General features: G+C 41.5%; 2 protein-coding genes across 6 annotated transcripts; one reads left to right on the forward strand and one right to left on the reverse strand.

Annotated features, from left to right (window-relative positions):
• Positions 1 to 11,425: 11,425 nt before the first annotated feature.
• On the reverse strand, positions 11,426 to 17,603 carry LOC101001968 (putative spermatogenesis-associated protein 31C1). Its single transcript, XM_031661264.1, has 4 exons — positions 17,357 to 17,603; positions 16,180 to 16,291; positions 15,551 to 15,611; positions 11,426 to 15,296 (listed from the first exon to the last, which is right to left on the reverse strand). Exons 1-4 carry the CDS (start codon positions 17,579 to 17,581, stop codon positions 11,576 to 11,578), a joined length of 4,119 nt encoding a protein of 1,372 aa, XP_031517124.1. The 5' UTR covers positions 17,582 to 17,603; the 3' UTR covers positions 11,426 to 11,575.
• Positions 17,604 to 23,731: 6,128 nt separating this feature from the next.
• On the forward strand, positions 23,732 to 60,435 carry ZNF484 (zinc finger protein 484). 5 transcript variants are annotated; one of them, XM_017954651.3, is made up of 6 exons: positions 23,733 to 26,504; positions 29,233 to 29,277; positions 48,067 to 48,193; positions 48,483 to 48,575; positions 50,776 to 50,820; positions 56,547 to 60,435. In XM_017954651.3, the coding sequence occupies exons 1-6, from the start codon at positions 26,484 to 26,486 to the stop codon at positions 58,865 to 58,867; spliced, it is 2,652 nt and encodes an 883-aa protein (XP_017810140.1). In that variant the 5' UTR covers positions 23,733 to 26,483; the 3' UTR covers positions 58,868 to 60,435. The 5 variants fall into 5 exon arrangements, with proteins under 5 accessions (XP_017810141.1, XP_017810140.1, XP_003918922.1 ...); XM_017954652.3 differs by lacking the exon at positions 29,233 to 29,277 and having other exon boundaries at positions 23,732 to 26,504; XM_009199169.4 differs by lacking the exon at positions 50,776 to 50,820 and having other exon boundaries at positions 23,734 to 26,504.
• Positions 60,436 to 60,948: the final 513 nt, after the last annotated feature.

Here is a 60,948-nt window from a genome sequence, read left to right on the forward strand (position 1 = left end):
GCCAGCTAACTAAGTATGTTGATTAACTTCTCCACTCTTGGCTGGGCGCGGTGGCTCACACCTGTAATCCCAGCACTTTGGGAGACTGAGGCAGGTGGATCATGAGGTCAGGAGATCGAGACCATCCTGGCTAACATGGTGAAACCCAGTCTCTACTAAAAATACAAAAAAATTAGCCAGGCATGGTGGTGGGCGCCTGTAATCCCAGCTCCTCCGGAGGCTGAGGCAGGAGAATGGCGTGAACCCGAGAGGCAGAGCTTGCAGTGAGTAGAGATCGTGCCACTGCACTCCAGCCTGGGTGACAGAGCAAGACTCCGTCTCAAATAATAATAATAAGAAGAAGAAGAAGCCAGGCGTGTTGGTGCACGCTTTAATCCCAGCTACTTGGGAGGCTAAGGCATGAGAATCGCTTGAACCTGGGAGGGGGAGGTTGCAGTGAACCAAGATATCACCAATGCACTCCAGCCTGGGCCACAGAGTGAGAGACTCTGTCTCAAAAAAAAGAAAAAAAATGAACCAATTTATTCAAAGACTACAAGGGTGGAGAGACTTGGATAGCATACAGGATATTCACAAGCAATTTTGGAAGAAAAATGGCAGATGAGTGCATTCTGTTTTTCAAATCACAGCTCAGAGTCCTCCCAGGAAAGGGCTGCAGTGTCTAGGGAGCTATCTTTCATGAACTCTAGTTTCAGAGTGGGCAGGTATCTGGAAGAACATTTTTTCCCCAGCATCCCTTTATTTATTGATACCTCAGTGAGAACACTACCACAGCCCAATGACATTTATCATTTCTGTTGTCTGTGTCTCTGAGAGCAAGTTGCAAGATTTCCAAGCCTTCAATGAGTCTTCCACTGACATTTAGCTTAATTTTGACAAGTATATCTGACTACTGCAATGTGTTAATGATCAAGGAGTATGTCAAATTATGACATGTCTACTGCAGGAAATTATGGAGTAATACAGACAGTGTGCACTGGATCAACCGTTGTCTATGCCTGGTATTATGACAAAAAGTGATTGATTTTGGCATCAAAATTAAAATGTTCATCTGGCTCAACTGGTCTTTGTACACCGTCCTTCATTATGACAAGTATGTATAGCAAAGATACTGCCTTTAGTGTGAACTGTTGATTATTGATTAAGCAGATCACATTTGGATAGGCTGCAGTTTCTGCGTGTTTAATGGGTGGGATCCTTCTGAGAATGCTAGAATAGGGAATCATGACACCGAGCCCCTTCAGTCATAAACCTTGTTCTTGCACTTTTTTTTCTTGCTGGTAATTCTGTGTAGCAGGTTGGGAAAGCTACTCGATGCTAGTATAGGCTATACACCCATAATTTTGATAATGAGTTCTAGTATGTGTTTTTCTTCTTGTATCTTTCCTTGCTACCATGATACTAGTAATTTGTAAGGGATCTGTGTAGTTTGAATGTATTTGAATAACTTTAGCTCTACAGTTTGACTTGAACCAAAGAAGCCAAGAGGACATAAGTATTCCCATTTAGAAGCTCAAAGTCAGTGAGATGAAACCCAACGTCAAGAAATTGAAGCAAAGTTACTTGTGGATAAAGAAAGCATTAGGTAGCTTGGCTAGAGCATAATTAGATTTTCTGGCTTTCAAAAATTTGGATTACAATAAGAGGAAATGTTATGCTATTTTTACAATTTTCAGTACAAAGGGATGTGTATCTACAAACAATAAAGTTGACATATTTGAGTACCTTTTAAAAAAACATTAACCATAACCTATTTATTATTTATTAAAAGGACCAGGTGCTAAACCTTGGAAGAATATTAAGGCAAGAGTATTAAGGCATTTTAATTCAGCTTAAGTATCATGTTAAGTGGAGAACTTCAGATGTAATATAATGCATAAAAGTGTTTGTTATTCACCAGTGCTTAAGATGGCCCACAGAGGTTGTTCTACCAGGCATACAGAAATCTTTCTCAATATGCCTGTTTGTGAGCAGGATCAATAGTTTTGCACTGCAGGCACATATTTCATTTTGTCAAATATTTTTGCAACCTCCCCTCTACTAAATAGTTTAGTCACTACATCTACACAAACTACTTGGTCAGTGAGGGCCCATTTCACTTGTGTCTTCCAGAAATATTTTGCATTACCCCAAACAAATGACATCTTCCAGCAAATCTTCCTCAGATGTAAAAATAAAGTTTCCAAAACACTGGCAAATAAAATTACTACCTTCAGAACTTTTCTATAGTTAAAAATAACAATAAAAAACTATGAATTTACATAGAATTCAAACCACTGTGTTTACAGCCACAGTCCTCCACACAATTTTCATGACACTAGTGGTAAAATCATGTATAAGCAACATTCCTTTATTCCTAGAAAGTGTTTATATTTCAAAAGCACTTTATTTTTCCTCAGATATTCCCCTGAAGAAATTTGGAAAGAAACTGAAATTGCCTGCAGTTGTAGCCCATTCACCTGTAAAGAATATAAAATTCTCCCCATGAACTGGTCATTCCAGTATCACACTTAGAAGTCTGAGAAAAGTGCAAGAGGTTAATAGGCTTCCTTTTTCCATTTTCTCTTTAATTAGAAGAATTGGTAAGAACTAGTAGAATTGGTATCATGTTTTTCTTAAATGTTTGGTAGAATTCTCCACTGAAGCCATTTAGACCTAGCGTTGGAGTCCTTGGGGAAAGGTTTTAAATTACAGCTTCCATTTATTTCATAGATACAGGGCTATTCTGGCTATTTCTTTTTGAGTGAGACTAGCTAATTGTGTCTTCAGAGGAATTTGTCCACTTCATCTAAGTTGTCAAATCTGTTGGCACAATGTTGTTCATAACTACCATTTATTATCTCTTTAGCATCTGTTGAATCTGTTGCTATGTTACTTCTTATTCCTGATAGGTTATTTTTGTTTTCTCTCTTTTTTTCTTTTCCTGATAAGCCTGAATAGAGGTTTATCAATATTATGAACCTTCTCAAAGAGACAGAGTTTGGTTTCATTTATTTCCTATAAATGATTTTAGCCTATTTGTATTGTGTTGATTTGTTGATTTCTACACTGATGCTTTTTACTTCCTTTCTTCTGCTTACTGTTGTTTCTTTTTTTCTTTTCTAGTTGTTTTTTGTTTTTTTTTTTTTTTGACAGAGTTTTGCTCTTGTTGCCCAGGCTGGTGTGCAATGGCACAATCTTGGCTCACTGCAACCTCCACCTCCTGGGTTCAAGCAATTCTCCTGCCTCAGCCTCCTGAGTAGCTGGGATCATAGGCATGCACCACCATGCCCAGCTAATTTTGTATTTTTGGTAGAGATGGGGTTTCTCCATGTTGGTCAGGCTGGTCTCGAACTCCCAACCTGAGGTGATCTGCCTGCCTCCATCTCCCAAAGTGCTGGGATTACAGGCATAAGCCACTGTGCCTGGCCTTTTCCAGTTTCTTAAAGTGGAAGCTGAGGTCATTGATTGAAGAACTTTCTAATTTTCTTATATAATTTTCTCTAAATGTCATATGAGGGTGATTCCACTAATTTTGAAGTGTTGTGTTTTATTTTACACTCAGCTCAAAATAATTTATAATTGGTTCTATTTTGACTCACAAGAAATGTAAAATTGTTTTATGTGGTTTCCAAATACGTAAGGAGATTCCAGATGTCTGTTATTGACTTCTTTTTAATTTCATTGTTGGTAGAGCACATACACTGTAAGAATTGAATCATTTTAAGTTTATTGAGACTTGTTTTATGGACTAGAATGGTTAATGTTCCATGTGTGTTGCAAAGAATGTGTATTCTGCCATTTTTGGTATATTCTATAAATGTCAATTAGATCAAGTAAATCATGTCTTTTATGTTTGCATTCTAACTACACATTTCATCTTATTGAGAAATAAGTGTTAAAATCTCAGACTATAACTGTGGATTTATCTGTTTATCCTTGCCATTATATCAATTGAATCTTGAGATATTTTGAAGCTCTGTTATTAGGTGCATAAACATTTAGTTGTGTGCATCTGCTGGAGGAACTAGTCCTTCTGTCATTATGATTGACCCTCATTACCCCTTGCAACATTCTTTGTCTAAACTACTTTGTCTGATATTAATATAGCCACTCAGTTTTCTCTGGATTCATGTTAGCATAATATTTTTAAAATTCCTCTTATTTTAACTTAATTGTGTCTTTGCATTTAATGTGGGTTTTTGGTGGATGGACTATAGTAGTCTTCCTTTTTAATTCAATCTGACAATCAGTTTTTAATTGGAGTGTTTGGAACATTTACAGATACGATTATTGATATAGTGGGATTTATTCTATCATTTTACTATTTCTTTTTATTATTTCATTTTCTTTGTCTGCTTTCTGTTAAATAAATTAAATTTTTTTTAAATGATTCAATTTGGCCAGACATGGTGGCTCACGCCTGTAATCCTAGCACTGTGGGAGGCCTACGCGGGCGGATCACGAGGTCAGGAAATCAAGACCATCCTGGCTAACATGATGAAACCGTGTCTCTACTAAAAATACAAAAAATTAGCTGGGGTTGGTGGTGGGTGCCTGTAGTCCCAGCTACTTGGGAGGCTGAAGCAGGAGAATGGCATGAACCTGGGAGACAGAGCTTGCAGTGAGCCAAGATCGCACCACTGCACTTCAGCCTGGACAACAGAGTGAGACTCCATCTCAAACAAACAAACAAACAAACAAACAAAAAGATTCCATTTAATCTCCTTTGCTGATTTATTGGCTGTAACTCTCTTTAGTGGTTGTTTATAGGATTCATATTGTGCATCTTTAACTTATCTTAGTTTACCTTCAAGGGACATTCTACCACTTAACATATACATCCATACCTCATTTTTTTTTTTTCCTTTTTGAGATGGAGTGTCACTGTGTCACCCAGACTGGAGTACAGTTGTGCACAGTGAGTGATGTCACTCACTGTGAACACTGGATTCAGCTTCTCCCCGTGCTGTTTGACTCATTCTGCAGAAGGTGAGAATTTATCTGAAGGAATTTACATATTTTTATGTGGCAATGTATTCCTGAGAAGATACCAAATTCTTTCTTCTACATGAAAAATACAGCATGAAACTGATACGAGAGCATATAAATGATGATTTTCTTTTAAGTTTCCAGGAACATCACATGTATTATATTACTGAGGAGAAAAACATCATTTTATGCCATGAAAAACTTTGGATATCCTTGAATAATGTTGATAAAAATGCTGCATTTATTTAGTATTCATCATGGCTATATTTAGAGTGTATATTTTTAGTATGTGTCATCTTGCTTAACAAACTTCTCAATCTCACTTAAAAAGTATTTTCCAAAGTTTTTGAAATTTCTCCACAAAAGAAGAAAAAAAAAAACAAAAAAGCAAGTATTGAAAGTCAAAGAGGTTTGAGAAATATTATGACACACGTCCTTCTTGCACATCATAAAGCCTCTAACGCTTTTCATAGTAAACCAATAAATGAAACTCAGACTTCTTGCTTTGCTTAATCAAAAAATTAAAGTTTTCCAAACTTCTTTGACTACAGAATCTTTTCTTTTGACAATAAGTATTTGTCATTGCACACTTTGAGAGATATTGCTCTACAAAAGTCACTGCATGGCACCACTAAAATATGGTGACAGATAAAATGGACAAAGGTCATACAGTGAAAGCTTCAAAGCAAAGAGAATGAATACATAAAAATATATATATATATATATATATATATGAGGATGTTTACTTTTTAGATTACAGTTTTCAGATTGTTTGTCTTAAATAAGCCAGTCTGCTTTCACAATAATTCTACTTTTAATCCATTTTCTGATGAGCCATTTGTCATCATGAGAACAATATAGTAAAAGTTTGTTACACTGGGGATTAAGATATTAGAGTTGCTATTCAAGATTCCCTCATACTGGAAGAGGTTTGCTTAAATTCCATGATTCTATGAGATGAGTCAAATCTGAGGTGCAGGCTCTGCACCCTCCCAGGCCTGCAGGGGCTTTGCACCTTCTTGTGGAACAGTCGCCAGCTGTCATTGCTTCCTTCATTCTTAGGTCACTGCCTTCAGTCAAGTCTTTTTTTTTTTCTTTTAGATGGGGAGTTTTGCTCTTGTTGTCCACTGCTTGAGTGCAGTGGCACAGTCTTGGCTCACTGCAACCTTTGCCTCCCGGGTTCAAGCAATTCTCCCGTCTCAGCCACCTGAGTAGCTGGGATTACAGGCACCTGCCACCACACCCAGCTAATTCTTTTTGTATTTTTAGTAAATACAAATAAATTCAAAATAAAATTTTTGTATTTTTAGTAGAGATGGGGTTTCATTATATTGGCCAGGCTAGTCTTGAACTCCTGACCTTGAGTTATCCACCTGCCTTGGCCTCCTAAAGTGTTGGGATAACAGGAGTGAGCCACCACTCCTGGCCCCAAGTCAAGTCTTTTTCACAGATTCTGTTCACGATAAAACTAAGGTGGACGGACAACTGTCATGGACAGAATTGTGTTGCCTCAAATGTATGTTGAAGTGCTCACCTCTACTACCTCAGAATAGAGCTGTATTTGGAGATAGGACCTATAAAGAGGTAACTGAGGTAACATTAGGTTATATGGGTGGGCCCTAATCAGTAGGACTCCCAAGGTCTGGGATCCCACAGCACATTTGTGAAGGGAAAGTCTTACTTGCGAGGCCTGGATGCATAATTTCCTCCCATCACTGTTTTTTTGTGAAAAATTCTGAATACATAATTTTGCCCCTAAATAAATATGGTGTTGGACATTTTTCTGACTAGGAAGTTAGTAGGATATTCGCTTTTCTAGCATCTTTTTTTGGATGACTTTTTATGGTTACAAAGTCACTCAGAAGAGTTCATCCTCCCAAAACCTCCCTGGACCACTGTCCCCACAAATGACATTGAACTCACAACACCAAGGAACTCACCACTAGGTAAATAGGTGCTTGACTGTGATTTAACACCTGAATCACTAAAATTGATTGCAATAATTATCCAAAGAAAAACAGTCAAGCGCAGCAGTAACGACAGCCTCTGAACTCTCTCCACGTCTCCTCCAGGACAGCCCCTGAGCTCTCTCCAGGTCTCCTCCGGGACAGCCTCTGAACTCTCTCCACGTCTTCTCGGGGTCTCCCGTGGGATCTGATCACCTTTCAGTTCAGGCATCTCCTGTGAGCAGCCCAGTTGGCTACTCTGAGTTCTGGTGGTAGCTGTCCTTGGTTTCTCTGAAGTGCCTGGAAACCATCCTTTCTGTTACCCATTGTAGTGCCTACGTGGCTTAGCTGGAGCCCTACCCTGCTTTTGTTGCCCAACCAATGCCTATGCGACAGAGCTAAATTCCCATTCAGCTTCAACTCTGCTTAGTTTTAGAAAACAGGATGTCTGGGGTCAGAAGTTCCTTCTTAGGACTAAACTGGCTGAAGCTGGCAAAATCTGCAGTGGCAGCTTGGCTTCTGAAAAACCTCTAGCTTCATTATAATCCAACTTCCATGTTAAACGACGCTCCTACTGGCACCTTTACAATTGACAATCACCATGACAATGGCCAGAAGAGACCAAAAACAGACAGAAAAGAGGTGGCTCTTTGATTCAAAAAAACCTACCTCCCTTCCCAAGAAAAACTATGAATATTCCTCCCTTTCCTCTTAATACCCAGCCCCTTCATTAAGAATCCTCAGTTCTCAGGCTCTGAGAAGTTGATTTGCAGGCTATGCTCCCACTTCTCCAATTCCATGGCCATTGAAAATTGCCCATACTGTTTGATACTCACTCTCGGTTTCATATTTTGGCTTCACACCAAACAAGAAAGAGCCTTTTTGGGGTAATCGGGACCCTGATTCTGTTCCCACATAGAAACTGTTCCCACTCACTACTGGCTTAGCAGAACACACAAACTGTCAGATGGCTCCATTACAATGACTTGACTTATAATTCTCAATTGTTTCTGTTCCTAAGATTTTAGGACTTTCTACCAACTCATAAAAAAAAAAATCTTTAAAAAGGTAAGGCAACCTTCAAATCTAAGATGCTCAGCTTTAAACTAGTAAGTTCTTAAGGATGTTTTTTTCTCCAAGGAAACAATTCTCCTCTTTGCTGAGCAATAATAGAGGTTTTAATATTAAATAAGTATACAAAGTAAAGGAAACAGACAAAAATGTCTTCACAGCAAGGCTGTTAACAGATTTCTTTCTTTCTTTCTCTTTCTTTTCTTATTTTTTTAGATGGGGTCGCACTCTCTTGCCCAGGCTGGAGTGCAGTGGCACAATCTCAGTTCACTGCAACCTCTGCCTCCTGGGTGCAAGTGATTCTCCTGTCTCAGCCTCCCAAGTTGCTGGGATCACAGGCGCCTGCCATCACGCCCAGCTAATTTTTTTGTGTTTGTAGTAGAGACAGGGTTTTAACATATTGGCCAGGCTGGTCTCAAACTCCTGACCTCAGGTGATCCACCCACCTTGGCCTCCCAAAGTGCTGGCATTACAGGCATGAGCCACCGTGCCTGGCCAGATTTCAAATATATGTACAGAAAAAAGAAAAATTTTCAAATACTTGTTTAGATAAGTACTCATATTTAAAAAAAAACAACCAAGCCTCAATCCCTAGATTTACAATTTTTAAAGAACAGGAAAAGCAATGCAATTCACAGAATAAAATATTTTGGAGTAAAGTAATGTAATTCTAACAAACTGGTAAATCTAGGCAAGAAATGACTTGCCTAAGTAACAGACCTAGTAGGTGGAGAGTTTATCTGACTCCAGAAACCACACTCTACAAAATAAGCTTATTGACGTGAAGTATGTATATAATCTGCAACTGGTGTGAAACTGGCAGAAATTCAAAGAGCAGTGGTCTTGCTCATGATGTTCAAAGGCAATATTTCAACTGAGGGATGGCTGTGTGAATTGAAGTGGTCACTGGAGAAACATGGTTGAGATTGTGAACGGGGTGGTAATTCTGGATTTTCGGCATAGAAAAGAAAGAACTGCAAACATCATTACAGCGAAAGAGGGTGAGGCCCTCCTAAAACGGACTGCATTTCACCAGAAGCACTGATCCAGGGGGGCAGCTGAAGCACAAAAATGATTAGAACTGGAGTGATGCCACCCATCACTTTTTTTTTTTTTTTCTTACTCTGTCGCCCAGGCTGGAGTGCAGTGGTGCAATCTCAGCTCACTGCAAACTCCACCTCCCAGGTTCACGCCATTCTCCTGCCTCAGCCTCCGGAGTAGCTGGGACTACAGGCGCCCGCCACCACGCCCGGCTAATTTTTTTGTATTTTTAGTAGAGATAGGGTTTCATCGTGTTAGCCAGGATGGTCTGGATCTCTTGACCTCCTGATCCGCTCGCCTCGGCCTCCCAAAGTGCTGGGATTACAGGCGTAAGCAGCCACCGCGCCCGGCCGATGTCACCCACGTTTCTTAGGAAAGACGTTAGCAGTCTCTAAATCCTCACCGACTGTGCCTGGCACAGCATTATTTTACCGCTTTCTGGGATTTATAATTGGCATCATTTGCACAGCAGCAGCATGACGTGACTGTGGAGAGCACAGAAGGCTTGTCCCCGGGGAAGTGGGCTCTTCTGGTTACAACATGGTGCAGGCCAGCCCGCTGCAAAGAGGGAAGGTGCCGCAGCAAACCTCAGCAACCAAGAAGAAGAGCACCTGCTTGGAAAAGGTGACAAGCCACGAGGCCATGGGCCCAGTTACAAGGATTAATTGTGTTACAGGAATGGTTATAAACCTGACCAACCTCAGAAAGTATATGGAGGAGGCAATTATCAAGCCCCTTGATGGTCTGTGGTTGGATGCCGCATGCTTTGATAACAGTGCGAGCACGGCAGAAAATGTAGCTGTGTATGTAGGGGAAACCTCCAGAAAGTTTTTTCTGTAGGAGTTCTTTGTAAAATAATAATGCAACTGGCAGTTAAAGTTCCCCGGACTCCAAGTTATGCCTGCAGTTCTCTAGTCTTTGCTTCTTCACCTATTGTCAACACATCCTTGACACAATTCAATAGGTGGGTCAGGCGCAGTGGCTCACATCTGTAATCCTAGCATTCTGGGAGGCCGAGGCTGTTAGATCACCTGAGGTCAGGAGTTCGAGACCGTCCTGGCCAACATGGCGAAACCCCGTCTCTACTAAAAACACAAAAATTAGTCGGGTGTGGTGGTGGGTGCCTATCATCTCAGCTACTTGGGAGGCTGAGGCAGAAGAATCACTTGAACCCAGGGGCCGGAGGTTGCAGTGAGCCAAGATCACGCTACTTCACTCCAGCCTGAGCAAAAGAGTGAAACTCCATCTCAAAAAAAAAAAAAAAGTTCAGTAGGTTATTATGTGCAAGTTTATCAAAGATGTTAAGAAATTCGTCTTCCTTATTCACTTTGTCACCTTGCCTTCTCGCTAATATGGCCCTCTGTGTTGGGGGTAAATGTGGTTTTTCTAGGTCTGTGATCTGGGAGCTGGAGCAGGGACAGACCCTGGGGTGGGGCCAGGATAAGCCAGTAGGCACTTTTAGGCCTCTCGAAGGGGTTGGAATGTCAGAGTCTCCTGGGTCACAGCACCACTTATGGCCCCCTCACACACACTTCACCCCCTTTTCAGTTCTCTGTCTGCATCCCCTGTAGCTCTACAGAGTCCCACCATCAGAAGCCTCCGCACACACACGCATACCCTGCTCCATTCACCCAGAACTACTTCTTTGAAGCTGAGAGACACGTAGGTGAGACAGACAAAGGCAGGTGACCCAGGAGCAGGGTCATTCACTCATTTGGGGCAGGGAAGTTCACGGACCTCAGCAGCCTCCATGAAGGCTACCCCCCCGGCTCCCCACCCCCCACCTACACATGCACAGAGCTGGAAGGTCTGTCCCCACCGCCACTCCAGAGTGCAAGAAAGGGAGAGGCAGTGGGATGGGGACTCTGTGCTTCGCATGTTGGCTGAGCTAAGAGGGCCCATCTCCATCCCAGCCTTTGTCAGGGAGAGAAGGGGCTTCCCAGGGGCAGGCATTATCTATTCTCCACCAGGATACCCAGGGTCAAGACTTCTCCCACTTCTGAACTCAGGGCCCAGCACTCTCCCATCCAAACTTCCACTATGTGACACAGGAAGCTACTGGGCTGTGGCACTTCCTGGAGCCTGCATGGCGATGTTCAGCCCTGTGACATCTCTGCAAACCTTCTCCCTAGGGCTGCATAAACTTTGAGGTAGAGAGCAAGTAGTGGAAAGACGGGTTGAATCCTATTTCAGAGTGGGCTCTTCATAGGTTTTTCTCATCTTGTTTTTAGAATTTTTTGTTGTTTGTGTAAAGACAGTGTTATGGAAACGTAAGGTTCAGTGAAGGAACTCAGGATGAAGGTGGACTTACAGCACCACTGTCAGCACCTTTCCTGTTGCTTCTAGAAACCAAGCCCACACGAAGCATGTCACAAATAAAAGCCATCACCCTCTTATGAATAAAAAACCATATATATTGTGGAATATTAAATGTTCTGCGTGTACTAACATGAGAGAAAATATTTTTTCTCTACATAGAGTGAATTTTTTCTTGGGGATTTGTTTTTCTCTAAGGAAGGCTGAAAATGAATTTGTGACTGACCAAATTAGATACCTCCCCGAAGAAGACAGTGCCTGGGACAGTGGTGATGGTGGCTGGAGGCACCAGGTGTCTTCGGCCAGTGCTGAGGGGGACTGACTGGGGATACAGCTTTCTTGGGGAGCAAGAGTTGGGGATGTCGCAGGCCCCATTGCTCATTGTTGCACCGGACACTTTTCAAGGGCTGTTGGTCTCTGATTTGCCTCTCTCTGTTGGGACAACTCTGGCTCTCGAGAGTGGCTTGTTGACTGCTGGCGGCATAGCTCAGCATTCTGCTGTGTTCGGAGTAGAAGGGGTGCCTGTGGTTGCAGGGAAACCCACAGACTGGAGCTTGAAACTCCTGTTTGTGCTGATTTACCTTCGAGGCATGGCGTGCGTGGCAAAGTGACATCTTCTCCTCCAGCATCTGTCCAACTGCTGTCATGAGCCCCTGAGCTTCAGCACTGCTGCTGTACACACAGGATCTGTTTTTTCCTGTTTTTTGGCTCTCGGCAGTGACTGGTGCTGGCTTGCTTTTTTCCTTTGAGAAAACCCGCTGAAAAAATTGCTTGATGTTTTCTCCAAAGTGGCTTATTGAAGGAGGCTGTTTCTTTGATGGCAATGGCTGGACGCCTTCATCCTGACGGGTGTCCTCTGTTTTCCTGACCGGGGTAGGTTGAGGTGTCCTCAATCCTTCAAGCCTTTCTTCATGTTTTTCTAAGTTGGGCTTCCTAGAGTTCTCACTCTTGTGAGGAGGGGGACACATCGGGCTTTGTCTCTTGCATGAGACTTGACAGTTTGGGTTCTTGGGCTCCCTGTGCCCCAGGTTGCTCCTTCTGGCTGCCATGAGGTGACGTAGCTCCTGGGAAGCCTGCATGTTCCCAGGAGGCATGCTCTGGAGATGGCCCTGGGGCACTTGAGGAGCCAAATTCTCTGTAACAAGGGGCAGAACAGACGCTTGCCCATCTGGAAGGAGCACAACAGCGGCACAAACTTGAGGCTGGGTCTCTGACTTCGTGGCCATTCCAGGCTCAAATTCACTAATAACCTCCTCCATAAAACACAGCTGTCTTGGATCTTGGGAGACAGACATTTTAGGGAGTAAAGAACTTTTGCTGGTCCCTGGAGCCTCAAAACCACGCACATCATCACTTGTGGCTTGGAGGTTTGCCAGCATACGGGTTCCCAAGGGGACTCTGGGTTGTGGCACTGCCTCCCTGGTCTCCCCAGCCCTTGAAGACTGGGCTCCTAAGCTCCTGCTCTGCTGGGTGCTGCCTGTGAGGCTGTATGTGAGGGGCTTAGATGGCCACCTGCCCTCCTGTGCAGCTGGAGGAGCCTTCAAGGGCCCATGATCATTCCAAGATGGGATCCCCGGCGGGGCCCTCTGGAACTGCTTACATGCAGGGGAAGAGGCCAGCAGACTCTCTGGCATGTCAGATGCTTTGGTCAGCACCTGCTCTCTCAGACTTGCCATCGGTGGCTCTCTAAGGAACGTGGCCACGTCAACTTTTGAGCCAGCCCCAGATTCACAGGTGGCTGAGGAGGGACCGGCAAGCTGTGTAAGAGACAAGGACGAAACCTTTTCCAGTTTAAAGCACTGAATGGGTTTGAGGACCCTGAGGGGTAGACCCCACCTGTGTTTGGCCCATAACCTCCCAATATGGGCTCCCAGCACCTGCTGCGTACACGGCTCGAGGAAGGGAAGCACCTGGGCTGTGTTCACACAGACTTTCCCACTTTTCGGGGGTGCTAGATTGCTGGTCTTCACGTGGGTGTTAGACACGGGAAAAGCCTGGTTGACAGCAAGCCAGGATCGACGCACACTCACAGGGATCAAGCCCTCGTTGATCTGGCCCAACTTCCTGCCGACATGGGCTTTCAGGACGTTTTCTATACGATTCCTCTCTGTGCGTCTTAATAAATCACTTCCTGAGTCACTCCTCAAGGGCTTCCTCAAGTCCCTTTCTGACTCCTCAGAGGTCATCCCCAGAACCTTCCCTGGGAAGCTTTCCATGCCCCTGGATAGATTTTGCGGGGTCTGCCCCAGAATTTGCCCCAGACGTGGGCACGGGTCCCTCTCCAGCTGGAACTTCACCTTCTGTGCCTCCTTGCTGCTTTCGCCTGTGGATGTGGAGGACTGCCAGGGCCTGGGTTTGCCCTTGGCCTGACTTGTCCCTGACGATTCGTCCCGAAGCTGCATCAGATCCAGAGACTCTTGGATCCTTCCCAGGTTGCCCCGGTGTTGAATGAACCACTTTTGAATGTGTTGCTCCAGTTGTCTCCGGAGTTCAGGACTGATCGGAAAGTTCTCAGGCAGAATGGATGTCAAGCTTTCCTGGGGAAGGTTAGGAGTGGAGACACTAAACACATCCTGAGATTTTTGGACCCTAGAGGGTAAAGCCAACCCACCTTCTAGTTGTTTCCTCAACAAAGGCCATTCAGGGTGCTGAGTTTCAGGTAGGCAAAGAGCTTGCACTTTAATCTGCGACGCAGGGCAAGCTACTCCAGAGTTATGAATCGGGGATGGAAAAGCAGGAGACAGGACTGGGAAAGAGGATTGAAGATGGGCCTGAGCCTCGGCCTGAGCCATAGGTATGGGCCGGAATTGGGGTGTGGATGAAATAAAGGGTTGGGACTCGGGCCCCAGATGGGACAGGGGCTGGGCCTGGAAAAGCAGTGGGGACATTGTAGTCTCCCTTTGAATTGGGCAGACATTGGAAATTCCATTGAACAAGAAAGGAGGAGACTGTAAAGTGTAAGACCTTTCAGTGACCCAGGCATTAGCCACCAGGGATTCGCTGTGCAGAGAGGGGAGGCCCCAGAAAAGCTGGCTATAATTCTTCTGAAAACTTTCCTGCAAGATCCTAGGATCTGAGAGCTTCTGAGCACTGGGCAGCTGTTTCGAGTTCTCGCCCATGTTCCAGAAGGGTTTTGGGGTTGTGGGGTCCTGCTCAGCATCCAATGATTTAACCAAATTCCCCAAAGAATTCAAGTGCTTTTCTGGGCTCATTTGTTTTGGAAATGATCCATCGTTTTCTTTTTCCTCCGAAATGTTGACTTTGGCTCTTTCTATGACTTGTATACCCATGACATTCTGGCCATCAGAGTTGAGTAAAAACGGGCTACCAGCTTCCATCTGACAGGTCTCTGGTGGGTGGCGGGAAAGATGATCTTGCTGGACTGACGAGTTGAAGACGCACCAGGTTCTGGTAGTCTCCTGCCACCAGGAGAAGGCAGAAACTTGACTGTTTGAGCCGCCAAGGCCTGAGATGGCTGGGACAGAAGCCGTCAAATCCTTACACGGAGACAAGCTTTGAGGGACGGCGCCCAGTGGAAGTGCCACTGAGTCACAGTGAGATGGAATTATCAGAGTGGAGTCCCGCAGGGGAGGAACAGGGAAAGCTTTCAGAGGAGACGGACGATCAGAGGTGTGTGGTGGGTGAGGGAAAAGTGCAGGTGGCTCGGGTGAGGGGCTTTCTGGGGGAAGGGAAGGTTCTGGTGCCTGGGAGGCACTTAGGGAGGAGACTGAGGTGGTCATTGGGCCTGGTGATGGGGTGGAGGCCAGATCCTGAGGATGCTTGGTTCGAGGATCCGGGGAAGCTAACGGGGAAAGCATGGGAGCAGCATCTTCCATAGACTCATGAGAGGACCGGGAGGCTCCATCAGGTGCTCTTTTGCCCACCTCACCTGGGGGGTCTGGACCGGAGAGCTGACCAAAGTCACCTTTGTCAGGGTGTGGCCCCAGGAGGCTGCAGGAGACAGGAGGCACAAGCTGCAGCCAGGACCAGGTAGGGCCAGGGGCAGAGTGGGAGCTCGGGTCACAGCCCCTCCACCACCCCACATCCTGACTGCCCAATTCTCCTGCTACCCCTTGCCCCAAGGTTTTATTCCCATCCTCTGTCCCCCTGGTCTCCCCATCCCAGGTCAGCTCCAGGCTGCCTACGGCCCTGGGGTCACATCCTAGCCCTGGTAGGAAGGATGCAGGGAACGGGAAGTGCCTCACCTCTGCAGTTGTGAAAACAGGTCCCAGGTCTCCTCCAGGCCTCTCCGGGACGCTCTACAAGCTGGAAATCAGGAGACTGGGTGAGGGCAGTGCAGGAGGGGCCTGGGATCTCACAGGAGGATGAGTGCATGTTTCTTTAGGGAAGACCATGGGGAATTAGACCCTGGAACCCGCACATCTGTGTCCAGAGCCACATGGCCCCGAGGGTAATAGCAAGGCATGGCGGGCAGGGCTTTGTCATTCACAAAGGGCTTCCACACACGGACCCCCCCACCCCCACAGTCCTCACAACTGCCCTGTGGGGAGAAAGGACTGGGGTGGTCTCAAAGAGGAATCAGCCTTAGCAGAGTTGAACAGCTGTTCCCAGGGGCCAGGAGGCCCCCTCACCCCGCTCCCATCCAGGCAGGCCTTGTTCTCCCCACTACACACACACTGCCCCCTGCTGGGTAAGGCCTAGTCCCTGGCCCACCAAGGCTTCATTCCGGCTGGGAATCTGAGAAGGACCCGGGGTTCTGATTTCCTTCCTATGAGCCCCCGCCTCGGGCTTCTTCAACCGACTTCTTCAGAGTCAGTTCCCTCCGGGGCAGACGAGATCAAATTAACTCTAGTGTGCCCTGGCAGAGCCTTACCTCTCAGACTGTGGTTTTTCATCCTGCCTCTGGGCCTCCCTCTCCGCCCTACTGGACACTGGGAGACAAGATGACGCGGGGAGACAAGATGACGCGGGGAGACAAGATGACACTGGGAGACAAGAAAGGGGGAGGAGCTAGGACCGGCCCTCAATCTCCGCCCCCAGCCCGGCCGCGGCACGCTGCACTCATGAACCGCGTGGCGCTCTGGCTCAGGGAGCTCTGTGTGCTTCCTCCCACTCATGTTTAAATGGATGACAAACTGCTTTTCTTCTTAGAAAAACAGGAAGAGGGGGCCGGGCGCGGTGGCTCACGCCTGTAATCCGAGCACTTTGGGAGGCCAGGGCAGGTGGATCACCTGAGGTCAGGAGTTTGAGACCAGCCTGGCCATGGTGAAACCCCGTCTCTACTAAAAATACAAAAATTAGCCGGGCGTGGTGGTGGGTGCCTGTAATCCCAGCTACTCGGGAGGCTAAGACAGGAGAATAGCTTGAACTCGGGAAGCAGAGGTTGCAGTGAGCCGGTATCCCTCCATTTCACTGCAGCCTGCGCGACAGAGCGAGACTCCGTCTCAAAAATAAAATAACATAAAAATCATACACACACACACACACACACGGATTTTCAATATGAGGTCCACCACGGGCGCTGTCAGTCCCGGTTCCTCTGCTCGAGGAACACCCAGGCTCAGGCCCGCAGGCACCGCTGAGCTGTCAGATAGGATTCTGCTTCCCGGGAGACCAGAGGAGACGCCAGGCCCCGGTGGGAGGCCCTCGGGGGCTCAGCACAGCCCCCAGATCACCCCATACAGAGGAGAGTGGGCCCCGAGCTACCTGCCCCAGGAAGGGGCTGATGAGCCAGGGCTCAGGGTCTGGCCTCGGACAGAGACCTCCCCCATCTCATGACCGTTCCTGGCGCTGAGTCCACGGGTTTGATTTTGTCTTGACGCCTCCTGCGCTCCCCCACAGGCGGACTGAGAGCTTGGGACGGAAATCCCAGTACACGATCCACCCCTACCAACCCTGGCTGCCCTGCCTCTCCCTGGAAGGATGATGTTCTCGTCTCTCCTGAGACTTCCCGTCGCAGAAGTCTCTCCACTGGATTTGGAAAAGTGGAACTAATAAGAAAAAGAAAGGAAAGAATCAAACTCTGTGGGTCCGGACTGAGGGCTCCTCACCTTCCCAGGCGATGGTGAGGGTGGGTCGTCACAACGGAGGTAAGAGAAGTAGGGGAATAATAGGAAGAAGAACCCCAGGGCAAACACCAAGGTGAGGAAGATATCCAACACCCATGGTGTGGAGCTGGGGGCGTTTAGCGACGAGGCACTAAGTAATTTCAGAGGAAAGGGGAGATTCTCCATGTGAATAGGCGCGTTGCTTTCAAGCAACTGAGCTCTGGGCATCCCCGTGGAGACTAGGGACTGGGGCCCAGGCCTGCGTCACAGAGCTGGGGCCTTCACATCACAAAGGCTCCTTTGTTGGGGAGGGGCAGCGGGAGGGGGAGGGGCAGCGGGAGGGGGAGGGGCAGCGGGAGGGGGAGGGGCAGCGGGACGGGGAGGCTGAAGCACAGCCCTTCCCCACCCTCCAAGCCGGGGATCCCGCCACCCTCCCACCTTCCAGATCCCTCCTTCCCACTAAGTTTTGTCAGTGATAGAACTCGGCCAATTTTCTATGCTTTCTCCCTGGAACACAGATATTATCTGGTTCCTTTTTTCTGTTGGAGGCGGTGGCTTCAGGTTACCTATTTTATGACCCTTGAAAATCTGAAGTTCACTCTGAAATTTTGGCTATGTACCAGGGAATTTTATTCTCAGAATCTCGTTCGTCCTCAACCCCAGCTTTCCCACACAATGTTTTTTGTCTTATATCAATCCAGGGACAAAATGTAAATTTCTTTTACACTTATGCAGTTTTGCAAATTTTGAAAAGTAAGTTTTAAAAAATTATTTCTATCTCACTTTTTTTTTTTTTCTTTTTTGAGATGGAGTCTCGCTCTGTCGCCCAGGCTGGATTGCAGTGGCATCATCTTGGCTCACTGCAAGCTCCACCTCCTGGGTTCAAGCCATTCTCCTGCCTCAGTCTCCTGAGTAGCTGGGACTACAGGTGCCCGCCACCACGTCCGGCTAATTTCTTTTTGTACTTTTAGTAGAGACGGAGTTTCACCGTGTTAACCCGGATGGTCTCGATCTCCTGACCTCGTGATCCGCCCGCCTAGGCCTCCCAAAGTGCTGGGATTACAGGCGTGAGCCACTGCACCCACCCTTCTATCTCACTTTAAATCAAAGACCTACCCACATACAATTAAGATTTTTTAAAATTTTTTTAAATTTTATTTATGTACTTACATATTTATTTTAAGTTCTGGGGTACATGTGCAGGACATGCAGTTTTCCTTTTTTTTTTTTTTTTTTTTGAGACAGAGTCTCCCTCTGTCGCCCAGGCTGGATTGCAGTGCCATGATCTCGGCTCCTCCGGGGTTCAAGCGATTCTCTTCCATCAGCCTCCTGAGTAGCTGGGACTACAGGCACGTACCACCATGCCCAGCTGATTTTTGTATTTTTAGTAGAGACAGGTTTTCCCCATGTTGGCCAGGATGGTCTCGATCTCTTGATCTCATGATCTACCCGCCTTGGCCTCCCAAAGTGCTGGGATTACAGGCGTGAGCCACTGTGGCCTGCTGGATTACAACATTTAATATTGTTAAGTGGCAATACTTTCCAAAGCAATTTGCAGGTTCAATGCAATCCCTATTTAAATTCTAATGATGTTTTTTGCAGAAATCAAAAAATGTATCCTAACATTTATAAGGAGTCTTAAAGAAGTCCAAGTGGCCTGAACAATCTGGAATAAGAAGAATAAAGTTGGACTCATGCTTCCCGATTTCAAAACTTACTTTAAGGTTATAGCAATCAAAACAGCATGGTACACAGTGTGGCGTAAAGACAGATATATATGTAATCCCAGCACTTTGGGAGGCCAAGGCAGGCAGATCACTTGAGGTTGGGAGTTTGAGACCAGCCTGGTCAGCATGGTGAAACCCCGTCTCTACTAAAAATATAAAAATTATCTGGGCATGGTGACACGTGCCTCTAGTCTCAGCTACTTGGGAGGCTGAGGCAGAAGAATCACTTGAACCCAGGAAGTGGAGGTTGCAGTGAGCCAAGATCGTGCCACTGCATTCCAGCCTGGGTGACAGAGTGAGACTCTGTCTCAAAAAAAAAAAAAAGGAAGACAGATATCAGACATATAAATCAAAAGAACAGAACAAAGAGCCCACAAATAAACCCTTGTACATACGTTCAAATGATTTTCAACCAGGGTGCCAAGACCACGTGAAAGGTCAATCTTTTCAACAAATGGTGTTGGGAAAGGTGGGTACGGTGTATCCACATGTAAAGAGTGATATTGGTGATATTGGACCCTTATTTATACTATATACATAAACTAACTCAAACTGAATCAAAGGCCTAAACATAAGACTTAAAACTATAAAGGTCTTAGAAGAAAGAATAAAGGAAAAGTTTTGTGATTTGGGTTTGGCAATGATTTCTTGGATCAAAGACACCAAAAGCACAGGCAATAAAAGAATAATAGATTTTATCAAAATAAAAATATTTTGTGCATCAAAGGACACTATCAATAGATTGAAAAGGCAACTCATGGATTGCAAGAAAATATTTGCAGATCATACATACTGATACAAGATTAATATCGAGATTATATAAAGAACTGCCAATACTTGACAACAAAAGATACAAACAAGATGATTCAAAAATGGGCAAAAGATTTGAATAGCTATTTCTTCAAAGAACATACATAAATGCACAAGATGCTCCACATCACTAATCATTAGGGAAATTTAATTCAAAACCACAATAAGATACCATTTCACATCCATTATAATGTATATTATCAAAAAAAAGCAACAAGTGTTAATGAGGATGTGGAGAAATTGGAACACTTGTGCATTGCTGGTAGGAATGTAAAATAGTGAAGCTAGTGTGAAAAACTATTTGGCAGTTCCTCAAAAATTTAAAAATCAAATTACCATATGATCCAGCAATTCCACTTCTAGATAGGTATATACTGCCAAAGAATTGAAAGCAGGGACTCAAACTATTACTAGCGCATCAATGTTTTTTTTTTTTGAGGCGGAGTCTGTTTGCCGCCCAGGCTGGAGTGCAGTGGCGGGATCTCAGCTCACTGCAAGCTCCGCCTCCGGGTTCAGCCATTCTCCTGCCTCAGCCTCCCGGTAGCTGGGTTGACCCGCCACCTCGCCCAGCTAGTTTTTGTATTTTAGTAAGGCGGGGGTTTCACCGTGTTAGCCAGGAGACGATTGATCTCCGACCTCGTGATCAGCCGTCACCACCGGCCTCCCAAAGTGCTGGGATTACAGGCGAGCCACAGCGCCCGGCAGCATCAATGTTTATAGCATTTCTGGCCTTGGAAGGTAGAAATAACCCAAACGTCCATCAACGGCGAATGGATTAACAAAAGGGGGTATATAAATACTAGGGAACATTACTCAGCCTTAGAGAGGAATAAAGTTCTGATACATGCTACGATATCAACGAATCTTGAAGAAGTTGTGCCGAATGAAATAAGCCAGATACAGAAAGAGAAATACCATGTAATTCTACTTATATGAGGTACCTAGAGTAGTCAAATTGTAGAGACAAAGCATAATGTTGGTTGCCAGCTTTCGGCATACAAGGAATGGGGAATTATTGCTTAATAGATATAGATTCAGTTGGGAACATGAGAAAATTCCACTGGGAAGCTGAAGAAAAAAATGTATGGGATGCAGATGGTGGAGATGGTTTCATAACAATGTTAATGTATTAGACTTAACACCATTGAACTGTACACTTTAAAATGGCCAAAATAGTAAGTTTTGTTACGTATATTTTACTTCAGTAAGAAAGCCAGAATTATTAATGCCCCAAATAGGGAGATGAAGTGGAGGGTGCCTCGCATGTTAACCAAAATGATCTCTCTTTTAGACAAAGAGGATAAACATTTTCTTATGAGGGTTTTTTGTTTGTTTGTTTTTGTTATGTCGAGTCTCTTTAAAATGTTTGGCAAAATGTTGAAGTTCATACAATGGATAATGGGTCAATTTTTTGTTTACATACCATGTGAAAAACTTCTTGCTTTAGGCCGTCAAGAAAAATGTCCAAGGGTCACTAAAACTGTCAACACTGGGAGCTAATTCTGAATATTGTCTATAGATGTTGTTTAGGGAGATAGTTTCTCATATTTTACATTAGCCTTAGCTAAATAATATTTTAAGGATGTAATAGTTGAGTCCAAATTGTGCTTGAGATCTCCTCATACCCATTAAACAGACTACTGAATGGTAGGAATATTTTGATATTGTTGTTTTAAGGTGCCTCTTAAATGAACAATCGCTGCTCTCTCGGTTATAATTTACAGTTATTATACTGGAACCCTGCTGATGTGGTGGTAAGGCATTGTAGAGGGAAAGCAGTGTGTAATTTTATGATTACATATCCATTTTCTAGTGGGCCTGAGTCCCTGGGCTCTGACCTTCAGAAGAATTTCTTAGCCCTTTTTTTAACCCTTTATGTGAGACAGGAAGTCTAGTGTGGGCTGAGTTGTGTAATTGCCCTTCCCCTAAGTCTGTTAAGGCTCTGGTAAAGTATTACCTTTTGAGGACAGGTCTTTCTTAAACAGAGCCCTGTGTTCTAGTTGTATTTCAAATAGTTGCTTTCCCTCTCTCCCTGCCAGGTGCACGAAGGAATTTATTTTCTGTTCACAATGAGCACCTGGTGGGGCTCCTGGAGGTAAAACTCACGTAAGCGTGGGAGAATCCAGGCTCTTTACATTTGGGAGTGGAACCAGATCTTTTAATGTGCTTATTTCTGTTGACTAAAAGTAAGAGGCTGGGCTGAGCACTGTGGCTCACACCTGTAATCCCAGCACTTTGGGAGGCCAAGGCAGGAGGATTGCTTGAGGCCAGGAATTCAAGACCAGCTTGGGCAACATAGAAAGACCTCCATCGCTACAAAAAAACCAAAAATAATTAGCCAGGCATGGTAGTGCATGCTGTAGTCCTAGCTAATTGGTAAACCGAGGTGAGAGGATCATTTGAGCTCAGGAGTTTAAGGTTACAGTGAGCTTTGATTGCACCACTGCACTCTAGTCTTCCAGCCTGAGCCACAGAGCAAGATCCCGTCTCTCCAAAAACAACGACAACAATAACAACAAAGGAAAGTGAGGACAGCTGCCCAAAAGACTCAGATCCAAGAAACCCTGAATATGAACTCTATATGGCCTTTACTAAAAGCAAAAAAGGGAGACAAGGAGTGGGCTGATACAAAGCGATTTGTCAAGAATTCTCACTGATTACAGAAATAACATTAATTAGTGATTGGCTATACATTGTTAAGCTCTAGGATGTGGGTTACCATATCCAGTATGGCCTTATTAGGTTAATTTATAGCTACTTGTGGCAATAGCAAGCAGTTTCGAGAGATGAATGCATAGCTCAAAATGACTGCTGTCTCATTTATTTATTCATTTATTTATTTATTTATTTATTTATTTATTTAGAGATGGAGTCTCCCTCTGAAGCCCAGGCTGGAGTGCAGTGAAGCGATCTCGGCTCACTGCAAGCTCCACCTCCAGGGTTCACGCCATTCTCCTGCCTCAGCCTCCGGAGTAGCTGGGACTACAGGCGCCTGCCACCGCGCCCGGTTAATTTTTTGTATTTTGGTAGAGACGGGGTTTCACCGTGGTCTCGATCTCCTGACCTCGTGATCCACCCACGTCTGCCTCCCAAAGTGCTGGGATTACAGGCGTGAGCCACCGCGCCCGGCCTGCTGTCTCACTTTAATGTCTCTCTGGGCTTGATAATTTAAAAGGACTGGCATTCCTCTGATAAAAGTTATTTTATTTTCTCATTTTCCATCAATATATCCTGTTCAGTGAAATATCTGTTCATGCCTTTAGCCCATTTTCTAATTGGATTGTTTTTTCTTGTTGTTGTTGTTGTTGACTTTTGAAAACTTCAAGAATATTCTAGATATGAGCTCCTTGTCAGATATGGTTTATCAAGTGTGATTTGCAGTTTTCTCCTAGTTTTTACCTTGTCTTTTTATTAACAGGCTCTTCTGCAGGCCAAAAGTTTTAAATTTTGATAACATCCAAATAATAAATTCTTTGTGTGTGTGTGTGGGTTTTTTTTTGGTGTCATGTCTAATAATTATTCATCAAGTCCTACATCCTGAAGAATTTCTCATTAAATTTCATATTTTTATATTGAGATCTATGATCCTTTTTTTTTTTTTTTTTTTTTTGAGACAGAGTCTCACTCTGTGGCCCTGGCTGGAGTGCAGTGGTGCCATCTCAGCTTACTGCAAGCTCCGCCTCCAGGGTTCACGCCATTCTCCCGAGTAGCTGGGAACACAGGCTCCCGCCACCATGCCCGGCTAATTTTTTTTTGTTTTTAGTAGAGACAGGGTTTCACCGTGTTGGCCAGGATGGTCTCGATCTCCTGACCTCGTGATCCACCCTCCTTGGCCTCCCAAAGTGCTGGGATTACAGGCGTGAGCCACTGTGCCCGGCCGATCCTTTTTTTAAATAAAGACATGAGGTTAGATTGAGGTTCGTTGTTTTGTCTATGATATCTAACTGCTCCAGAACCACTCTACTACTGAATTGATATAGCACCTTTTTCAAAAGTCAGTTGGTTGTAGTTGTATGGATCTATTTCTGAGTTCTCAATTCTGTTTTATTGAACTGTCTATCCCCCTGCTAATACCACACTGTCTTGATTTCTGTAACTACGTAAAAAGTTAAAAAATTGGGTAGAATAATTCCTCCCATTTTATTCTTCTATTTTGGACTTGTTTTGTTGAGCTGTATTATAGAAAAAACTATTTGTGACACCTGTTAAAAAATAGTAAGACAGACTTTATTAAGAGGGATTATTACAATAGATATAGAGATTACTGCAATAGGGTTTTGCAGTAATCTCCAGTTTCCATATATTCAGGTTTCCCTCTGAATATAGGGGAAAGTAGAGATTTTACAGCCACAGAGTAGGGTGGAGGGTTGGTAGTGTATGGAAAATTACTAATAGGAGGGAATCTGGCTAAACTGACCTCACAGGATTCTTGCTGAAACCATGCCAGAGTGATCAGATATCACCTGGGGATGGTAGACAATAAGAAAACAAATTAGATATCAATGGTGATTATGATATCTAATTTGTTATTAGATATGAAGATGGAGGATTCTGACTAAATTGCTAGGATTCTTACTAATATTGGGCAATGCACAGACAACACAAAAGCCCAAAAGCCAGGGTTTAGTTGACAAGAGAGTTCAAAGGAGCCTGGCTAGAGTCTGGTTATGGAGAGAATTTTTGTGAGCTGGGTGGGTCTTCCAGAGCTACGTAGAATAAAAATGATGAGCACAGACCTATTTTCCTTCTTCCCAAACTGAATGGGAAAGCATTCAGTCTCTTTCATCTTTTAGTTTTATGTTAGCTGTAGATTTTTTTCTAACTTAAAAGTTAGAAAGTTTAACTCTGTTCCTAATTCCTGAAAGTTTTTTTTTCATTATAAATGGGTGTTGAATTTTTTTCAAATGCTTTTCCTGCATTGATATAATCACGTAATATGCTTATCTTTAGCTTGCTAATGTGGCGGGTTACACGAATTGATTTTTGAATACCAAGACAGCTTTTTATTCCTGGAATAAACATCACTTGTTCGTGGTTTGTAATTATTTTTATATATTGTTGAATTATTTTTGCTATTATTTGGTTGAGAATTTTTTCCATCTAGATTCATGAAGAATACTGATTTCCATTCTTCTTCTGTCTTTAGCTCTGATACCAGAGTAACACTGGCCTCATGAGTTGGAATATCTTTCTATTGGCTTCTTTCTATCCTTTATTCTGGAAGAGACTGGATATAATTCGTGTTAACCTTTAAATGTTTGTTAGAATTCTCTGATCTATCTATCCAGGCCTGATGATTTCTTTTTCAGATGTTTCAAATTATGACTTCAATTCTAGGGCTATTCAACATAACTATTTCATTTTGTAAGAGAGAATTTGTGCTTTTTCAAGAATTAATGCATTTCATCTGTATTGTGAAATTTATATTTGTAGAGTTGTTTGTAGTATTCTCTTTATTCTTTTGATTTTGTCATGGTCTACAGTGGTATCTCCTGTTTCATTCTTGATATTGATGTTTTGTGTCTCCTCTGTAGGCTTGTCAATTTTATTGACATTTATAGAACCAGCTTTTGTTTAATTGGTTTTTCTCTATTTTTCTTTTTACATTTTATTATCTTCTTATCCTTATTATTTACTATTTTTCACTTGCTTTTGGTTTATTTTGCTCTTCTTTTTCTAGAAGTGGGGAGCTTGGTTATTACTTGGTTATTACTTCAAAATTTTTTTCTTTTCTAATGTAAGCCCTTAGTGGTATAAATTTCTCTCTCACCACTGATTTGGCCACATCCCACAAATTTTGATATGTTGTGTTTCACTTTCATTCATTTCAATGTATTTTAAAAATCTGAGACTTTCTCTTTGAACAATGGATTATTTAGCATGTGTTTTCACGTGTTTGGAGATTTTCCTTTTATCTTCGTGTTACTGATTTCTAGTTTAATTCTATTGTGTTCAGAGAACAAACTCTGTATGATTTCAGTTGTTTTAAATTTGCTGAGATTTGTTTTATGGCCCAGGTTACCTCATATCTTGCTAAGTGTCCCATGGACATGAAAAAAAAATGTGTATTCCGCTGCGTTTGCGGTATTACGTAAATGCTGATTAGTTCCTGTTGGTTAACAGTGTTGTGTCCACAGAAGCACTGGAGAAAGATTGTAACCTGAAGTGACAGGCTTTGATTGTGTCCTGGCTTAGTATGATGGGACACACCTCTGCTTGCTGCCTTCTCTCTGGACAACCCTCAGCCCCTCAATCGCTACATCACCTCAACATGGCCGCACACAGGCCAGAGTGTCTACATGGGCGCCGCCATACTGGCGCCCCGCCTAAGCCACTGAAACGGGAGCGTGTTTGGCAAAGCGCCATGTTGACTACTGGCAACCTTCGGCCACGAAGACTGCTGAGCATGCGCACACCCAGGCAGCGCTGTAAGAAGTAGGGAGGCATTGAGAAAAAGGAAGTGGGTCCTGTTCTGGTTCTTGCGACTATAGTCACCGCCCGAAGCAAATGACCACTGTCCTGAGAGAACGTGGGTGAGGGGCAGGTGAATAGAGGGATGGCAGCATCTGTGGACTGAGCAAGAAGAATCTCTGATGTCTGTCGTGAGCCCTCCGGTCAGTGATGGGGACGGACGGTCAATGGATGGAATAGTGGAAGTCGGAGCGATCTCTGATGGTGGATCTGAGGGAGGAGTGAGAGGGCACTGGGGGGTCTCTGGTGGTGGATCTGAGGGCGGAGTGAGGGCGGACTGGGGGTCTCTGGTGGTGGATCTGAGGGCGGAGTGAGGGCGGACTGTGCGGTTGTGGGGGAGGATGACTGTGGGGACTAAGGAGGGATCTGAGGAGTGAATGATGCACATCTTAGTTTCCTCTCTTTTATACGTACCGATCTGTTTACATTTTCGTTTCTGTTTCATTATCATGATGTATTTTGCTAAAGATTTAAAGCATATGTTACATAGAATTGCATATTTCCATTTCCATTTTGTTCTGTTTCATATCCAAGACTAGTAGCTCCTTTACCATTACGGTTATTGTATTTATATATCATTCATTCTTTCTCTCCCTTTTTAAAAAGAATCAAGTGTCTGAAAGGTCTATCTGTTTTACTGGACATTTTGAAATGTCCAATAAACTACTCCCTACTCTTTTAATATTAAATTTTTTCTCTTTTTCTTTTTACGTACTTTCTCTTTTTCCCACTTTTTGATGTAATTTGTTATTCTTTCCCTTATTTTCTTAAGTTTTATGCTGGATACATTTAGGGTAGTAAAGTTTCTTTAACTACATCTTTATCTATAAAATGTATAAATTCATCTTGATGTTTCCCTTTGATCCTTAGTTATTTAGGGGAGTTTCTTCATTCCCAAATTATTAAAGTATGTTTTAGCTGTTTTTTATTTTATTCTATTGTCAGAAAATGCAGAGTATCAAGTCTCAACTTTTAACAGTTTATCAAGATTTTCCTTGAAGCCAAGTTACTCAATGAATTTTGTTCAACAGATATAAGAGAAAAATTATATTTTGTTGTATGGGCCAAAATTCTCTTTAATTAAGTCTTGCCTGTTGGTATTTTTCAAATCTTTATCTTTCCTAATTTTGATCTACTTGTTTAATATTCTGGAACAGATACAATAAAAATCTCTTACTTTAATAGTTCACTTTGCAGTTGTATGTGCTTTTTTGCTAATTTTATTTGTGTGTCTGAGGGACGGGCATACGTACACCTAATGGTTAATGCATTTTTTATCCTTTTTCATGTATTAAATGGTATTATAGGATCCCCTTTTTCAACCAAAAAGAAAAAAGAAAAACACTTTTTAACATCGAATTCCACTTTGATACTTACATTGCCACACCTGTTTTTACTTTTATTGCATTTGGATGATGTGTCTTTGCCCGAGCTTTATTTTATATCCATATTTGTCTCTGTGTCAGATTACCTATTTGTTTACAATAGATATCTTTTGTTTTTTTCAAATCCAACTTGTAGTCTCTGTTGATAGAATTTTACCTCTCAGTTTAGTGTAATAATGATTTATCTGATTTTATGCCTTCCATTTGATGTTTACTATTTAACCGTTTTATTTTCTGCCTTTTCTTTATATAATATTTTCATTGGATTGATTGAATTTCTGCTCATTGTTTCCATTCTGCACCCCATTTTTTCCATTTTTTCCTGAGATTATTAGGAATGTTTTATCGTAGGGTATTATTAATTTTCTCTTTAGTGGCCTCTTTATCACATTGTCACATTGTCCTTTTTAATAATTATATATCTTTTGCAATAATTATTGCTGAACAATATTTCCTATTCAACATTTCTTGATGTGTGATTCAATTTACATTTATTTGGACTACTTCTTTCAGTATTTCTCTCAAAGATAGAGATACTCTGCAAATGCTTTTATTTCTGAAAATGTCTCTCTGGCCCTGACAGAGGAGAGGCCTTTTAGATGCTATTTCCGACATCATTTAGCTTTCACTACTGCAGATAAAGAGTTTTCTTATTTCCTTAACTCTTTCTCTGTAAATAATCTTTTCACAATTAGATTTAGAAGTGTTTTCTATTTGTAAATTTATTCTATACATTCAAGAATTGCGCCAGATTTGTACATTGAGTTCCTATTTGTGTATGTGGAGGAGTTTATAGCCTAGCTGTGTCAGCGGAGGGAGATGTGTTCGTGTGCTAAGGCCCCAGTGCAGGTACAGGTATGCCTGGAATTGGCACTCTTTGGATGACTGATGGAGATGTGCGGTGGGTAGTCATACAGGCATAGAGGTCAGTCATGGGGACGTGGGATTGATTGGTAAAGAGCCAGAACAATTAAGGTAGAGGAATTGAAGACTCTGTGATCAGCAAGTGTAGGATGAGTGATGCAGGGCTCATGGGCAGTAAGGCATGGGAATCAGTGAATCTGAGGTTTCAGTAATGGCTTCTGGGAGTAGTCTCTGGGCACCAATTGGCACTTAGAGCAGATTGAAGAGTGGTAGTGAGGAGTTAGGTACCAGGGTTGATGATAACTTGAAGGGCCTGTGAAATCAGATAGTATAATGATGTAATAGAACAGTATGTCCTTTGGATATTTTATAAAGTATTTAAGCACTCCACAATTATTGGATATCTAAATGTTTCTAATCTTTCTTTTTTATTAACCATGTTATGGTAAAACTTTTGCACTTAAATCTTTGTACAGTATGGGATGGGATGATATTTTAATGTTGTAGCTCCAGAAATAAATTTTTGAGTAAGGCACATGGGCAGTAAATGATGTATGTGTCCATGTGTGACATTGGCACACTTCCTTCTCTCATCTCTACCTCTACCCATCTGTTTTCTCAGATCTCTGCCCCTTTGTCCGAAGAGCCAAAAATGACCAAATCCCTGGTGAGTTCTTATTTGTTCATCTGTTTATTTGTTGCTTTCTTTTACTTTTAGTGGATTTTAGGAGACATCTAACAATCCCTATAGTAAGATGACAAGACTAGATAAATAAAAACTAAGATCAGAGAAAATGAAGATGAGACTGTCAACCCCGAGTCAAGTTTAGAATATATGGTCTTACACAGTTATGAACTTTGAACTGTTAAATTGTCTCTGATCTTCCTGAAAGACATAGCAATAATGGAAATTGGATACATGGTTTATATTAATAAAATTAACAAGTAATTTATTTCATCTGTGGTAAAGATTTCATGGTTCTTGGTGTTTGAGAAATTTTTTGATAGATCTTCAGATAGTTAATGACAGAACAGTCTTCAACAGCAACCCTACTGAAAGTGCACTAACAGGCCAGGTGCAGCGGCTCACACCTGTAATTCCAGCACTTTGGGAGGTCGAGGTGGGTGGATCACCTGAGGTCAGAAGTTCCAGACAAACGTGGCCAACATGGTGAAACCCCGTCTCCACTAAAAATACAAAAAGTAGCCACAGTTGTTCTGTTGCTGTCTTATAGAACAGTGCTTCTGACACTTTACTTGCATTTGCATTTGAATTCAGATTCTGATTTAGTAGCTATGGGATGGGATATGAGAATTTTTATTTCTCACAAATTTCCACAGAACATCAATGCTCCTTGTCCCAGGACCATCTTCTGAAACAAACTTGAGGTTTTATCATGAATGGAAGTTGAATTTTGTTTTATGCTGTTTCTGTACCAGTTGACGTGATAATGTGATTTTACTTGTTGAATCTGTTGGTACGGTAGATTACACTGATTGATTTTTTAATATTGAACCTGCCTTGCATCCATGGAATAAACTCCACTTGGTTGTGGTATATACTTTTTAAATTATTTGTATTTGCTAATATTTTGTTAAGGGTTTTTGTATCATATTTATGAAGGGTATCACTTTTTTTTTCTTTCTCTCTCTCTCTCTTTCTTTTTTTTCTCTTGGTACTATTTCTGGTTTAGGTATCGGGATAACCCTGGCCTCATAAAATCAGTTGGAATGTGTTCCTTTATAATGATTATTCTGCCAGAGATGGTGTATAGTTTGTGTTTTATTTTTCTATACTTTGTCCAGTTTTTGTGTCAGGGAAATCATAGCCTCACACAATAAACTGGGAAGTATTCCCTTCTCTTCTCAGTTTTTTTCTGGAAAAAACTGTGTAGAATTGATGTTAATTATAATTCTTCAAATATTTGGTAGAATTCTCCAGAGAAACTGTCTGGGTCTAGAGATTTCTTTTTTGGAAGTTTTAAGATTACAAACTCAGTTTCTTTAAGAGTTACGGAGCTATTCATATTGTCTACTTAATATTGAGAGGGTTGTGGTAGTTTGTGTGTTTTCAGGAACTGTACCCTTTCATCTAAGTTGTCAAATTTATGTGTGCAGAGTTGTTGGTAGTTGTCTTAGTCAGCTCAGGCTGCCATAACAAAGTACCATAGACTGGGTGGACTAAACAACAAAAATTTACTTTCTCACAGGGAGGCTGGAACTCAAAGATCTTGGTGCGAGCATGGTCAGGTTCTGCTGAGGGCTCTTTTCCTGGCTTGTAAACGAAAACCAGATTCTCACTATGTGCTCACAGGCCATTCCCTAGTGACCGCCTGCCTGCCTGCCTATGGAGAGAGAATCTCTATAAGGCCACCTGTCTTATCAGATTAGGACCCCTACCTCGTTTAACCGTAATTACCTCTTAAAAGCCTTATCTCCAAATACAGTCCAATTAGGAGTTAGAGCCTAAACATATAAATTTTTGGAGGACTGAGAATGTCTTGATTTCCACATTCTCCTGAAGGATATTTTTGCCTGATCCAAAATTCTAAGTTGATAGTTTTTTTTTTTTAAGCACTTGAAAAATGTGCTACTTCCTTCTGACTCCAGAGTTTCTGATGAGATATTAGTTAAAACTGCATGTTCATTTTCTATTGCTGCTGAAATAAATTATCAAAAATGTAGTTGCTTAAAATAACACTTTTTTTTTTTTAACATACAGTTCTATATTTTAGAAGGCTGACATGGGTCTTACTGAACTAAAATCAAGGTGTCAAAAGGGCAGTATTCCTTTCTACAGGCTGTAAGAAAGAATCTGTTTCTATTTTCCATGGCTGTTCTAGCTTCTAGTGGGTGCACACATTTCAGTTTGTGGCCCTTTCCTCCAACTTCAAAGCCATCAACGTTGTATCTCTCTGACCACTCTTTTGTAGTCACATCTTTCTCTGACTCTCTTTTATTGCCTCTGCTTTAACTTTTTTTTTTTTTTTAAGGCGGAGATTTGCTCTTGTTGCCCAGGCTGGAGTGCAGTGGTGCGCTCTTGGCTCACCACAACCTCTGCCTTCTGGGTTCGAGTGATTCTCCTGCCTCAGCCTTCCAAGTAGCTGGGATTACAGGCATATGCCACCACGCCCTGCTAATTTTGTATGTTTTAGTAGAGACAGAATTTCTCTATGTTGGTCAGGCTAGTCTCAAACTCCCGACCTCAGGTGATCTGCCCGCCTCGGCCTCCCAAAGTATTGGAATTACAGGTGTGAGCCACCTTGCCTGGCCCTCCTGATTTAACTTTTAAGCAAATTTGTGATTATATTCAGCCCACCCAGATAATCCAAGATAATTAATCTCCCTATTTTAAGGCAGCTGATGTAGCCATCTAGATTTGATCTGAAACCTGACTTCCCTTTTGCCCCACATATTCACAATTGCTGGGAATTAGGATGTGAACATCCTTGGGGAGCCATCGTTCTTAGTATCACACACTGTCTTTCAAATTGTTTTCTCCTGTGGGTAATGTGTAGTTTCTCTCTGAATGCTTTCAGCATTATTTCTTTGTCTGTAGTTTTCAGAAGTTTGACTATAATTCTTTCTTAGTATGAATTTCTTTGTTTTTTTCCTTTTTGGGATTTGCTCAGCTTCTATCTGTAAGTGTATATCTTTTGGGAAGTTTCAGAAATTTTCATTCATTATTTCTTCAAATACTTGTTTAGCCCCCATTCAGCCCCTATTCCTTTCTCTTCTTTTTCTTTTTCTGGAACTCCAATGACACAAATGTTAGATTTTTTGTTAGTGTCTCACATGTCTCTGAGGGTCTGTTCATTTTTTCTCAGTCTGTTTTCTCTCCATTCTTTAGATTAGATCATTTCTATTTTATTTTCAGGTACTCAGATTATTTCTTCTGTTGTCTCCATTCTTTTGAGCCCATCTATTGAGTTTTTAATATTGGTTATTTTTTAGTTCTAAAATTTTCATTTGATTTCTTCATCTCTTCTCTATTTCTTTGTTGAAATTTTTTTATTGTTTCAAGTGTGTTCATATGCTTATTAAAACATTTTTCTGAGGACTGCTTTAAAATCCTTATGAAATAATTCTGATACATGCATACTTCGGTTTTAGTATCTGTTGATTGGTCATTTCCTGATTCAAGTTGAGGTTTTCTGGTTCTTGGTTATTCAAACGATTTTGTAATGTATGGTGGAAACCTTAGACTCTAGATCTTATTTGAGTCCTCTTTTTTAGCAGGCGTCCTCTGGGCCAGTGTGGGAATCGGGGGACCTTGCTGTACTACCGCCAGGTGGATGTGAATTTGCAGGTTCCATACTTGAACTCTGTTGACAGTCTGTGGGGAGAGAGACATCTCATTACTGCTAGTTGGGGTTGGCAGTTCAGGCTCCCCAGTAGACCTCTGGTGACATCACTTTGTCTGACAGGAGAGGGTACCTTGTTTCTGCTCTTCATGCTGTCTTCTCTGATATTGTTAGGTTGGATGGGGCCTCGTTACCTCTCAGAGGGATGGAGGTCTTGGATTTTCATCTGGCCTCCTCTCACACCATACCTGTGGTGATGGAAAGACTGTCGCTTTACTGCCAGGTAGGAATGGAAGTCCAGCCCTGATGTGGCTCCCACTGGCATGGCAGGAAAGCTACCCATTACCACTGTGCAGAGATGCAAGTCCCAGCTCCCCAGTTGGCTTTTTCTCATACTACCCTATTGTAGTGGAGGGGCATCCCCGGACATCCAGGCAAATACAGGAGCCTAGGCTAACCACTGAGTCTTTGCTGATGACAGATGAATCAAGTCCACAGTTTTTTGTTGTTTTAGTATCTGTGGTATTTGCTTGGAGTAGGTTTTGTCTAAAAGTTTTTTTTCTCTGTTGCCCCTTTCCTGGTCTTTTAGCTAGAGAGAGCACTTTTTTCCAGGTCTTTTTGTATGCACTTGTTGGTGTTCCTGGATTGCAGGTTTTTCGAACACCTGGTCAGGGCTATCTATATGAGGCCGAAAGACACAGAGAGCTCATTACTGTTTAGCTTCCTGGTTCCTGAGGCCCTTAGCCAGGGTGCCTATTTTTCTTTACCTTTCAGAGTCTCTGTATGTTAGTTTGATGGATAATGTCTATGGTTTGCAGATGAACTTAACAGGCTGAGTCGAGACAAGTGCATCTGCTGTATCTTTCCAGGAGTGGAATCCAGTTTATTGATTTTGAACAGAGGACTTCATATATTAAGCATAGTCTTATACGTTTTGTTCAATTATAACTGCCTCTTTGTCCTTTGCATTTGAACTTTTAAAAATAAGTATTTCATTTTCAATGTCATGAACATTTTACCTATAGTTACTTAGTCAAATTGTTCTTTGTGGTTTCTTAGAATAAAACAGTTGTCATCTGCTCTCTTCACCCTCAAATTTCAGCTTCTCAAAGGTAATCACTTTGAACTCAGTTTACTGTCTTTTGCTGTTTACTTTCATATGTCTAAATAACATGTTCGTATTGGTATTTCTAGGCTTTCAGTCTTAAGCAGTTATCTACAGATAACACAATGGAAATAAGGAATTAGCTTTCTTTCAGACACTCAGGCCCTTGACACTCACGTACACATTTCTCATGTACCCTCCTTCTAATATGGGTATTTTATTTATTTATTTATTTAGTAGAGATGGGGTTTTACCATGTTGCCCAGGCTGGTCTTGAACTCCTGGGCTCAAGCGATCCGCCCACCTTAGCCTCCCAAAGTGCTGGAATTGTAGGTGTGAGCCACCGCGCCCAGCCTAATATGGGTATATCATAATTTGGTGTAAATCAGTAGGCTGCATTTTATTATGATGATGATTTTAACAATATTCACAAGTGAGCCATTTACTTTTTATGCAGTGCTTTTTGTTTTACCCGAAATTATAAGTCTCTGGCTTAATTATTTGTTTTGTTTTCCATACATACATATACAATATATATTATACTATCACTAATTCATCTCTAGTCTTCCCATGTATATAAATACCTTCTCAATATATTACAATATGTTAAATAATAACAGTAATATAAACATTAATACAGTGCTTACTATATGCTAGGCACTATAAGCATTCTCTATTAACTAATTCAGTCACAAACCCTATGAGTTATTACTGTGGTTTGGATATTTATCCTCTCCAAATCTCATGCTGAAATTTGATCCCTAGATGGTGGCTTGTGTGTAATCCCAGCTACTCAGGAAGCCAAGATAGGAGGATCACTTGAGGCCAGGAGTTTGAGATCAGCCTAGGTAATATGGCGAGACCCTGTCTCTTACAAAAATAAATAAATAAAAAGAAATTTTAAAAATAAAAGAGGGCTGGGCACAGTGGCTCATGCCTGTAATCCCAGCACTTTGGGAGGCTGAGACAGACAGATCACAAGGTCAGGAGATCGAGACCATCCTGGCTACCATGGTGAAACCCCGTCTCTACTAAAAATACAAAAAAAAAAATTAGCCGGGCATGGTGGTGGGCACCTGTAGTCCCAGCTACTCCGGAGGCTGAGGCAGGAGAATGGGGTGAACCAGGGAGGCGGAGCTTGCAGTGAGCCGAGAGCGCGCCATTGCACTCCAGCCTGGGCAACAGAGCGAGACTCCATCTCAAATAAATAAATAAATAATAAAAGAGAAGTTTGATCCCAGTGTAGGAGGTAGGGCATAATGGGAAGTATTTTGGTCATGGGGACAGATCCCTCATGAATAGATTAATGCTGTCTCTGGGGAGGTGGTGAGTTCTCAATCTTATGAGTTCCATGAGAGTTGGTTGTTGAGAAGAGCCTGCTACCTCCCATTCTCTCTCTTTCTTCCTCTCTTGCCATATGATCTCTGCATACACCGGCTTCTCTTCCCCTTCTGCCATGAATGGAAGCAGCTTGAAGGCCCTCCCCAGATGCAGATGCTGATGCCATGCTTCTTGCACAGCCTGCAGAACCATGAGCCAAATAAACCTCTTTTCTTTATAAATTACCCAGGCTCAGGTAGTCCTTTATAGCAGCGGTAAACAAAGACAGCTATCAATAATAATTATTCTCATTTTACAGAGGAGGAAAACTGTTACACAGAGAAGTAATTTGCCCAAGATCACACAGCTCCTGAATGACGAAGCCAGGAAAATAAGACCCAGGCCGTTGGCTCTAGATTACATGCTATTCATTTCGGCTCTTTAAAGAAACTCCTCTTGGAGTTGTCGACCTGCTCATAGTTACTCTCTATCTGATACTCAGCTACTGGCATGGGCTGTCCCTTCCACATGATACTAGGAATTCTTACGTTTCTCAAATGTTAGATCTCTTGAGTCTCAAGAAGCTGGGTAAGACATAGAAATGGATTGTCCTGTAGAGTCTCCAGAACGAATGCAGCCCAGCAGGACCTACTTTGGACATATGACCTCCAGAACAGTGACAACTTTGTGTTATTTTAAGGCCAAAGAATACAGGTGACCTCTAGAAGCTAGAAAAATCAAGGAAATGGATATTCCCTTAGAACCTCCAGAAGCAATACAGCCCTATTGACACCCAGATACAAGCCCAAGTACAATTATTTAGGCGTCTCTAAGACTACCCTCACTTATGACAGAAACTGCAAGCTCAGGAATCTCCAAGACCACCCTCAGTTTCAATAATTCACGAGAAGGACTGACACAACTCAGGAAAGCCATTATACTCATGCTTATAGTTCATTGCAAAAAGAGGACGTGGATTAAAATCAGCCCAAGAAGAAGTGCTCTGTGCAGTATCATGGAAAGTTTCAGGTTACTGAGTTTCTCATTAGTATTGTATTATTAATTTCAAGGACTCTTTTCTTCAGTTCTGAACGATCTTTCTAATATTAATGGGTGCGATATTTTCTTTTTTTAAAATTTTACAGGCCGGGCGCGGTGGCTCAAGCCTGTAATCCCAGCACTTTGGGAGGCCGAGACGGGCGGATCACGAGGTCAGGAGATCGAGACCATCCTGGCTAACACGGTGAAACCCCGTCTCTACTAAAAATACAAGAAAATTAGCGGGGCGAGGTGGTGGGCGCCTGTAGTCCCAGCTACTTGGGAGGCTGAGGCAGGAGAATGGCGTGAACCCGGGGGGGCGGAGCTTGCAGTGAGCCGAGATCGCGCCACTGCACTCCAGCCTGGGGCACAGAGCAAGACTCCGTCTCAAAAAAAAAAAAAAAATTTTACTTTAAGTTCCAGTATACATGTGCAGAACTTGCAGGTTTGTTACATAGGTATATGCGTGCCATGGTGGTTTGCTGCACCCATCAACCCATCATCTAGGCTTGTTTTTTTTTGTTATTGTTGTTTTGTTTTGTTTTGTTTTGCTTTGTTTTTTGAGATGGAGTTTCGCTCTTGTTGCCCAGGCTGGAGTGCAATGGTGCGATCTCGGTTCACCACAGCCTCCGCCTCCCAGGTTCAAGTGAATCTCCTGCTTCAGCCTCCCGAGTAGCTGGGACTACAGTCATCCGCCACCAGGCCTGGCTAATTTTTTGTGTTTTTTAGTGGAGACGGGGTTTCACCGTGTTAGCCAGGATGGTCTTTGACCTCGTGATCCACCTGCCTCGGCCTCCCAAAGTGATGGGATTACAGGTGTGAGCCACCGTGCCTGGCTAATTTTGTATTTTTAGTAGAGATGGGGTTTCTCCATGTTGGTCAGGCTGGTCTCAAACTCCCGACCTCAGGTGATCCACCAATCTTGGCCTCCCAAAGTGCTGGGATTACAGGTGTGAGCCACCACGCCCGGCCCCCATTATCTAGGTTTTAAGCCTGCTTGCATTAGCTATTTGTCCTAATGCTTTCTCTCCCCTTACCCCCCGACCCCTCGATAGGCCCTGGTGTGGCTTGTTCCCTGCCCTGTGTCTGTGTGTTCTCATTATTCAACTCCCACTTATAATAGAACATTCAGTGTTTGGATTTCTGTTCCTGTGTTAGTTTGCTGAGGATGATGGTTTCCAGCTTCATCCAGGTCCCTGCAAAGCATGTGATCTGATTCCTTTTTATGGCTGCATAGTATTCCATGTTGTATATGTACCACATTTTCTTTATCCAATCTATCATTGATGGGCATTTGGGTTGGTTCCATGTCTTTGCTATTGTAAATAGTGCTGCAATAAACATACGTGTGCATGTGTCTTTTAGTAGAATGATTTATATTCCTTTGGGTATATACCCAGTAATGGGATTGCTGGGTCAACTGGTATTTCTGGTTCTAGATCCTTGAGGAATTGCCACACTGTCTTCCACAATGGTTGAACTAATTTACATTCCCACCAACAGTGTAAAAGCATTCCTATTTCTCCACAGCCTCGCCAGCATCTGTTGTTTCCTGACTTTTTAATAATTGCCATTCTGACTGGCATGAGGTGGTATCTCATTGTGGTTTTGATTTGCATTTCTCTAATGATCAGTGATGTTGAGCTTTTTTCATATAATTGTTGGCCACATAAATGTCTTCTTTTGAGAAATGTCTGTTCATATCCTTCGCCCACTTTTTGATGGGATTGTTTTTTTCTTGTAAATGTGCTTAAGTTCCCTGTAGAATCTGGATATTAGACCTTTGTCAGATGGGTATTTTGAATAGGTAATACATGCATATGATTTAAAAGTAAGAAAATAAGTATATAGTGAAAAATCTCCCTCTTTCTTTTCCTATCAGCCCATGTCATCAATCTGGATAACTAATTTTTTTAGTGTGTATTCAAAGTATCATTATATAGCCAAAAACAAATAGGAAAAGTATTATGTTCCTTCCATAAAAGATGGTATGCTGTATGTATTTCTGTACCATTATAATTTTATTTTCATTTATTTTTAAGCCTTTACTATTGAGAAATATAAAATGCATTATAAATATGCTCTTGTGAACATTTCTTTCAGAAGTTATTTCTATCCAAAGGCAAGGTCTTGCTCTGTCACCCAGGCTGAGTGGAGTGCATTGGTGTGATCCCAGCTCACTACAGCCTCAACTTTCAGGGCTTAAGTGATCCTGCTACCCCTGCCTCCCAAGTAGCTGGGACTATAGATGCGTGCCACTATGCCTGGCTAATTTTTTTTTTTTTTTTTTGTAGAAATGGCATCTTGCTATGTTGCCCAGGCTGGTCTTGAACTCCTGGTCTCAAGCAATCCTCCTGCCTCAGCCTCCTAAAGTGCTAGGATTACAGGACTGAGCCACTGCACCTGGCCCCTCTCCAACTTTAGTATATGATGTTATACAGCTTTGCAAAGTTGTTATGCCAGTTTGTATTCCTACTAGTAGTGTGCAGATATGTTTAATACTTTGTGTCTTTACCAGTACGTGGTGTTTTCAATCTTTACAATTTTAGCCGTCTTGGGGAGTTTGCAGATATCTCATTTTGGATTTAATTAGCATTTCCCTGGTTACTAATGTGATTGAACAGGTTTTCAGAATTTTATTGTCATGTACACTTATTTTAAGAATTGCTTGATTCATTCCCCCCGGCTTTTTTTAAACTAAATTGTCTGTAGTTGGCAATGCTTTTTGTTGTTGTTGTTGTTTTGATTTTTTGTAGAGACAAGGTCTCACTATGTTGCTCAGTCTGGTCTCAAACTCGTGGACTCAAGCAATCCTCCTCCCTTGGCCTCCCAAAGTACTGGGATTACAGGCATGTGCCACCGCACCCAGCCTGTTTTTTAATTTATATTCTTTATACATTTTGTGTACTATCACATTGTCATTCATGTATGGTCCCCTAATATAATGATGAATATACTCTTTCTCTCTCTCTCGTTCTCTCTCTCTGTGTGTGCGTGTGTGTGTATGTGTGATTTCTATCTACATCACAAAAAGCTTATTTGTGTTGTTCAGATATTCTGTATAATCCTTATTTTTTGACTATTGCATATTTGTTTTATGTATGAGATCTCATCTCCTTTGTAACTGGCTTGTCAATTTTCTTGCAGAAATTTTCCTATACGTGCCAAATTTTTGTTGCTCTATCTAATGATTAATGAATGTAATCTGGTTAAAATCTCCCAGAGTAGGGAGGGGGAGTCGGGAAGTCTCCCACTGTGTGTGTAGATTTATCAATTTCTCCATGTAATTTTGTCAGCTTTTGTTTTATGTATTTTAGATTGTCATTCAAAATATGAATTATATTTTCCTGGAGTACTGGTCTTTTTGCTATTACATGGTACTGAAATTTTTGCTTAAAAGCTTAAGAGTCTATAATCGCAACACAGTTTCTGTCTATTTTATTAGAATCGTTTGGCAAAATGCATTTTAGTATAACTGAAATCTAAAAATTACAGGCTTAAACACCTCAGAGTTTATTCTATCAAGCAAAAGAACTCTGAAAGTATTCATTCATGGCCTGGTGTCTTCACAAACTCATACACTGTTTTTTTCTGTTCTGTATGTCATTCTCATTTTGTGATTTTCAACCTCACATTACTTGATGGTTCCCGAGATTGGCTGGGGTGGCATTAACTGAGTCAGCGTTCCAGGCCAGCAGCATGAGGAGGTTGGGGAGGAAAGGGGCACTCACACCTTCTCCTTTAAAAAATGCCTTCTCAGAAGTATCACCTGTATCTTTGTGGCCAAAGCATAGTTTCCTGATTACATTTAAGGTAGGCTGGGAAAAGAGAGTCTTAGTGTACCCAGCTAAGAATTCAGGTTCTGTTATTAGGGAAGAAAGGATGAGTGAATGTTGGAAGACAGCTAGCTATCACTGTCACATCTCCTAAATACAAAAGCCAAAATTTATTTGTCCTTTGCTGTTGGGGGCCGCACCGGGGGTGGTGGAGAATGAAAGAACACACACAAAGACAAAGACACACAGAGAACATGGCGGCCGCACTCAGAGCCTCCGCCTCACTTTATTTATACTCCATAAACCTCACGTCAGCAGAAAGAATGCAATGCAAAACAAACTTTCTTTTCCCACATGTAACCTTCTACTCAGTACCTTGCTTCTATATTCTTACTTATCTACCCGCCTTCTTGGCGCCTACGGGAGTTCATTAAAAGTTCAGTTGGAGATACTGTCCTTGAGCCCTATCTATTCTCAGCATACTGTTTTCAAAGGCCCCTGCACTTTGCTTTTTTCATCCATCTTGGCATTCAGCCCCATCAACTAATCCCCACATACATTCTAAGACGTTACTCTCTCCTGACTCTGTCTGATTTCTCAGTTTTTATTGTGGACACCTCTTCTTCAATACTGGTAATTGTTTCAGATTATTTTCTTTACATTCTCCTTTATCAGGTGTCCTCTCAAGCAGTCTTATTTACTCAGATGATTTTAGTTATTAATTATCTACTGGTGACTTCCAAATCTTTATCTTCACTCTAGGCCTCTGCCTAACTTCCTGCCTAACTTCCTTCCTGTTAATTACAGGGATTAAACATGCCTGCCTACATGTTTAATCCCTGTAATCTCAATATGTGCAAAACGTAAGTGATTTTATCTGGTTCCCTTTCTCCAACCTTTTCCCATTCATCATCTCTACTTCAGTATATGACACCATAATCTCAGAGTATACAAAACGAATAATTGAGAATTTCACTTTAGTCCCTCCTTTTTCTTACTGCATCTATCAATTCTAATTACTATCTATACCAATTTCTTTTTCTATATTCCTGTTAAATAATATTTTCCCCCCAACTTAGGTGTTTTATTCTTTCACATGAAATATTGCCTGGACTTCCACTCTTGCTCATTCAAATGTATTCCCCATGCCATTTCGTGATAGTCTTTTTTTTTATTTTTTATTTTAAGCTCTAGGGTACATGTGCGGGTTTGTTGCACAGGTAAACGTGTGTCATGATGGTTTGCTGCACCTAGCAACCCATCACCTAGGTATTAAGCCCAGCATGCATTAGCTCTTTTCCCTAATGCTCTCCCACCCCCCACCCTTCCCTGATAGGCCCCAGTGAGTGTTGTTCCCCACCCTGTGTCCGTGTGTTCAGCTCCCACTTATAAGTGAGAACATCAAGTGTTTGGTTTTCTGTTCCTGCATTAGTTTGCTGAGGATAATGGCTTCCAGCTCCCTGCATATCCCTGCAAAGGACATGATCTCATTCCTTTTTACGGCTGCAGAGTATTCCATGATGCATATATGCCACATTTTCTTTATCCAGTCTATCATTGATGGGCATTTGGGTTGATTCCATGTCTTTGCTATTGTGAATAGTGCCACAATGAACATATGCATGCATTTATCTTTATAATAGAATGATGTATATTTCTTTGGGTATATAACCAGTAATGGGATTGCTGGGTCAAATTCCACTTCTAAATCTTTGAGGAATCACCACACTGTCTTACACAATGGTTGAACTAATTTACATTCCCACCAACAGTGTAAAAGCGTTCCTATTTCTCCACAACCTCACCAGCATCTTCTTGGCAGTTTTAAACACAAATTTAATCATCTTTTCTCATAAACACCTTTCCTTCACTGCATACAGACCTCTCATTATGCAGACTAATTTGTAGTTCCCTGAATTTATCATGTATTTTCCTGTCTTTATACCTTTGCTCATGCTGCTCCCTTCTAAAAATCACTTTACCCTACTCTGCATGCATTAAACATGTCATCTCCCAAGACTAAGCTTAAGTTTCATCAACTCTACAGAACTTAGTCTTACACTCCATGTAGAATTTTCTTCTATTTGGGGTCATGCTATACTTTGCACATCTCTTATACCCTTTATAATCTCTGAGACAATTGTTGTAAGTTCTTTGATGTCTTGAAGCATATTGTGTAAAGTTGTGAAGATGTTCACAACATAAAGTTCTGAACATCTTGCTTAGTAAATATATGGCAGGTAATTCCTAAGAATTACCTAAGTAATTATGCTTCATAAATGTATGGCAGTTAATTCCTTTTTTATTTTTTTCAGACTTCTTTCTTAACTACCAATGGCAGGTAATTCCTCAGAATTAAGTTTAAGAGAATTTAAACAGAGCCTATTTTATTTTCACTGGATATTGAATTCAATTTTGATAGCTCTTTCCCTTCAGCACTTGAAAAATATGGTGCCACTTCCTTTTGACATCTGTGGTTTTTAATGAGAAATTCACTCTTGTTCAAATTGCCCTTTCCCTACAGGTAACGTGTCATTTCTCTCTGACTGTTTTCAGGTTCTATTCTTGAATTTGGATTTTATAAATCTTACAATGTATCTAGACATGGATTTATTTGAGGTTTTCCTTTTGGAGATTTGGTCAGCTACTTGAATCTATACATTTATGCCTTTTACCAAATTTGGGAGGTTTTCAGCTATTATTTCTTCAAATCTTTTTCCGGTCTCCCATCCTACTTTTTCATTCCTTGTAGGACTGATGAAATGATTGTTGGCTGTTCTGTTATTGTCCCACTGGGTCCCTTAGGCTGAATACAGCCCAAGGGACTTGATGAAACAATCATTTCATCAATTATTTTTTCTATTGTTCAGATACGGATAATTTCTATTTATCTATCTTACAGGTAACTGAGGTAACTGATTGTTTTCTTTGGATCTCCATTCTGCTGTTGAGATCATCCAGTGAGGTTTTTAATTTCATTTATTGTATTTTTTGGTTCTAAAATTTTCATTTTGTTCTTCCTCATACCTTTTATTTCTTTGCTGAGAATTTGTATATTTCTACTTGTTTCAAGACTATTTACAGCTGCTTGTTGTAACACTTTTAGTTAGCTACTTTAAATCCTTGACAAATAATTCCAACATCTGATTCATCTGAGTGTTGCTATCTGTTGATGCTCTTTTCTCATTTGAGTTGAGATTTTCTTGGTTCTTAAGATGATGAATAATTTTGGCTTTATTTAGGACATTCTAAATATCATGTTATGAGATTCTGTTTTCTCTTTAAATCCTCTATTTTAGCAGTTGTCAACACATTTAGGTTTAGAGTACGTGTCTTGGTCTATTTTTATGGGCTGTAGTTCAAATTCAACTTAAGTTTTGAAAGTCTTTGCAGTTCTACTTTGGTCTCCCTCATTTTTGTGCAACCCAGAAGGCAATTTGAAACCTGGACAGTATCCCATACCCTAGTTCAGCCCTGAAAGCTTTTTCTATGTTGATTCTGATTGATTTTATACATGGGCTGCTCATAGGTGTGCCCAGGGCATCATACACATCTTTAAAGAACCCCTTTTTATAACTTTCTCCATAGTCCATCCTCCACTCTCTATTGGAAGGAGAAGGTAGGTATTTCTTTGCTGTCATTCACTTAATTTGGGGTAGGGTTAGCCAATATAGTGTATATAATGCCTGCTGGAGAGGCAAGAGGGGTGCTACCTCTCTTTGAGCTAATGCAGTTGGGATGGTTGAGAGAGCTCCACCCCACCATCTTGGAGTCACATTGTTTGGTGAAGAAGGCAAAGGATGCATCTTTTGTAGTTTTCACCTCGAGTATACTGTTGTGCAGTAAAGAATTAACTTTGCCTAAAGAGAGGTTTGGCTTTTGCACTCAGCTCCTGGGAGGTAACCTCTAAATCTTTAGAATGTCTTGCAGGTCTTGCTTGGGCCATGCAAGATGGTATATAATGACAATGCGATTACAGTGGGAGCTTTGGGCCACACTGAATATTCTATGCCAACATGTGGTTTATAGTGGGGTACCTTGGCCATGCAATATCAGCTCCAAAGGGGCTGGAGACTAAGATCAGCCACAATGGGAGTCATTCATGTCCACATGATCACGTCTCAGTAGAAACTCTGGACATCAAGACTCAAGTGACCTTCCCCAGTTGGCAATACTCCATGCATATTATCATCACACATCATTGCTGGGAGAAGTAAGTGCTGTCCATATGACTCCACTGGGAGAAAACCACTGGAAGCTCACACCTGGAACTCTCTTTGACCCTGTGTTAAGCACATCTTTCCTTGGCTGATTTTGATCTGTATCCTTTCATTGTAAAGCCACTGTATAACACCATAGCCATGAGTATAATGGCTTTTCTAATTTCTGTGAGTTCTTCCAGTGAATTATGGAAACTGAGGGTGGTCTTGGGACCCCTGACTTGGAACTGGTGTCAGAAGTATGGGTGATCCTGGGAAATCCCCCTGCTTGCAGTAGGTGTCAGAAGTGAGGGTGTTCTTGGGTACTTCTGAACTTTGCAGGTATGTGTAGTCAAAAGGGCCCATCCTGTAGTGCTGCCCTATTTCAAATTATTTGACTGGAAAATGTATGCTTTGGGGAGGCCTTTTTTGTCTGTGCTCACTGGTTCTTCCAGGCTGCAAGCTCCTCTAGTGCTCATTTTGCAGTACGTAGGAGCTCCCTCTCTCCCTCTAAGCAGTCCTAGGGAACTCACTACTGTGTTGTTTTTTAAGTCCTTAGGTTCTACTTTGTTTTCTCCACCAGTTAGTCTTCTGATAGATGCTTTGTGTATTTTTCTAGATTTTAGGTAATTAGCAGGAGGAATGGGGTGGAATGCACTCTTTTTTTGTTTTGTTTTGTTTTTTAGAACCAGAAGTTTCAATCCTTGCTTTTAACTTGAATGTTTAAGGCATTTACACTTAATGTAATTACTAATGTACTTGAATTTATATATACTACCTTACTATTAGTTTTTATTTTTTAGTTTTTATTTATTTATTTATTTATTTGAGATGGAGTCTCACTTTGTTGCCCCGGCTGGAGTGCAGTGGTGCAATCTTGGCTCACTGCAAGCTCCGCCTCCCGGGTTCACACCATTCTCCTGCCTCAGCCTCCCGAGCAGTTGGAACTACAGACGCCCACCACCACACCCGGCTAATTTTTTTGTATTTTTAGTAGAGACGGGGTTTCACCGTGTTAGCCAGGATGGTCTCTATCTACTGACCTCGTGATCCACCTGCCTCAGCCTCCCAAAGTGCTGAGATTACAGGCGTGAGCCACCGCGCCCGGCCTTTTTGATTTGAACTACCTATTTTTTCATTGCTTTCTTGACTTTTTATATTACATAATTTTGTACTCTTTAATTTTTTCCTTTGTTTACTTGTTATAATTCTTTTACTATTTATTTGTTACCCTAGATATTAAAACATCCATCTTGAGCTTACTATTTTATCTCCTTAATAATGCTAGGATACTAAAACATTTTAATTCTATTTGCTGCCTCCCACTTTTGCATTATTATTTCCATGAATTTAAATTCTGCATATATTTTAAACCTCCCAGAGAATAGTACTGTTATTGTTTTGCATAGTCAATATTTGCAGTTTTGTAAAGAGGTATTTGAAGAGCTTCTTGAATCCTAAGGATTGATGTTATTCATAGACATTACTTTCTTCAAATATTACTTCTTCCCTGCACTCTCCTCTTTAACTTCTCAGACTCTGATAGGTTATACCTTTTTACTATGTCACAAATATTCCTAATGCTCCTGTGGTTTTTTTCTTTAAAAAAAAATCTCTGCTTCAGTTTGGATATTTTCTATTTACTTCTCTTCCATTTCAGAAATTCTGTATTTTGCTGTTAAACCTGTATAAGAACTTCTTAATTTTAGATATTAGATTTTTCAATTTTTGAATTTCCATTTGATTCTTTATTATAAAAACCAATTCTCTAAAGATAGTCATCTTTTCATCTAATTCCCATTCTCTGTGTGACTGTTTCTATTGAATTTTTTCCTTCTCTGATTTTGGATATGTGGTCCTATCTTTTTGTTTGTTTGTTTGCTTGTTTGTTTTAAACACCGTGTATAAAAAGTTGTAGGCGGGGCTCATACCTGGGAGACTGAAGCAGGCGGATCACTTGAGCTCAAGAGTTCCAGACCAGCCTGGGCAACATGGCAAAACCTATCTCTACAAAAGATAGAGAAATTAGCTGGGCATGGTAGCATAAGCTTGTAGTCCCAGATACTTGCAGGGCTGAGACAGGAGGATTGCTTGAGCCCAGGTCGAGGCTGCAGCGAGCCGTGTTTGTGCCAGTGCACTTCAGCCTGGATGACAGAGCAAGACCCTGTCTAAGAAGAAAAAAAAGAAGAAAAGTTGAACAGGATCTGGATGGTGTTATCTTTCTCCACAGAGGATTCGTCTTTCCTTATGTCAGCAAAAGGAGGGAAGGGAGAACATGTACATCCAGTCAGGGACAGTGTTGAATCAAGGCTGGGTTGAAGCTCTGCTAAGACTCAGTTTACCTCTGGATAACCTTGGCTACTGAGAATTTTCAGCTGAGAGTCCTTTTGTCCTCTAAAGACCCTCCTCCTGATAGATGCCCAACTATTTTCTTAACAGATACTAGACTTTTGCTTTGCTCTTCAAAGGCTGTTTGCTTACAGTTTTAGTCTTCTGCCCTATATACCCTAGAATTCAGTAAATATCCTGAGGGGAAAATGGCCATGTGTTTGAGTTATGTTAGTTTCTGTGTTAACCAGCTGCAGCCTTCCACTGCATTCTCCAGTAGACAGGACAAAACGAGAATCCAGCTTTTGTCCACACCCAGAATTGGTAAATGCTCCCACTGTCCAAGTGACTGAATAAGTCAGCTTCAATCTTCAGTATTCTCTCCTCTCCAGTCTTAGCCCCTGTATTTCTTGTTACCTCAGCAGCTTTCCAGTGCTTTGAAACAGATGATTTCAAGTATTGCATCTGGCATTTACAGTTCATTCTTGAAAGAAGCACTGGACTGCCAAGCTACTGCATCCCATCTGGAAATGGCAGTGCCAAAAAAGAGCCCTCCCCTTCATACACCACACAGTTTACCATTTAAAGTGTACCATGTATTGATTTTTAGTATATTCACTCAGTTGTACAACCATCATTATAATCAATTTTAGACATTTTCTTTATCATCCTGATGGGTGTGAGGTAGTATTTGTAGTTTTAATTTGCATTTCCCTACTGATTAATGATGTTGAGCATCTTTTCATATGCTTGTTGACTATGTGTATATCTTCCTTGTAGAAATGTCTATTTAAGCTTTTTACCCATTTTTAAAATTATGTTGTTTATTGTCGTTGAGTTGTAGAGGTTCTTTATAGTATATTGTATATCACATACACTATGGAATACTTTGCAGCCATAAAAAAGGATGAGTTCATGTCCTTTGTAGGGACATAGATGAAGCTTGAAACCATCATTTTCAGCAAACTGTCACAGGGACAAAAAACCAAACACCGCATGTTCTCACTCATAGGTGGGAATTGAACAATGAGATCACTTGGACACAGGAAGGGGAACATCACAGACCGGGGCCATTTGTGGGGTGGGGGAAGTGGGGAGGGATAGCATTAGAAGATATACCTAATGTAAATGATGAGTTAATGGGTGCAGCACACCAACGTGGCACATGTATACATGTGTAACAAACCTGCATGTTGTGCATATGTACCCTAGAACTTAAAGTATAATTTAAAAAAAATAGTAAAACTAAGCTAAATGTAGAATAAAAGATATTCTAGACCTGCTCTAAAAATAAAAAAATAAAAAATAAGGTCCTGTCTTGTTTCCATTCTGTAATCTTGATCCTTCACATTGAAAGGGTTTTTTTTGTTTTTTTTTTTTTCACAGGAATCAGTGTCATTCAAGGACGTAACTGTAGACTTCAGTAGGGATGAGTGGCAACAATTAGACCTTGCTCAGAAAAGCCTGTACAGAGAAGTGATGCTGGAAAACTATTTCAACTTGATCTCAGTGGGTAAGCACAGCTCTGCTGGGTACACAGTAGACAGCACCTAATTGAGTATATATTTTTTTCTCAGTAGAATTGCTGAAGTCTGTGTTTTCTGAGGTATGTGGGACTTCTAAAGACTGCAGGACATCTAAAGTGTGTAATAGTTTTGTCCTTATTTTGTCCCATGTTCTTAATAATCTCTTTTGGGTCGTGTGAATATTCCTCTGTTCCCAGTGAACTTTTTTGGAAAACAAATGGAATGCTTCATTGTATGGCCTCTGAAACCAAGTCCTCTATCATCTCCTGTTAACAGGATGTCAAGTTCCCAAACCAGAAGTCATCTTCAGCTTGGAACAAGAAGAGCCATGTATGTTGGATGGTGAGATCTCCGGTCAGAGCCATCCAGGTGAGAAGGGAACCAAGAGCATGGCAGACAGTATGACTCAGCTGTATTTGTACTGGGAGAGGCTGTGCACAACTTTGCACAACTTTGCTGTGTCATAATATGACTTTTAGAACTGCTTGGATAGAGCAGTTATTAGACAAGGACCCTTGGATATCTAAATGCTAACCCCACTTAAGATCCCTTCTCATATCAATGCCTTCTTCTTTGCTTGGCTTTTTAGGAGGGAATGTGCTACAATTACTGGTTATTTGGATCATGTCACACCCTACTTTCTAGGGTCCTGCTTTCTTGCTTTTTTCTCTCTTTCCCTAGAAAAGTTTTATTCTTTCTACCTCCATCAGGGTCTTAGATCATTTCCTTATGCATTCAAATACTTATAGATCTACCTTCTTAAAAAATTACTGTGCATTACAACTTCAGTTCCTGCTGTTTCTTCTCATTTTGTCTCTTTCCCCTAAGTACCTCAGAATTGTCATCTAGAGATGGGCTTATCTGAAGTCCCCCCATGCCTCTTCTCTAACTGTTGATTTTGAGGGTACCATTGACATTTTATTCCTACTTGGCTAGTGCAACACAACACCGACCTGATCTTTCTAATTTATTTATTTTCATATCTTACAAAAAGTTTTTTTAATCTCATGTACAGGTATATCCTGTACAGAAGATTGAGTTAATAATTATAGCCTTAGTTTTTAGTCAATATCATCATCAGTGTGTTTAAGGCTCTCCTCTTATTTTATTTATTCTTTTTAATCCTCAGTCTCCATACTCATTTTTATCCTTCCAAGAGGCAACTGTTCTAATATATTTGACATGTTTTGCCATTTATCCTTAAATTTGTGGGATATTTGTAAAATCTGAGTTGTTAGCATTGTTAATTTGTAGAAATGGTAGGTACTATATTATATATCCTACTCAGTTTTTTTTTCTTAAATTGGTCCATGTTGCAATGCATTTTTCTAATTTCTACATATCATTCTGTAGTGCACATATATACCACATTTTACTTGTCCAGTTTTTCAGCTACTACAAACAGTACCGCAATACGTTTCTTCATGAATTATTCTTATTGGAAATGAGAATTTCTTTTTTTTTTCCTTTTTTTTTTTTTTTTTTTCTGAGATGGAGTCTTACTCTGACCCCCAGGCTGGAGTGCAGTGGCGCAATCTCGGCTCACTGCAAGCTCCGCCTCCCAGGTTCATATCATTCTCCTGCCTCAGCCTCCTGAGTAGCTGGGACTACAGGTGCCGCCACCACGCCTGGCTAATTTTTTGTATTTTTAGTAGAGATGGGGTTTCACCGTGTTCACCAGGATGGTCTCGATCTACTGACCTCGTGATCCGCCCACCTCAGCCTCCCAAAGTGCTGGGATTACAGGCGTGAGCCACCGCGTCCGGCCAGAAATGAGACTTTCTTAAGGAAGAGGAGTGGGATTGCTTTATCATTGGGCATACTAATACTTAATATGATGAGGTATAAGCACATTATTTTCCAGATTGGCTGTGTCACTCTGTAGTCCCTGGAACTTTGTACAAGGGTATTAGGTTTCCCACATCCCTATCCATACCTAGTGTTATCCAAATTTTTAATAATTTGGCTAATCTGATGGGTTTTAATTTCTAATTATTATTTAATTTATATTTCCTAATAAAATACTTTGAACATCTCATTCTGTATCCTTCATTTTTGATGTTCAACTGCTGACATTTTCTTTTCTTTTTTTTTTTTTTATACAGAGTCTCGCTCTGTTGCCCAGCCTGGAGTGCAGTGGTGCAGTCTCGGCTCACTGCAAGCTCTGCCTCCTGGGTGCATGCCATTCTCCTGCCTCAGCCTCCCGAGTAGCTGGGACTACAGGCGCCCGCCACCACGCCTGGCTAATTCTTTGTATTTTTAGTAGAGACGGAGTTTCACCGTGTTAGCCAGGATGGTCTCGATCTCCTGACCTTGTGATCCGCCCCCCTCGGCCTCCCAAAGTGCTGGGATTACAGGCGTGAGCCACCGCACCCAGCCTCAACTGCTGACATTTTCTAAGCCTCACCCCTCTCTCTTTTTTTCTCCCCACACCTGGACAAACTGAGAAAAAAGCCCATGTATTCTCTCCATTGGTGCTGGGAAATTCCAACTACATAAGGGAATCGTTAGCCTAGCCCCATCACCCCTGCTATAAACCCTAAGACAGTCCTTTCCTTGCTCACTCTAGCCCCATCTGGACCTGCTTGGAGCTGTCCCCAGAAAGCCTCATTATGTGAGTAATGAGTCTTTTTATACCCTCTTATTGTGTGTGTCTCATCATCACTCTTGACATCTGAACCAAGTTTGAGATGGGGTCCATTTCTCCTTGCAGGTCATTTACAGCTGGGGCAGTGAGCAGGATGTCAAGGCAATGATCACCCCCACAGGGGTCTTTCTTCTCTTCCCAACTGGTTATACTACCTGCTGGCAAGTATGCACTTTGCCTCTGTCCTATACATAACTAACCTACATTAGAAGTTATCATGGACATTTAGAGGCAGGTGTAAGGACTTTGGGTCCTCCTTAAAGTTGCCCAGGGCCATGTGTCTCAGCCCAGACCTATCTATGTCTCAGATTATGTGTCTCAGCTGCAGCATAAGCTCTGAGTGATAACTGGCTCATGGGAACAACTTTTACTCTAAAACTGTTATTTGTGTGTCTCAGTCAGGCGTTGGCCCTGTTGTATACAGCACTCAGGGGAAAGACCAATACTATCTGCATATAAGGGTCTGGCTGTTTGTGTGAAGGAAGACAAGATACAATGTAGCATGCCAAAAGCAGGTGGCTTGCCTTTCAAAATGTTGGCATCTTCTCTTGGGTTTTTTACTTTTCCCTCTAATCTATCTTCTCAGATAATTCAAAATATCATCTTGGAGTTTTTTACTTTTCCCTCTAATCCATCTCTCAGATAATTGATTCTGCTTTTCTAGTTATTTTTCTCATTTAGAAAAGCCTCTTTCTTACCTCCCAGTCATATCACCTACAACCATGTCTATATTTTCTCATGTCTCAATTATTCTAATCCTATTTGTGATAATCCCATTTTTTCTTTTTCACTATTTCATCTCAGATGCTGCTGATAGATTTCACTACTTAAAACATTGTGTGCTGTGTTTATCCTGTCACAGCTACATGGAACAAAACTAAAGTTACTACTTAATATCTAACATGTGACAGATTCTCCTCTCAGTAGGTTTGTAAGCTAGAGAAAGAATATGGCCTCCTATCTGCAATTCACATTTGTGCCTGTTTTCCATAACCATTTCTACCCCATGCTATTCTTTCATTCTCCCTCTTCATTGAGCCTTTTGATTATTATGTTATCTATCTGCGTATTCAAATAATACACGTATTTTGGCTGGGCACAGTGGTTCATGCCTGTAATCCCAGCACTTTGGGAGGCCGAGGTGGGTGGACCACCTGAGGTCAGGAGTTTGAGACCAATATGGCCAACATGGCAAAACCCCATCTCTACTAAAAGTGCGAAAATTAGCCAGGCAAGGTGGCAGGTGCCTATAATCCCAGCTACTCAGGAGGCTGAGGCAGGAGAATCACTTGAACCCGGGAGGTGGAGGTTGCAGTGAGCCGAGATGACGCCACTGCACTCCAGCCTGGGTGACAAGAACGACACTCCGTCTCAAAAAACAAAGCAAAAAAAGGCTTGGCGTGGGGGCTCATGCCTGTAATCCCAGCACTTTGGGAGGCCCAGGCAGGCGGATCACAAGGTCAGGAGATTGAGACCATCCTGGCTACACGGTGAAACCCCGTCTCTACTAAAAATACAAAAAAAGAAAAAAAAATTAGCCGGACATAGTGGCAGGCGCCTGAAGTCCCAGCTACTCAGGAGGCTGAGGCAGGAGAATGGCGTGAACCCGGGAGGCGGAGCTTGCAGTGAGCTGAGAGCCCGCCACTGCACTCCAGCCTGGGTGACAGAGTGAGACTCCATCTCAATAATAATAATAATAATACACATATTTTGTGCTCAGCTTTCACTTACTTCTTGAATTGGACCTATTCAGAGAAACCTACATTAAATTATGTGATAACTGAGTATTTTACCCTTGTACATTAAAAAGCAAAGTTTCTGTACAAAATAGTGAAATTAAACTCCTGAATTTGTGTTATAAGAAGAGGAGGTCGTTTTGCTCTATTTCAGAAAGACTTTAAAATTTTTCTTCTAGGAGCAATTCAAAGGGCTAGAAAAACTAATTCGAAAGAGAGGGTAACTGCATGAAATCTTGAAAATTTCAATCTTTGTGCATTACACATTTGTTAACATGCACATCTATGCCAATTCAAATATAAATATGAGCGGTTCAAAGTATCTTTTTGTTGTTTATTTTTAAGTTAAAAGAGAGCCTCTCTGGAGTTGTGGTGAAATTTGAAATTAGCGTTTAAAGCAGAGAACCCCAAATGATTAATGAAGAACAATGAATTTTGAATAGAAACAAAGGATCACAAAAAGGAAGCTTAAATGGAGAAAACGAAAAGACTGTATGTTTGGGTTCATTGATAAAATAGACTGCAGTGACTAATGGAAAGATGTGTGTTAGTCCCTTTTCTGTGGCCATAACACTGGGCAACTCTGTTTCCATGGCCGTTCAGGAGGAAAGTTTCTAGAAAGTCCTTGTACCACCATCCCCTAGGGCAAGGGCTGACAATTATTTGTAAAGGCACAAAAGTGAATAGGCTCTGTGGACCATATGGCTGCTGTCACAACAACTCATTTCTGCAGTTGTAGCCCCAAAGCAGCTATAGACAATGCATCAATGAATGGGTATGGCTGTGTTCCAATAAAAACTTTATGGACACTGAAATTTGAATTTCATATAATTTTCACGTTGTGAAGTAGTATTCTTCTTTCGATTAATTTTTTGACCATTTAAAAATGTAAAAGCCAGCCGGGCGCGGTGGCTCAAGCCTGTAATCCCAGCACTTTGGGAGGCCAAGACGGGCGGATCACGATGTCAGGAGATCGAGACCATCCTGGCTGACACGGTGAAACCCCATCTCTACTAAAAAATACAAAAAACTAGCCGGGCGAGGTGGCGGGCGCCTGTAGTCCCCGCTACTCAGGAGGCTGAGGCAGGAGAATGGCGTAAACCTGGGAGGCGGAGCTTGCAGTGAGCCGAGATCTGACCACTGCACTCCAGCCTGGGCCGCAGAGCGAGACTCCGTCTCAAAAAAAAAAAAAAAAATGTAAAAGCCATTGTTAGCTTTTGGGTAGAGGCCTGGATTTGGCCCAAGGGCTTCAGTGTTCTGAACCCTGCCCTAGGGCATTGCCAGCTTCATAGAACTGGGTGCTGCCAAGTGAGAATATACTGGTGGGAAAAGAAGAGGTTTGTGGGAGACAAACCCACTTTCTTAAGACATTGGCCTTATCACTCCCACTGATTAGTGAAAAAGAGTTACTCAGTCCCACCTAGTGACAAATGAAGCTGGACAAACCTAGTATTGTGAGGCAGCCATGTGCTTGGCTACAAGCTTAATATTGTGAAGGAAAGGCACAGGTTTGATGAACAGCTTTCAGTCTCCTCCTCTGATGTCTAGTTCTTTCCTGTTATGTCTTCTACCAGATGCATTTATCACATCAGTACCCCAAACCAGGGATGAAGAATTCAACTATAGGCCAGACACGGTGGCTCATACCTGTAAACTCAGCACTTTGGGAGGCTGAGGCGGGCAGATCACTTGAGGTTAGGAGTTTGAGACCACCCTGGCCAATATGGTGAAACCCCATCTCTACCAAAAATACAAAAATTTGTATTTTGACAAATACATGTATGGTGGCACATGCCTGTAGTCCCAGCTACTCATGTGGCTAAGGCAGGAGAATTGCTTGAACCCAGGAGGTGGAGGTTGCAGTGAGCCGAGATCGTGCCATTGCACTCCATCCACTCCAGCCTGGGTGACAGAGTGAGGCTCCATCTCAAAAGAAAATAGACCAATTGTTACATAGAGTTGATTCAAGGCAAACACAGAGAAATGAGAAAGGCTATATAAATCTAACAAATGTATATAAATTTTACCGTTTGGCCAAGGTAGGAATACTAAGATATTGTAATTTTACTATAAACATAAACACATTGGTATTTAGGACACAGTGGATCATAGGGAAAAGAGAAAACGGGAAGATTGTGAGGATTTGCGGATTAAGGATAAGAATCTAGACTCAGAAATACTTCTTTTCACAGAGTTTGTCACTTCGTTCTCCTGACACCTCACTCACCATGTAGTTCTACTACATTTGCACTGAATTGGAATCTCTTCTTCCCCAGTTACTAAACATTTGATTTGGGCAAATTACTAAACTCTTCTATGGCTCAGTGTCCTCATCTGTAAACTAGAAACAATAATAATACCAACAGCAAAGGGTTGCTATAAAGTGCTTTTTGTTTTTGTTTTTAAGAGACAGAGTCTTGGCTTGGCCTGCTGGCTCACGCCTGTAATCCCAACACTTTGGGAGGCCGAGGTGGACAGATACTTGAGGTCAGAAGTTCGAGACCAGCCTGGCCAACATGGTGAATCCCTGTCTCCACTAAAAATACAAAAATTAGCCAGGCCTGGTGGCACGTGCCTGTAGTTCCAGCCACTCATGAGGCTGAGGCATGAGAATCCCTTGAACTCAGGAGGTGGAGGTTGCAGTGAGCTCCGATCACGCCATTACACTCTAGCCTGAGCAACAGAGTGAGACTCTGTCTTAAAAAAGAAAAAAAGACTCTGTCTTAAAAAAGAGAAAGACAGGGTCCCACTCTGTCACCCAGGCTGGAGTGTAATGGTGCAATCAGAGGTCACTACAGCTTCAAACACCTGGGCTCAAGTGATCCTCCTGCTTCAGCCTCCTGAGTAGCTGGGACTATAGGCAAGTATCACTAGGCCCAGCTTTTTTTTTTTTTTTTTCTGTAGAGATGGGGGTCTCACTATGTTGCCTAGGCAGGTCTCAAACTCCTGCGCTCAAGCAATCCTTTCATTTTAGCCTCCTACAGTGCTGGGATTACAGGCATGAACCACTGCACCTGGCTGTGATAAAGTTTAAGTGAATTAATATAGAACTTAGAACAGCACATCTAAATGATATTGTTTATCATGTCATAAATGTAATGTATTAATGCTATTACTCTACATCATTGTATTACATATTATATACAAATGAGTTATTATACCTATATATTTATATATATTTAAAATACTTATGTATATTTGTTATATTTATATCGCCTCTCTCATTTCTCTATGTTTGCCTTGAATCAACTGTTTTTGGTTTTTTTTTGGTTTCTTTTTGGAGGTGGAGTTTCACTCTTGTTGCCCAGGCTGGAATGCAATGGCAAGCTCTCAGCTCACCGCAACCTCTGCCTCCTGGGTTCAAGTGATTCTCCTGCCTTGGCCTCCCAAGTAGCTGGGATTACAGGCATGCACCACCATGCCTGGCTAATTTTGTATTTTTAGTAGAGATGGGGTTTCTCCATGTTGGTCAGGCTGGTCTCGAACTCCCGACCTCAGGTGATCTGCCTGCTTTGGCCTCCCAAAGTGCTGGGATTACAGGCATGAGCCACTGCACCCGGCCTCAATCAAAGGTCTATTGTATTTTTATTTATTTATTTATTTATTTTGGAGACAGAGTCTTGCTCTGTCACCCAGAGTAGAGTGCAGTGGTGCAATTTCAGCTCACTGCAACCTCTACCTTCAAGCCATTCTCTTGCCTCAGCCACTTGAGCAGCTGGAATTACAGGCATGTGCCACCATGCCTGGCTAATTTTTAGTAGAGACAATATTTTTAGTGTTTTTAGCAGAGATAGAGTTTTGCTATGTTGGCCAGGCTGGTCTCAAACTCCTGGCCTCAAGTGATCTGCCCACCTCAGCCTCCCAAAGTGCTGGGATTACAGGCATGAGCCACTGCACCTGGCCTTATTTTCTGTTCATTGTTCTTTTTGTCAGTCTTATCTTTTCTTTCTTTTTTAGATGGGGACATTGGTTTTGGACCTTTACAACAGAGAATGTCTGAAGAAATTTCTTTCCAGTCTGAGATTAATATTAATATCTTCAAAAGAGATGACCCATATTCCATTTTAGAAGAATTGTGGAAAGATGATGAACACACAAGAAAATGTGGAGAAAACCAGAACAAACCTTTAAGTCATGTTGCCTTCATTAACAAGAAAACACTAGCTAACGACAGGGTCTGTGAATATAAGGACATTGGGGAAATAGTTCATGTAAACACACACCTGGTTTCCTCAAGAAAAAGACTCCATAACTGTAACTCATTTGGAAAGAATTTGGAGCCTATTGTAACCTTATGTAATAGAAACAATGCAACAGAAAATTCTGATAAGACTATTGGAGATGGTGATATTTTCACTTATATGAATTCTCATACGGAAGTGATGGCTTGTGAATGTAATCAGTGTAGGAAATCTCTGCATCATAAGCAAGCTCTCATTCAACATCAGAAAATTCATACTAGAGAGAGCCTCTATTTGTTTTCTGACTATGTAAATGTTTTCTCCCCGAAGTCACATGCCTTTGCACATGAGAGCATTTGTACTGAAGAAAAGCAGCATGAATGCCATGAACGTGAGGCAGTCTTCACTCAGAAGTCCCAGCTTGATGGCCGTCGGAGGATTTATGCAGGAATATGCACTGAATATGAGAAGGATTTTTCCCTCAAGTCAAACCATCAGAAAACTCCTGAGGGGAATTACTATAAATGCAGTGACTATGGAAGAGCCTTTATCCAGAAGTCAGATCTGTTCAGATGCCAGAGAATTCATTCTGGAGAAAAACCCTATGAGTACAGTGAATGTGAGAAAAACCTCTCTCAGAATTCAAACCTTAATATACATAAAAAAATTCATACTAGAGAGAAACACTTTGAATGTACTGAATGTGGAAAAGCTTTCACAAGGAAATCAACACTAAGTATGCATCAGAAAATCCATACAGGAGAAAAACCTTATGTGTGTACTGAATGTGGAAAGGCCTTTATCCGGAAGTCACATTTTATCACACATGAAAGAATTCATACTGGAGAAAAACCCTATGAATGCAGTGACTGTGGGAAATCCTTTATTAAAAAATCACAACTCCATGTGCATCAGCGAATTCACACAGGAGAGAATCCCTTTATATGTTCAGAATGTGGGAAGGTCTTCACTCACAAGACAAATCTCATTATACACCAGAAAATCCACACAGGAGAAAGACCCTATATATGTACTGTATGTGGTAAGGCCTTTACTGACAGGTCAAATCTCATTAAGCACCAAAAAATTCATACTGGAGAGAAACCTTATAAATGCAGCGACTGTGGGAAATCATTCACCTGGAAGTCACGGCTCAGGATACATCAGAAGTGTCATACTGGAGAGAGACATTATGAATGCAGTGAATGTGGGAAAGCCTTCATTCAGAAGTCAACACTAAGTATGCACCAGAGAATTCATAGAGGGGAAAAACCATATGTTTGCACTGAATGTGGTAAGGCCTTCTTCCACAAATCCCATTTTATTACACATGAGAGAATTCATACTGGAGAGAAACCCTATGAATGCAGTATTTGTGGGAAATCCTTCACTAAGAAATCACAACTCCATGTACATCAGCAGATTCACACAGGAGAGAAACCCTATAGATGTGCTGAGTGTGGAAAGGCTTTTACTGACAGATCAAATCTTTTTACACACCAGAAAATTCACACTGGAGAGAAACCTTATAAATGTAGTGACTGTGGGAAAGCCTTCACTCGGAAGTCCGGTCTCCACATACATCAGCAGTCCCATACTGGAGAAAGGCATTATGAGTGCAGTGAATGTGGGAAAGCCTTTGCAAGAAAATCAACACTAATTATGCATCAGAGAATTCATACCGGAGAGAAACCCTATATTTGTACTGAATGTGGGAAATCCTTCATCCAGAAGTCACACTTAAATAGACACAGGAGAATTCATACTGGAGAGAAACCCTATGAATGCAGTGACTGTGGGAAGTCTTTCATTAAGAAATCACAACTCCATGAGCATCATCGAATTCACACAGGAGAGAAACCATATATATGTGCTGAGTGTGGAAAGGCCTTCACCATCAGATCAAATCTTATTAAACACCAGAAAATTCATACTAAACAGAAACCCTATAAGTGCAGTGACTTGAGGAAAGCCTTAAACTGGAAGCCACAACTCAGTATGCCTCAGAAATCTGACACTGGGGAAGTAGAGTGCTCAATGCCACAATTATGGCGTGGGGACTCAGGAGGTGACCAAGGCCAACTTTCTTCTATCTAGTTAGAATTATGAACATCTGGATCATATAGCCGATGTGCAGTTATGCATATGGGGAGACACTTTTGAGAGTGTTTAAGCATTGTATAGTGGCCATCTTTGGTTATTTGATATTGGTATTGTCAAGCTCCTGCAAATAATAGTAAATGTGCAAGGAGATGATTTGCAGTCTTTCTTGTTTCACTTTTTGAGCAAACAGTTTTATCAATTTAGGGCTGTTGAGTTTTTCATGTTCTGGGTACCAAAACTGTTCAATATTGACCCCAAAAAATTCATTAATGAGTAGAGTGATGAGATAATTTTACATTGTCTAAGCCGCCTGAGGACACTGAGATCAAGGCTAAAGGAGGGCAGTTCAGGTCTATAATGAAAATGAATCAGCAGTTTTTGTGAAAACACTAAAGACAGAAAGGAAGGACTCTACTTTTTAAAAATTTTCTTTGGGAAGTCACCATTGTATATTGTTATATCTGTTGGCACATGCTGGGGCAGAAGTTAGCCAAGAGGTCTGAAATTACTCTTCGCCTATTTCTCAAAAGTCTATTTCCCCAGTGATGTAAGCAACAGCGCCCTAACTACTTATTACCTTAGAACTAGCGCTAAGATCATGGAACTTAGCTACAGGGACCCAGATCTAGATAGCAGCACTTTAGATCCTCAGCTTTGACCACAGAAACGTGCACTTTTTTGATGTTGTTGTTACCAACTCCTGTTTGAAAAATAGGACAAATTAAGAAAATGGATATCAAATCCTAAAATCTTTCCCACTAATTTTGTTAGTACAGTCTCTACATGTTTGTTACTTGCTAGATTACCATTTACTTAGAAGATAAAATGTAGTTGAACATTTGGAAGACTTCTCCTTTTATCTCCTCACAGTCTCTACAAACTAATCTTAATTTTGTTTTTCAAATTTTCTGTATTTGAGTAGACTATTTTTCTTCTATCAAATACTAAAAGAAGTGTGTTGTGATTTTACAAATAATTGTGAATTTGTCTCCTTTAGAGCTACTAATTTTTGCTTTATATATTTTGTCTTTGATTTTACATACAATTTAGAATTGTTATAATCTTTGTTATAACCTTGTTATTTGTTAATTGACACATTATCATTACTAGATGTTTCTTTTTATCTCTAGTCATTTTTGCCTTAAATGTACTATGTCAGATACTAATATAATACACATACGGATTAAAAGCTAATGTAAATTAGTACTAACAACATTTCTAGACACGGGGAGAAGTAATAACATTAATTTCATTTATTTGTCTCTCATATGGTATTGATGATGTATATCTGGATTCTGTATATGGTGAACATAGCCAATCATTATTTGAGTCAATAGCCATTTAAACTAACCCACATATTTATCATTTTAATTACTTTTTTATTTTTCCTGTCCTTTAAGTTTTCCTCTAGAATTATTTTGCTTGTTACTGAAGAACACCCTTTAGTATTACTTTTACTGTGAGTTTGCTGGTGACAAATTGTTCTTTGTTTGTTGGCAGTGTTTTATTTTGCCTTCATTTTTGAAGGATACTTTTACTGAATATAGAATTCTAAGTTGAAAGTTGTTTTCTATTAGTATTTTGATGATATTTTATTTTGGTCTGTCTTTTATCGTTTTATTGAGAAGTAAGCTTTATATAATTACCTTTGCAGGCAATCTGCTTTTCTGTCTCCTTTGAAATTTATCTATTTGCCTTTGTTTTTTAACAGTTGCACATTGATATGCCTAGGTGTATTTATCTTCCTTGGGGTTTATAATATTTTTTAAATCTGTGGCTTAGTGGTTTTGGTGTGTGTGTGTGCGCATGCGCACACACGTGCATTTGGGGAAATTCCTAGCTATTATCTATTCAAATTATGCATCTGCCTCATTCTTTTTCTCTGTTTCTTTTAGGGATAGCCTTATTACCTAGATCTCCTGTTGGCCTGTTTTCTTTTTTTTTTTTTTTTTATTATAATTATACTTTAAGTTCTAGGGTATATGTGCATAATGTGCAGGTTTGTTACATATGTATACTTGTGCCATGTTGGTGTGCTGCACCCATCAACTCGTCAGCACCCATCAACTCGTCAT

Source organism: Papio anubis, unplaced genomic scaffold, assembly GCF_008728515.1.
Source record: "Papio anubis isolate 15944 unplaced genomic scaffold, Panubis1.0 scaffold119, whole genome shotgun sequence".
Classification (NCBI taxonomy): domain Eukaryota; kingdom Metazoa; phylum Chordata; class Mammalia; order Primates; family Cercopithecidae; genus Papio; species Papio anubis.

Bases quoted from the DNA above. Each gene is read 5' to 3' on its own strand.
- ZNF484 (XM_017954651.3), top strand. From the start codon at position 26,484: ATGTCTGTCGTGAGCCCTCCG. The intron at 48,194-48,482 runs GTAAGCACAGCT...TCCTGTTAACAG, and splicing joins TTTCAACTTGATCTCAGTGG to GATGTCAAGTTCCCAAACCA. The intron at 50,821-56,546 runs GTGAGTAATGAG...TTTCTTTTTTAG, and splicing joins TCCCCAGAAAGCCTCATTAT to ATGGGGACATTGGTTTTGGA.
- LOC101001968 (XM_031661264.1), bottom strand. From the start codon at position 17,581: ATGCCCAGAGCTCAGTTGCTTGAAAGCAACGCGCCTATTCACATGGAG. The intron at 15,612-16,179 runs GTAAGGCTCTGC...CCTGATTTCCAG, and splicing joins GAAAAACCACAGTCTGAGAG to CTTGTAGAGCGTCCCGGAGA. The intron at 15,297-15,550 runs GTGAGGCACTTC...TGTCTCCTGCAG, and splicing joins CTGTTTTCACAACTGCAGAG to CCTCCTGGGGCCACACCCTG.